This window comes from Papilio machaon, chromosome Z (assembly GCF_912999745.1).
Source record: "Papilio machaon chromosome Z, ilPapMach1.1, whole genome shotgun sequence".
In the NCBI taxonomy this organism is placed as follows: domain Eukaryota; kingdom Metazoa; phylum Arthropoda; class Insecta; order Lepidoptera; family Papilionidae; genus Papilio; species Papilio machaon.
The window spans coordinates 7,054,308-7,114,489 of record NC_060016.1 but is presented as its reverse complement, the minus strand read 5'-3'; the positions used below and the strand labels follow the sequence as shown (position 1 = coordinate 7,114,489).

At 32.3% G+C, this 60,182-nt stretch overlaps 5 protein-coding genes across 13 annotated transcripts; 3 read left to right on the top strand and 2 right to left on the bottom strand.

Moving 5' to 3' along the window:
• Positions 1–6,176: 6,176 nt before the first annotated feature.
• Positions 6,177–14,181, top strand: LOC106717234 (chitinase-like protein EN03). The gene is made up of 9 exons (XM_014510987.2): positions 6,177–6,342; positions 10,055–10,305; positions 10,529–10,661; positions 10,879–11,049; positions 11,827–11,995; positions 12,197–12,327; positions 12,597–12,722; positions 13,281–13,380; positions 13,854–14,181. The coding sequence occupies exons 1-9, from the start codon at positions 6,231–6,233 to the stop codon at positions 13,963–13,965; spliced, it is 1,305 nt and encodes a 434-aa protein (XP_014366473.2). The 5' UTR covers positions 6,177–6,230; the 3' UTR covers positions 13,966–14,181.
• Positions 14,182–17,008: 2,827 nt separating this feature from the next.
• Positions 17,009–26,517, top strand: LOC106717233 (TGF-beta receptor type-1). 3 transcript variants are annotated; one of them, XM_014510985.2, is made up of 9 exons: positions 17,009–17,355; positions 20,494–20,611; positions 21,853–21,971; positions 23,442–23,672; positions 24,331–24,561; positions 24,667–24,834; positions 24,940–25,112; positions 25,218–25,451; positions 25,792–26,517. In XM_014510985.2, the coding sequence occupies exons 1-9, from the start codon at positions 17,256–17,258 to the stop codon at positions 25,915–25,917; spliced, it is 1,500 nt and encodes a 499-aa protein (XP_014366471.2). In that variant the 5' UTR covers positions 17,009–17,255; the 3' UTR covers positions 25,918–26,517. The 3 variants fall into 3 exon arrangements, with proteins under 3 accessions (XP_014366471.2, XP_014366470.2, XP_014366469.2); XM_014510984.2 differs by lacking the exon at positions 21,853–21,971 and adding an exon at positions 21,462–21,613; XM_014510983.2 differs by lacking the exon at positions 21,853–21,971 and adding an exon at positions 20,955–21,124.
• A 4,864-nt stretch (positions 26,518–31,381) lies between these two features.
• On the bottom strand, positions 31,382–31,970 carry LOC106717146. The gene has a single exon (XM_014510871.2). The coding sequence runs from the start codon at positions 31,968–31,970 to the stop codon at positions 31,794–31,796; it is 177 nt and encodes a 58-aa protein (XP_014366357.2). The 3' UTR covers positions 31,382–31,793.
• A 2-nt stretch (positions 31,971–31,972) lies between these two features.
• LOC106717144 lies at positions 31,973–33,209 on the bottom strand. 3 transcript variants are annotated; one of them, XM_014510870.2, is made up of 3 exons: positions 33,120–33,209; positions 32,667–32,895; positions 31,973–32,187 (listed from the first exon to the last, which is right to left on the bottom strand). In XM_014510870.2, exons 2-3 carry the CDS (start codon positions 32,869–32,871, stop codon positions 31,973–31,975), a joined length of 420 nt encoding a protein of 139 aa, XP_014366356.2. In that variant the 5' UTR covers positions 32,872–32,895; positions 33,120–33,209. The 3 variants fall into 3 exon arrangements, 2 of the variants coding, with proteins under 2 accessions (XP_014366356.2, XP_014366355.2); XM_014510869.2 differs by lacking the exon at positions 33,120–33,209 and adding an exon at positions 32,988–33,105; XR_001357310.2 differs by lacking the exon at positions 32,667–32,895 and having other exon boundaries at positions 32,115–32,187.
• Positions 33,210–33,723: 514 nt separating this feature from the next.
• On the top strand, positions 33,724–56,622 carry LOC106707357 (JNK-interacting protein 3). 5 transcript variants are annotated; one of them, XM_045686004.1, is made up of 25 exons: positions 33,724–34,314; positions 35,163–35,472; positions 35,789–35,976; positions 36,933–37,071; positions 37,152–37,187; positions 38,484–38,501; positions 42,585–42,608; positions 42,873–42,924; positions 43,059–43,218; positions 43,322–43,444; positions 44,104–44,228; positions 45,526–45,688; positions 47,848–47,990; positions 48,159–48,322; positions 48,419–48,573; positions 48,865–49,014; positions 49,287–49,361; positions 49,488–49,620; positions 49,837–50,026; positions 50,282–50,442; positions 51,036–51,196; positions 51,566–51,845; positions 52,325–52,576; positions 53,880–53,996; positions 55,501–55,578. In XM_045686004.1, the coding sequence occupies exons 1-24, from the start codon at positions 33,985–33,987 to the stop codon at positions 53,945–53,947; spliced, it is 3,600 nt and encodes a 1,199-aa protein (XP_045541960.1). In that variant the 5' UTR covers positions 33,724–33,984; the 3' UTR covers positions 53,948–53,996; positions 55,501–55,578. The 5 variants fall into 5 exon arrangements, with proteins under 5 accessions (XP_045541960.1, XP_045541957.1, XP_045541956.1 ...); XM_045686001.1 differs by lacking the exon at positions 53,880–53,996 and having other exon boundaries at positions 42,585–42,602; positions 55,501–56,622; XM_045686000.1 differs by lacking the exon at positions 53,880–53,996 and having other exon boundaries at positions 55,501–56,622.
• Positions 56,623–60,182: the final 3,560 nt, after the last annotated feature.

Genomic DNA, 60,182 nt, shown 5'->3' with positions numbered 1-60,182 from the left:
GTGTTTCCCAAAGTGGGCGATAACGCCACCTTGGAGGCGATAAAGCCCCTTGGAGGCGTTTGAAACCTAGGAGGGGGCGATAAGAGGCCCAAAAAATGGGGGGCATTGAAACTAATTAAAGTAATGAAATTGTGGTTTTTAAGTTTTAGGGCTGAATAAAAATTAGGGGCGCTCTGAAATATAATTGATTTTCAAAGGGAGCGGTGAAGAAATAAGTTTGACAATCACTGATTTAGATAATTTATTTGATATCAAGCAATATTAAAGCAAATTACCAAACACAATAATCAAAATTGTTGTTTTCGGGTAGCGAATGTTATCAGATAAACCGAGAAAAAGTGGAAATTTTTCGCTGAAATGATGAGGTTGTTTAGAAAGTTCGAATCTTGATAGGAAACTGAATAAAAGATCGTATTTTAGTGTTATAACCATTTGTCAGAATCGAATCAAGGACAAAGCTGTCCACAAATAATAACTTCCCTTTCCCAATTAAGTTGGAGCACTTATACAGAGGGAATTTGGTTTACTGTCAAGTCATACGTCAGTAATTGGAATACAAATACTTGATTGGAATTCCCCATTGTATGAATAGGTCAAATATACTTTGTAGCAATGCTTCCATTTTTACCCGACTGACAGGAACAGTAGCGGCGTTTGGGCAGAGCGAGGTGGGGCGCCGGGATTGAGATGGCGCCGCAAGCGCCGTAGTCCCCTAAGATACCCTATTTTTGGATGATTTCTCCGACACCAAATATTATATATATTTTTTTGCTGGTATGCATTATTATTTTATGTTTCTGGATGTAAATATGTATTTGTTCGTTCTACTATGATCTACAAAGTTAAAAGGTTACAATCTACAAAGCTAAACTGGTTTTGTCGACTGAGATGTCGATTTTTATTCATTCGAGAAGTGGCAAAGAATAGGAATGTACTCCTAGTAGAGCGTAATGAATTTTAATTAACAACTATTTCATAACTCTTCTTATATTTATTCGTTATTTATTTAACTGTTATCATACCGAGCTTTCAAGTAAACATTGCACACAATTTGTATTCACTGTACAATGTGATAAGAAAACTAATGTCAGAGAGTCAAGTAAACAATTTCATCAAGCGATATTATAAGCATACACGTATGAAATCGTTTATATAACTGACACAGACTATCAGTAAAATTATTGTGGATTTCCACTGCCTTGTCACTTGTACACTGCCATCCCCCTTATTCTCTTTGAAAAACAGACATAACAATATGTGTCATGGCAGTCGAAACCCATAGTGATACTATAAAGTGAAGGAATACCCTTTAGCTTAAACAAATAGCTAATATTCCTATTTAACTGCACTAGAGTTATAGTCTATTAACATTTTACATGCCAAACGAACACTTTATGACTAATGATTTCGTATGAAATCAAAGAAATAGAAAAAGGCTATATCAGTAATACATATTTATGCTTATTATTTATCGCGATCAGCAATTATGTAGTCATTCGTCACTTGTGCATTCGTCATTGTACAAATATAACCGTGTTAATACTTCGCTAAGTTTTGTCACGCTCGCGCTCGCGTTTACCTATAGGTTGTGCATTCTAGGCTGTAACTGGTAGATGTCTCAAAGACAACAAAATTATCTTTAGACGAATCTTTTGACCAAGATGTTTAGAGCAATGTGATTTTAAACTGACCAGAAAAATCAAGATAAAATTAAATTACACGATCGGGATAGGAATCCCCGCTGACAGTATTAAACTTACATATTATTATATTTAATTCTAAAGATAGTCAACAATAATGTACGCAGAATACTTCATTGGATAAAACTAAAAGTATATTGGATGGGGTAGTAATGATAATTTATTGGGGTATGATATATTTATCGGAGAGATAAACTCCTCGGCGACTGAGTATCTAGTTCTCAAAAAATACCATTATGTATTATGAGTAGCTCGATAGAAGACGACGGGAAAAAAGACCTGTCTCCACCCTGTGACCACTTGCAACTTACTGTTTGGGGCTGATCAGCACTTTTATTTTAGTGTGACGTCATAATTGTCAAAAAAGTTGTGCAAAATGACTACTTTGGGCCTTTCCATCGGTCTCGATGCATCGTACTTTCCTAAAAGCGCAAAGGATCTGATCTGCTTTTAACTTTTAGACGCTGGCCAATCAATCCTGTGTCGGTTACTTTTTTTACACGAAGAAAAACAAGTAGTAGGTAGATGTGGGCGTTGATTTGATTTAACAATGAGACCCGCCGCTGAAGGAAACGGCCGATAACAATAATTTGTTTGCATCACCACCTGACTCACTTCAAAACAGCATTGCCTTTGTATGCAGAGAGCGTCAATCTCGCTTGGCTCGCGGAACAAGGTCGCTATAGCGCGCTGCTTCCTATCTTAAATTTTTTTTTAACGATTTGCACAAAATTTTGAAAAGTCACCATTTTTGTGATTTTAAACGACACTGATGCCTTGAGTGTTATCTTCTAGAAATTCGTAAATTATAGAAATTTACTTTTTATCCTGTTATGGTTAACAATCTATTTAATAGTCCAGAGTTGGTACTCTGGACTAGATTTAGATTACATAATTAACATTTTGTATTTAACAACCTATTGACAAAATATAAGAGAATGCATGGGATTTATCTACCCAGAACATGCGGCCGTGTAATTGTTGCTAACTATGAGTCGTTTACCTTTTGTTTTTGTTAAAAATAAAAATCAAACGAACGGATCATTTATGAGAAGCGATTAGCTTAGCTCTAATTATTAAAATCGTGAATAATTCAGGTATAAAACTTTTTAACAATCCCGTATATTGTCAAAAAATAGATAGGTAATCGTTAAACAATAAAGCATCGGGTTGTATTACATAGGGGTGACCTTGCCTTACTTATTAACTGCCTTTTGTTTTACGATAGGACTAAAGCACTTAAATAACTTTGAGGCCGCTGGAGTGGTTTCGAGTTACACCCAATGTGATAACAGTCAAATGTGAATAAATGAGAGTCCAAGGAAACGCGATATTTTTCTAGGATATAGAAGTTTCTATCTAGCTCGAGTCTCTTGCTGTTAGAGGTTATACAAGTTCGACTTTATTTACAAAATACTCAAAAGTATTAATAGCGCCACTATGATCTCTTTAGTGTCGATAAATTCTTTCTCTGTAAGTTACGAAAAATAAACTATTTTAAAATTAATCCTCGATCCAACGACTTGTTCAATTGTCAATGTCGGAACCTAATAGATTGGGATCAGTATTAATCAAGGCAATTACATTCATTACGCAATTAAGGATCGTGATGCGCCATTACTTAACCTTGATGTATTAAAGTAACAAATTGTAATATAGTACGTTTAGTTTTTTTTTTTAAATGGGGGCAAACGCGCATCCTGTCACCTAAAATAAAGAAGTCACCGGTACTCGTAGACATCTGCAACGTGTTTAAAGGTGCAGGTTTAGCAAATGCTGTACGTGCCTTTAATGGACGGAGGAGGTCGCACTGAAAGAGGATTTTCCCTTACTTTGCGTCAAATACGTTGTCGTGTAAAAATTTAAAATAAAAGAAATTGTCATGAGATAAATATCTCTATATATCGACATCGAAAAAAAAATCATACTTTACCAGCATGTGCAAAACATCCTTTGAGAGTTGATCTAAGGACCCAAGATTTTACAACCAATGTCATAAATATCTTATATGCAAACAATATTTGGTGATGTCATATTCAAGTTTCCGAGAAAGATTACCTCTCTATATATGACCATAGATTCATTGGTCGAAAATAAGCTGATATCACCAACTTTCCTCCATCCAAAGTTGCGTCGTGTGGTCGCTAGAGGGTTTTATACTTTGCAAATTATTTTACATTTATTCAAATATCTTATAAAGTCTTTAATAGATATAATTCTCATTAAAGCCATAAATTTTATTTGATAAAATACACCTTTATGTAAAACAAACCTTTTATACAAAATCAACAGGCTCGAAAACATGACTGTCATTTAAAAAATCAAACAAATTTTTGCACAAGTGATCTTTGAAACAAGTTTAAATTAGGTATTATTATATAATTACGTTCTATAGAAACTTTAGATAAATCAGAGCTTGCACCAATCTTAAAGTGAAGCGAGGAGAGTGGTTAGAAAGTTTGTATGTAATCCTAGACACTGAATCGAAACCGCCTGATTTAAATATCCGTTTCAATCACTAAAATAATACGGTATTTAAAATTATCCGTGGGTTTCCACTGTTTAAACAATACCTGTTACCATTTTTTATTTAAGTAATGTATACTTATTATATTATTATTTACCTAATATAGTTTTTAATCATTACCGGGTACACGGATAACATTCGATTTTTTTTTGTTTATACGAGGAAAAAAACTGGTTGGCCTGGTCGTACGACAACGTTTGTTAATAATATGACATCATCATGGCAATAATCAAAGACTAACAAATCTCAGCAACATTAACTGATGCCTACAACTGTCTTGAACTCCGAGAACGTATATTTATTTATGCATTCAAGAAATGCTAATGATCGGAGAACCGAAGAAGTGTAAGGTATCCATTCTTCTAAATAGACTGACATCGTAAAGACGCAAGAATTTGTATGTTAAAAATGCGTATGGCTAACGATGGAGTAAAACAAGCATCTGCTTGTCAGTTGAATTTTACCCATTCAAGTCATAGAATATTTCCAAGCAAATTTTTGCATCAACATCATCTCCCAGTCCTTATCCCACTCACGAGGGGTCGGCGCACAAGGTTTTATAAAACAAATTTTTAACGTTAATAAAAAATCACCATTATTGAATAGCACTAGACTTTTCCATTTAATTGTAGCCAAAAAATTGTAAAAATTAGTGATGCAACGGATGTCTGTTTCCGTTTCCGCAAGTGCGGAAGTTCCGCGTGCTTTTCAACATCCGTTTCTGCTTCTGTTTCCGCAACTTTTATAACGGAGATAAAACGGAACTTTACGACGGCTGAGAGATCCAAATGCGCGGCGCGAGACGGGCAGTCCGTGCGCGGCCTTTCGGCACTTGTCGCATTTGTTTGTTTACGTACTATTTTGTGAATTTAAGCGCGTAATATTTTCTGCTGCTGTTTGAAACAATCAGTTTCTCTTGCTGGAGTAAACTGTCTAGTTGTTGTCCATATAAAATTTGACAACTGGCAAAATGTGACTATTTCATACTTACGAGTTATTAAATGTACTTTTATTAAGTGATAACGATGTAATATATCATCATCATTATATAGTTACAAATATATTTGTCGTTTGTCAACAAGAGTGGTTTGGCGAACTTTATAAATAAATTAAAAAAACGCGTATTTTAACTTATTGCAGCGCAGTAAAAATACATACATTGAAGGCTAAAGGACACCGATATCCAATGCCTTAATAAATTAAAAACGAATACAAACTGTTTTTACCGAAAAAAATATTTTTGTAAATATGTTTTTTATTATTACATATTTACACTTCTGTTTCCGCATCCGTTTCCGTTTCCGTTTCTGCTAAAATTTATTTTTGACATCTGTTTCCGTTTCTGGTTCCGGTAAGACACTTCCGTTGCATCACTAGTAAAAATGCGTAATTTAGTAAACATACAAAATGAAACTCAGCATAAAACAGAACTTTTCAGAAGAGAACCCCTTAGCGTAGGTTTCGAGACAAAGCAAATGAATAAGTAACCGTTAATTTTGAGTAACACTGTAAGTCCTTTTCCGCGCTAACATTGCATCTTGATCAGATCGCCTGGAGAGAAATACATCTAAAACGTCATCAGCATCAACAGCATCTTCAAAAACTAATGATGGTCTACCCTTTAGATGCTTTTAAGATATTTTGCAAACTACATTTAGCATTTACCTGGACAATATATATTACTTGATAGTATATTCTAGTATTCGCTAACAGTTTTCGAGTAATGATGTAACAGGCATGCCTATTTAGAATGAAACTTGAATTATAGAAATGTATTATTTACAATCACATACGAGTACTAAAAGACTCCTTATAATTCCTTAACGATGTTGCAGGTCACAGATTATCGCCGGCTGTGGCTGTTGACTATAATCTGATAAGTATTGCTTGTACAGCATTCGTTGCTACTCTTTGACCTCACGGTTACGGTCAAACAGGCTGGCCAGAGCTCTAAGTATGCTCATTCGCCACTGAAGCGCCGTGCGGATCAGTCGAGTTTCAATATGAAGGCTTTAATCGCCTTTTTCGCTGCCTTAGCGCTTGTCGCTGCCAACTCACCGACTCCAGTTGGCAAAGTCGTCTGTTACTATGATAGCAGAAGCTATGTCAGAGAATGTAAGTTAATATTTTTTATCGCTGTGCGTTTTAATTTTTTTGTTTTAACTAGCGAATTTTTTTAACTTAAAATATACATGAACATAATTTTGAATTTATATTTTTTTCTTCTTCATGAAGTTATATTCATACAATATTTTCACTTTTTACATTCAAATTCTTTTAGGAATAATATTGCTTATAGCTATTATATTAATTATTTTCGTCGACAGTCGGTGAAAAATAGATACTCGTCCATTTATCTATAATTATTTTGTTATAATATTTGGAGAACTTTTCTTTAAATTATTAAATTAAAGTACATACTTTTTGCAACGACTTTATTCATAGCTCAGCGTCTAAGTACAGGCTTTACTGAGTTAAGTTGAAGTTAAGTAACTTATTTTTTGCCTGTCGGGAATCTGTCGAAAGTTTGTTTATTTGTGCCGGATTTCATTTCAATAAATGTATTAACTTGAGTTTGATTTTTTCAACGAATACAAAAGTACTCTATTAGTCAGTAACCCTTTGTTGGTCATAATCTATTATTTTAGTTTACCTACGAAAGTTGATGCGGCTAATTAACTAAACATAATTAAATTTAATTAATTATTTTTACTTTAAACAAAACCAACAAAATAAATGTTAGTAGTGTAAGAAGAAGTTTCTAGAAGTGGAAGGAAGGACAACGAACTTGTTTGATAAAATGTTTATAGATAAACGAGTTATTGAGAAAACCTAAGGTTAAATTTCTATCAATAAAGTGTTAATAAATAGAACAATCATATTCCATCCGAGAAACAAGTGATGTATAACATGTTCTTTGCCCACCTGTAAACAGTTGACTGTATAGCTGAGATTACTTATATAACATGATTTACATAAGATATGAGTCAAGTCCATATACATAACGAACAAAACTCACAATATGGCGTATGTTTATCTCTACGTATGGCCTATGTAGAGAAGATATTCAAAAAAATGAAATTTAAGTATATTAAATCACATTGCAAAATATGTTATTGAAAACGAAAAGCATTTTTTTTCTGTTTTTTGGGTAACGATCTCCTTCCCTATCCTCAGAGCTTTCATCACTAAGAAATATAAGTACTGCCTACTTTTTTTTCCAGATTATACTAGATTTATAATTACAGTGTTTGTAACATAACATAAAATAAACAGCTTACATTTTAAATGTCGACCTTGACAGTTAGCTAACGACGGATAATTTCGAATTTACCTATAGACGGCACTATTATAATGATTAGGTAATAATAGTCGTTTGTCTGCCTTTATTATTTGTGAAAAATAACGACTTTTGCCTCCAGAGACTCTGATACAGCTGGATTATTGAAGTAGTGAACTTAGTAGAAACCGTGACTGAGATTCTTATTAAGAATCTTAGAGAATCTTTTTTTAAGAGTAAAATAGATAAATTTTCACAGTATGTACAATAGATAATTGCCGCGTATGCCGGGGTCCACTGCTGCCCTGTAGATATACAATGATTCTAGTTTTATTTTCCTCATGTAATGTAATACATAAAATAAATACAGCTGTTATGTTCTCCTAATAGTACAGAAGTGAAGGTGAAGGCTAGATGCTAGCAAAAAATAGTCACAGTCTCGCTCTGTATCTTTTATTCTATATCTTTTTTATTACAGAAAGATACGACGAAACTAATCTTTTTGTGCTTTTGTTGTTGTTGTTAATGTTACCTAAAATATCATAATATTATTTTAATAAAAAAGATAAAAATTATTCGCAAACGTTCTATTTCTAAATTTTACTTGAAATAAGACTTTGATTTATTGAAAACAATAAAAATAGCAAATAAAAGTTTGCTTTACAAATTAGTTTTAGTTATGTAAACTCAAGCAAAATTAGCAAGTGCATGTAGGGATGAGCGGAAGAACAAATAGTTAGCTTAGAGCTGATAGCTTGCTATCTATTGAAAGATGAGAAGTATTACTTTTTTTGTGAAATTGAAACATTTACCTGTATGTAGATAAAGAACATGTCTGCTTGGCTTAGTCATTATAGCATAGGACCTTCACATTCATCTACAGATGAGGTCAGCAAATGTATACATTTTTTTCCTTTACAACGAATTTTATTTAAATTTAGAATCGTTTGCCTTGGCCTCGTTACTTTATAGATTACCATTGTCTCATTTTCTGTATAATTTCAAATTAATTTTTGAGTACAGATATAGTCTATAAGACAAGATAATCCTAACCTTTGTTAGTTAAATACGTATGCGAAAGATTTTAATTCAGGATAAAAAGGCATATGAGCAATAATTCAATTGATTTAATGTCAGCATATGAATACATATAGCTCTTAATTTAAAAAAAACAACTGAATTTGATTTTTAAAAAAGTATTTGAAGCACTACTCACAAGATATTACACACTACTCACAAGATTATACACTATAATATTATACTACTTTTAATAGATATATTACATGTATTTATGCAGAGGGAATAAGCGAGTACAGAGCGACAGTAATTTTTTGTACATCTTTTGTGAATATTGCTATGATAAAATTAAAAGTGTTATTTACCTTATTTAATAGCCGTTTAGAGATAATTTATGTAAATTAGTTAATAAGTTATTAGTAAGAGCGATAGACTATCAGTTACTAGAACAACAATGACACATGACCTTTATATCGCTGCGTTTAATGACTTTAACAAAACAAACACTTTAAATTGTTCTAGAATATAACGATTATTATATATAATTAATTTACATTTTAATGAGGAACGATTTGCTTCTATTTACAACTCAACCTATCACCAAAGAAAATACAAAATTTAGCGCGATCCTCGCCCACCTATCTCGAATTTGATTCATTTACAAATCGAAACAGAAGCTAAAAAGAAACCAGACTTTTTGAAAAATATTAAAATACAGTCTGTATAATTAATTTAACATTATTTGATCGAAAACTTGTCTTTGTTAAACGTGTTTTTTAGTTCACATTTCGCGCATACTCAGTACTAAGTGGTTAATTTAAAGGAAACAAAGGAAGATGTACACGTGATCTCTGTTTATGCCCACGCATGATTAAACAATCGACCATGCTATACGGTGTTGAGTTACAAATGAACCATATTATGTTGTTTATTTGTTACTAACTAGCTACGATCAGCGGTTTCACAAACCAAAGTTTTGCCGCTAGTTCCTAATAGTTAAAGCGTGATGTTGCAAGTTAATATAATAATGGTAGGATTCTGGAATCGAATCATTTTTGTAAAAATATTGAGCAGATACATGACTTAAGTTTACTCAAGTAAAACATCTGTATAATTAATAATCATAAAGTAATACTTCTGCGTATGAAACAGTAAGACTATAATATAATAGTGATACCTGATTTACAACATATAAAAAATTGTTTGTTGTTGTTGTACTCGTATATTCGTATAATTCCAAAGATCCCAACTGGTCGGCGATAAATACCTACACGAATCGACTAAGTAAATAACTAGGTCTAGCACGATTAAGATTATTGTTTCACTTTACTTTTCTACCTACTTCAGTAATTCAATAGTTATTATTTGCAAAAAAGACGTTAAACTAATTACGAGTATATATATTTTAATTGGGTTTTAAAATGATATTCCTTATTCGTAGAGCACTAAGTATCTGCACTTGATATTAAGTGACCTCTGATAAACTGTCTTTGCTACATCATAATATAGTTGAAGGATGCATTTATCCAGCTCAAGCTCGTATGCTGCCGATGGACCTGGACCCGGCTTTGTCGTTCTGCACCCACTTGATGTACGGATATGCCGGCGTTCACCCCGACACGTACAAGATGGTGCCCCTCAATGAGAACCTCGATGTCGACCGTACACACGCCAACTACCGAGCTATCACCAACTTCAAAGGAAAATACCCCGCTTTGAAACCAATGCTGTCTGTCGGAGGTGACGTTGATACTGAAGATCCTCAAAAATACAACTTATTGGTAAGCGACTTTTATTAAATTTAGCTCTAACGGGGTGTCTGGAAATGTGTTCCTTGGCTGTGATAGCTGTTTCTTAGTGAAGTTGCTAGTTAGTGTGGCTTCAAAGTTGGGAAAGATTTTTGTTCTCTTGTAAGGATTTGTTTTTGAGTTTTTTGATTATTATTAAATTTGTTAGAAAGGGCATTTGTTTTTAATTATTTATTTATTGAGTTTTATTTTGTAGCTGGAATCACCACAAGCTCGTACAGCCTTTGTAAACTCCGCCGTGCTTTTGGCTGAGCAACACGGCTTCGAGGGCATTGACCTTGCTTGGCAGTTCCCCAAGACTAAGCCAAAGAAGATCCGCTCTACATGGGGTAAGGATTATATTTTAACATTTTTCTAGTGTTAAGAAGTAGGCGATTATCGATGGTCATAAGTATGATGACAACCTTACCTAGGTTCTATACCTGGCCCTTTTTGTATGCATTTACGATTTTGTATTTACTTATGTGAATATAGTTAAAAAGCTTTGCTAATATTTACTATTTAAAACTGTAAAATATTTGAAATTAATATGTTTGTATTTTGTAGGATCAATCTGGCATGGTATCAAGAAAACTTTCGCCACGACACCAGTTGATGACAAAGAAACTGAACATCGCGAAGGTTTCACGGCTCTCGTGCGCGAAATGAAGCAAGCGCTTAGTCTCAAACCCAACATGCAGCTGTCTGTGACTATCCTGCCTAACGTAAATGCTTCCAGTAAGTACGAACAAAAAATATCCCATCACCGTGGTTTGAAATTTTCACAGGACCTTAAAAACAGAAAATAAAGGATTATATAACAAAGCAAACCATACCAAGAGTATATTTTTTCTTACTTTTTTTAACTTGTGTAATGATGGATGGACGGATTCATATTTATATTAAGATGTAATATGGTATCGTAAAAATATGTATGAAAGTCATATAAAGTGGGGATGCATAGTTAAAAAAATAATAAACGAGGCTGTTGTACGTAATACAAAGTTACGACACATAAAATGCAACCTTTTGCGCGTTCTAGAAACAAATGCCGACAAATACAATTCTTATTGAAGTTATGTACGTGAATGTATTTAAATCATAAGCAAATAATACATTGTGTTATACGTTATTTAGCACTTAAATATGGGGTCAGATGAAATGTTGTTTTGAAGAAAATTAACATTCATCTAGATTCTAGAACAATGTCTTAACTAGTACGAGTACATACATGAAATACTCACGTGTATGTGTCCATGGATAATTAGTTTACCTAGAACGTTACTTTGGTTCAACTAATGCCTATAGCTTTGCTGGCGTGAAATTCAAATACCTTAACATATATCCTGAGTAACGTTCCACTTTTATCGTAACATCTATTAAGTTTGAGTTTTAAGCGCGACGACTGTTGAATTCAAAACTCTTAATCCAAATTAAATTAAAATGATTCTTCCTCTACTATATTTTATGTTTATTCTACTGTATTTTATTCTTCATATTTTGATATATTTTTAGTTTACATCGATGTGCCTGCTATCATTAATCACGTAGACTTCGTAAACTTGGAAACATTCGACTACAGCACGCCGCAGAGGAACCCGAAAGAAGCCGATTACACCGCGCCGATATACACCCCACAAAACAGAAACGAATTGCTTAACGCCAATGCAGCTGTTAACTATTTGTAAGTACTTATATGTTACATGTAAAGACTTACATGTACTTACAAGGAATTCAATAAAAAGATAAAATCTAACCTAACCAGCTGAAGATAACATCTAAGTTGTATCGTAATAAATAACCTAAAGATTAATTAGGTATTTTTATATACTTTTTCTAGACAGAAAACATACAAACATTAACTAATTAATATTATTTTTTACAGCACACAGGCCGGCGCTCCTACATACAAGATCATTGTGGGCATCGCTACATTTGGTCGTACCTGGGCCCTTGACTCCGATAGTGAAATTGCCGGAGTTCCTCCAATCCATGCTAATGGCCCCGGTGAAGCAGGTTTGTTGAATTTTAAACCTGGACTTTGCCTTGTCACGTCCGAAAAAAAGAGCACACTTGTTCCATGTGATAAATCAAATACTGGGTATTATTGGTAACAACTTGTTCTAGTCGTGATTCTGACTTCGAATGAATTTGTACAATCGTTCTACTTATGTTAACATTACGTTACATTAAAATGCACGATATGTAACTTAAGCATTAACGCATTTCTCTTTCATGTCTTTAGAAATGAATTGTAATTATATTTTCGTTTATGTCTTTTAAAGGGCCATACACAAAAACCGAAGGACTTCTCAGCTACCCTGAAGTGTGCGCTAAGCTGATCAACCCCAATCATCAAAAGGGCATGCGTCCTCACCTGAGGAAGGTTACTGATCCCAGCAAACGTTTCGGTATGTAATAGTTAAATAATAATATGTACATATCAACTACGCTTCACTGAAAAAAATTAAATTTAACATAATCAATAGTTTTTTTTTTGTGCGCTTTTACTAAAATAATTGGGAATTAGAAACTGCGTTTAAATTTTCAGAAAAGGGCTTAACCAAGGATGAAGATTTGTCATATATTTTTGGTTGGTACTCATTTATAAGCTTTGAGTGTTGCTTATAGCTTGTTGAACCATATTAACAAATCGTCATGCCTATTGATCTATATTTCATAAATTTCTAATAGTTGCTTCTATTATTGATAACCTAAAACTATACATATCTTTATGGATTAACTGTACCTGAAAATCCTTCTATATACTGATTTACTTAATTTTGTGGTTTGCATATGTTATTCGTGGCTTTAATAATCTTTATTCTCTCTCATTTGATTATTATTAGAACTTTGTACCGAATAAATGATAGTGCAGCTGTGTTTTTTAATGTAATATCACTTTCTTCAAGGATTTTAATATTTTTTTCTATTCTAAGTATTTCTTGATGCATTGTATTTGTCTACAGGAACTTACGCTTTCCGCGTGCCTGATGACAACGGCGAAGGCGGACTTTGGGTGAGCTATGAAGATCCAGACACGGCTGGACAAAAGGCAGCTTTCGTTAAGTGAGTTATTAATTTTAATTTGTAACTGATTTGTCATCGTCATATTATTATTTTCAGTCCTATTGTGGAATATTACTTACAATACGATTCACATAAATAATCCAACGTAAAGCACTGGATTTAAATATACCAGTACGACCTAGGGTCCTTCAAGAAGCGAGCATATATCTTTCTTAAAGGCCGACAACGCATCTGCAGTTCTTCTAGTGTTGCGGGTGTACATGGCCGGCGATGATCACCTTGGTTTTCCCGCCCCATTCTCTTATATATAAAATGTATTTTAATATTGTAATTTACAAATATTTTTTACAGAAAATAAATAATAACGACAGAAAATAAAATAGACCTCTTGCATTCTATAATTTACATACTATTTTAAATAGTGATAATAGTAGTTAGTCCAGACTATATATATTTTTTTAACAGCGTTAATTGTATGGAAATATTTTGCTCACGATTCTTTTTTTTTCCAGGTCCAGAGGTTTGGGTGGAATCTCGATCGTCGATCTTTCCATGGACGACTTCCGCGGTCTTTGCACCAGCGACAAATATCCAATACTCCGCGCTGCTAAATACCGCCTTTAAATATTAACTTCTAATTAAAGACGTGTTTAAGATTAAAATTTAAGAGCAAATACATATATAATATTGTTATGTCATAAATAAGTTAAGATCTCCATAATAATTAATGTATGCACTGATTCGTATATTTCTCATTAAAAATCAGGTACCATCCGAGGTATCGCCAGCAGATGATCAAGGGGGAGGATGTGGTTCAATTTTTTAACTTAAAACTGACATGTCGACTATATATGTATATTCATTATATGCAGCTTATTATTTCGAAGTTGTTTATATTTAATGTTACATTTTTTTAATCTATGGAGCAGCTTTCTCCCCTACTCAGCTTTGACGATGCCAATGGTCACCAATCTAGATACCGGAAAATGCAATACATTTAATAATACTGTTTTTAAATAATAAAATTTTAAATAAACGTATAACATTGTTTTTTTAATACATCATCGTTCAATTGGAATATGTTCTAACACCTCACACCTAAGGGTATAAATAATTTTTCATACGGGACAACTATAATAATTATGTATGTGCTGCCACGTTGTTTGTAGAAAAGAAGTTAAAGTTGATTTTGTTACCCCGCCAAGAGCTCAACGAAGTATGAGATCCAGTAGTAATAATCTAAATCTTATTAACAAATAAAGTAAGAGTAAAAAAAAAAAACAAACGGCTAAGCGGACGATGAGTGACCACGACCATTGAAATCTATGGATACCGAACGATTTTGTAGAAAATAAAAATCGTAACCGTATATGCATTCTACCGTAATATTGAAGTAAAACGGAGTAAGATTAAACAGTGATGAAATTAAAAAGTGATAAGCATATTATAGTATGTACAGGGATATGATTTAAAAAAATCATATCCCAGGCAAAAGAATGCTACGGTGTTTCCAGAACACATGCTTAATGTACATCAGTGATTGGTAAATTGCATAGATTTTAGTAATAAAATATTTTTTCTTGCTAGATCGTTTGCTTTCTAGTGGTCTTGGTTTTGTATATGTAGATTAGTTGACCCTACGTTAATAAATAGTAGGTGATAAGGTTGATAAAGTTAGCAGCAGAAAGATCCTTCTCAGTGCCTAGTTGCCGATTTGAGTTATTTGTAGCCAAGCCAAATATGTATCGTGTAGAAGTACCTAACGTGTGTTTTGTACGATAGATAGATATTCATTAGTTTTTTAAACATCGAGCATGTAACTGGCTTATTATATAAATGTGTTTAATCTCAAAGACAATAATATACCAGTATAATATAAAAACTACACACATCAAAAAAGTCTAAGCAACACATACTATTTCAAGTTATTAATCAATTATTTTATCATTTTTTACCAAGTAGGTAATACTTATGTAAACTTTTTTGATCTATAGAACATACTGGCTGGTTGTGAAAAAAAATCGAGTATCATTTGTTTTTTTTTCACAAATTCAAAAGCGAATGCATTTGTTCGAATTTTACAGCGTTTTCTTTGCTTATTAAAATTTAGTATTCGGTATCAATTTTAAGATTCAAACAATAATTAAAAAAAGTTTTGAACAAATTTGAATTTTGAGACATTTTTTACGTTATGGAGCGACGTCATTTGAACGCAGATGAAATGCAGAGAGCTGTAGAGATGTTGCAAGCGGGAAGAACTCAATCTCAGGTATCTCGGTATTTTGGTATCAACAGAAGCGTTATTTGCCGTCTTCATCAGCATTAAACTAACACGGGAGATCCTGCTGAGCAGCACCCAGGTCGAAGAAGGTGTACAACAACACGGAAAGATCGATACATACAACTGACTGAAAGACGCCAGCCGATGTTAACCGCCCGAGAGATAGGTTTGAGGCTACAAAATTCAAGTAGTGTTGTTGATAGCTGCCAAACTGTGTGAAATCGATTGCATGAGTATGGCCTACGAGCACGACGGCCAATTAGGTGCCCACCGATATGTCACGGGAATCGCGCTCGTCGAAATGAATGGTTTAGGCAACACATTATATGGACCCGGAAACAATGGGATAAAATTTTATTTTGCGATGAGTCTCGATTTGGGTTCTAGCCTGATACTAGAAGGGTAAGAGTGTACCGTTGTCCTGGAAATACTGAAAGACTGAGGTGGCTTCAGGAAGTGCATCCATACAACGACTTAACAGTTATGGTATGGGCGGGTATTATGAAGAACATACGAACAGAGCTCGTTTTTGTAAATGGTAACATGAACGCTCTAAATTACGTTGAGGATGTTCTAAGACCTTATGTCCATCCATTCGCACAAGCGCTTGGCTTCGATTTCACCTTGATGCATGACAATGCGCGTTCGCATACAGCTTTGGACACACGGGAGTACTTGGCAAGGGAAAACTTCCTGGTATTGCCTTGGCCTGCACAATCGCCAGACCTCAACCCCATCGAGCATGCACGGGACATGCTCCAGAGACGTGTTTTAAATGACTTGGATGGAGTGACAACAACCCAACAACTGATGGACTTACTAAAATTTCATTGGGAGCAATTACCGTAGGATCACATTAACAGTCTCATCGATTCTATGAATAATCGGTGCCAGCAAGTTCTCCATAACAGAGGAGACCACATTTTGTCTTAATTTATGCAATTTTTGTACAACCATTTAATTTTACTTTAAGTTTAGTTGATTAGGCACCTTACTTTGTACTACGTACAAACATTCCTTACTCGTAATTATTGGTTATTAAGATTATTAAAAAGTAAATAAAAAAAATAATTGTTGTTTAATATTAAAAAAGCATTAATAAATAATAAAAGTACGAAAATACTAAGGATTTAATGCGAAAACACATTGTAAAATTGAAATTTATATGTGTTGCTTAGACTTTTTTGATGTGTATATAAAGTATATAAAACATAAAGTTATTGATGAAATTTTTCGGGTACATAACAAAATGTTTTTGATCTCTTGCCTTTTGATTTTCGTTAATGCTTAATATGTAAAATAATTATAGTGAAAATGTGGCAGCGACATATTTAATGTCATAATTTATGGCAACATATTATTTTAATTTTTATCTGTGACGTTCTCTCACGCGAATCTAGCTATTTAATCTATCGTAGGTCGGAGGGAACTTTATTTTTAATATATTACATTGATTTTCTTTTGAGTCTACTTAGAAGTACTTTCGATATATTTTTAGTATCAAGATTTACCGTTTTATGCACGAAAATTTACCTTTAATGTGAAAATGTTATTTATTATGCGGAAACTACAATGGCCGTGCTATTTGAGTGTCAATAACAAGTGTTTAGTTGTATTGGGACTTTAATTTGCAATGGTTGTATTTAATAATGTGACGATGGATACTTTTCATCGAAGGAAATGGCTGTTACTTTTGATAACCATCGTGTGGCGGAAGCTGGACCTTGTCAATGGTAAGTTATTTGCTTATAACTAATTAATTTTCTTTTTTAACAAATGTACTATATATAAAAGTTTTCAATTAAATAAAAGCGGTAATAAGATAGTTTTATTAAACATTTCCCATTTTAAATGAATAGTATTATTTATGAAAAAGAATTGGTAAATTCTATTACCACCTAAACTTTTCCTTTAATCCCTCAATTAACTTTAATAAATTAAACACTATAATGTATAAGAAAAAATACTGCTGTGTTAGTTGAATCTGGTTTCAGTGAAGTTAGCAACAAATTAGTTTTTTTTTTAATTTTTTAAGGCATTGGATATTGGTGAAATTACAAATGTGAACATTGAAACAACAAATTAGTTATGAAACACAAAAACTACGTAATTAAAAAATTAGAGTGATGAAAAAATTTTTAAAAAAGATTGGTATAATATGTTTATTGAAATTTATATGTTAGCTATTTATATACAACTAGCTGTCGCCTGCCATCCCCTTGATATTAAAAAAAAAACTTTATAAGTGTTTTTCAAACTATGTACTATATTTATGCTGAAGTTCGTCAAGTCATGTTAAGTTATTCTCGAGGTACCTTTTAACAAACATCCATTCATCTTAACATTGGCATTTATAATATAGCATGATATAACCGATAATCTAACATATAAAATTTCCATTTCACAATGTTAGTTACCGTACTCCTCCGAAATGGCTTTACCAAATTTTACATGCATATTCAGTAGGTCTGAGAATCGGCTACTATCTATTTTCCATACCCCTATTAAGTTTTTATAACTGCGCGCACACGGATTTTTATAAATAAATTCACCTTCCACATTGTGTCCTAAGTTTTTTTCGATTCATTCATAAAATATTTATAGGTAATGAATTGGAATCTATTATCAATGACCTGGGTTTGGTTAAAATTGACAAAAAGAGGTTAAATTGTGCCTATTTTTGTTTTATAAAATTTATTACAGCCACTTTAAAAGTAGTAATTATGGTTTAATAATTAAGAGAGGCCTTATAAATCAATATTTAAACTTTATAAAGCTAAAACACTAAACATACTGACATTGTTTGAAAGAAAGTAGCAAACAAGTCGATTTATGTAAATCAGCTTGGAGTCGGCTCAAAAGTTTAGGTCACAGAGATTTGAACTATTGACCTGTAGCTTAATACCTAAATTGGCAGCTCACAGCTCATTACAATGTACAGTAGCTATGTCCGCATTTTGTCTGATGAGTGTGTGTGCCCGATGCGTAATTTTAGTCCACATACCCTTCTTATCTTTATTTTATAAGGAAGGGGAAGTGGAGGGGATGCATTGGAAGAGATTATATATTCATTCTGTGCATTCCCTCCTCTGAAAGGTAGGCAATGCATCTGCAATTGGGGATGTCTGTGGGCAGCGCTCATTGCTCATTTGCCATTTATGAAAAAAATCAATCAAGACTTCAAAAACTCAATTGTGGAATGGAGAATAGTCACCATGAATTATATGATATTTTCTATTCATGTATTTATTTGAACTTTGTACTATTTCAACATTGAGCATTGTTTTATACAACCAGTTCAGATTAATACAAAAATCAGTAGGAGCAAAGCAAAACTCAGTAATTGAACATATTCCAAATCCTGTCTCAATTGGATGCAAACCTAATACCTTTCCCAATATTATCTTATTCATACCTTTTCTACACACAGATTAACATTAAATTAGTGTGTAATAACTTTCCGGCACATTACCACTTAACATCAGATGGGATTGTTGTACAAGTAATGGTTTATTCATTTTAAAGAAATCGATTATTACTGCTTTCTGTCAGATTTAAAGTATTAACTGTTATAAATGGCCAGATTTGACAGTTTATTTAACAAAGTAAATAATAAGATTTTTTCTATATCTCTATTTCTATTTACATAGTTACTTACACAATAATTTTCTAATGCATCAATAACAATAATTATATACATATAATATTGGAAGACTACATACTGTACCTGAACTGAAGAAAATTATTTTTTAAACAAATCATACATAAAAAAATTTACTTACAATGTAATAAATGTTTATGAATTATTGAATGATAATTCTATAACATCAGCAGTGATGAACACATAAGTTGTCTTTAGTTATTTTGTTTTGTACTACAACTACATGTAACAATAACAATATACACCATTAAAATATATTTTATAAATGAAAACTGTTGAATATAATATCTTCTTTTGTGTATATTTGATTTAAAATGACATTTAAATTGTTACAGACTACATTTAATTACATTATATTTATCTTCCAACATGTTTAAATATCATGTAACCACATAGTAAAACATATTAATTACCATCTTTTTTTTCGTAAAAAAACAAAAAATCTGTAGTCCAATATGATTTATTTATTTACACAACTAATGCACTTGTTTAAATTATTATCACAGGTTGTGACTATGGCAACATTTAATATAATGAAAATAGAAAGTTATTTAAAATTAGTCCCTTAAACATTTATATGGTAGTCATTACAACATTGTTTTTAAAATGATAATATCATTGATGTTTATAGTATAGGTAGTAGTTGCCTGCGACTTTGTCCGTGCAGAATAAAAAAATATATTCATATATATAGCCTATATGTCACCGGGGATAGTGTAGTTTCCCAACATTGAAAGAATTTCGGAACCTATTCAATGAAAACAAACTATCAATTAAATCTTTCCTCTATAAATATTAGTATACATACATAAAAATTAAAGGTACTAGGAAACTAATGTTTATGCATCTAAAGTTATTTGTTTATTATTTTAAATATTTATTTTATAACTCAAGTTATATTCAAGAAGTTTCTTCATCACCAGCTCAGGTATATTGCCACCAAGCAGCTTGAGCTTACCCTAAGTTAGGGGTTAGGTTAGTTAGGTCTTAGTTACACTCTAGCCCAGGGTGAATTGGTTGACTTCACAAACATTATTGAATATCTTTGGAGATATATGCAGTTTTCTTAAAAATGATTTCCTTCACTGTAAGAACATCAAATGTATGTATCAATATGATAACCAAGGCTTCAATAATTACGAGTCCAGCTCTTAAAAATAGCCTCAAAACTTTCTAATTTTAAATATAATTTGGGATGATAAATTTGCAGGTCTGAAGTGTTACTGCAACAGTGATAGTCCCAGCTGCCCTAACTCAACATGCGAGACAGATGGATTCTGCTATGCCTCAACAACATTGGAAAATGGAATACAGAAATATTCATACCAGTAAGTAAGCTTCTCAATGTTGTTGTATAATTTCAGCTATGTTAGTTTTTTTACTTTTAATTTAGTGTTTTCAAGACAATATTTTAATATATACCATCTAACAATATCTTCAAATCTTGGTAAAACAAACTCTCATGTAACTACGAAATACAAAGACTGATATTTAAGGGTACTACAGAGGTACATATTTATTTGAGTATTCCTAAAAATGGTTGTGATGCATTATTGATGTAGGAATAGTCTCAACGATTGGCAAATATTCAACACAAACCTGCATTCTAACGGCTTGAAAATAAAACTGAATACTTTGCAACATTTTTAATCAATTTTATGAAACAATTAGTTATAGAGTGCTGGCCTTAAGGTGTATGAACACGAGCCAAGCCTTCTATCGAGAAGGCTATCCAATCATATGCACGCAGCCAAGATATTATTGCTGTTTTAAAGATTACTGCAATTCTGATGAGATTTCCCAAGAAATATTAGACACAATGGTACATACCTCGATCCTGGGTAAGATGTTCTGCACTTGTGGGTGTGTGATACCTACTTGACAATGCAAATTTTGAGTTTGTTTGATGTACTATTAGAATATAATTGCATTGCCACTTCTTTGAGTAAGTTTTGTGTTGAGATGCCAATATTCTAACAATATCGCTTATGATTTAGTGATTTGAATATGTACCTACTAAGCGATAAAGGCGACGGCTTCGACCGTAGGCCGGATATAATTAATTCGTATGTTTTGAATGATGTGCCGTAATGTTAACAAAGACTATTTGCCGAGTGTGCATTGATTTCGCTTTAACCTACTAAAACGTAATGTCTGCTGGTTCCACTTGCGGCGCAGCTGTATCGAGTTGAAATCACTGATACCCATCGAGCACCCCTTCAGTTGCTCCACGACGAGAACTAGAAATGAGTCGGTGGTGATAGAGTGTTGTAAGTCACATGACATGTGCAATCGCGACCTGCGCCTGGAGATCCATAAGAAGCCGGCAGGTAGGAGCGACGTGGCGGTAGTGCCCTCGATGTCTCACTAAGCTGAGCACTCTAGCTTCTTGCCACTGATACCCAATAATACCAGACCCCAGCAGTCCCGCATGGCTAATATAACTACGATTATGTTTTTGTTCTAATATTACTAAGTTTTCTCCTCCGTAGACCGGCATTGATCACCGTATTAGTATGTTAGTACGATGCGTTATTTCTATTGCCTAACGCTCTGATTTGTGATGTAGATGTTGGCCCCAAGAAACGATTTTCCCTCCTGGGGACAGGCCTATTTGGTGTCGCGAAGCCGAAAGCGCCGATATGTATTGCTGCGACACGGACTTCTGTAATGTTGACATCTTTACAGGTACGGAACACGTTGGGAATGTGTCACCGTCAGGGAGCCTGTCAGGGTAGCTTTGTTATGTGACGTCTGCGTAAGAAACATTTACTCGACACGCTCACTCTCGCGCTCTAATTAAATACCTATATCGATCATTCAAACTGGGAATTAACAATTAAGCAAAATAATACAATGAGTGCATTATAAAATTGCATGAAAAATGTTATGATTGGGATAAATTTAAAATTACTTTTTAAATTTGCCACTCTAATAATTTAATAAATTAAATTATCAGTTTCGTCAATTCCTATTTATTAGTTAGGTCAGTCAAATTTTTTTTAAAGTAGGAAAAACATCAAGAGTCATGTACTATAAATAAAGATAATGCACATATTTGTACTTGAGTGAATAAATAGAAGATATTATGTTATGAGATTAGAGTATTTTAATAACGACTGAATATTTAAATAAGGCATTTAGAGAGTGTAAATAATAGTAGGAATAAACGTCATTACAAATTTTAAATCATTACTTGGCTAGATAAGTCGAAAACAATAAAACTAATGAATTATCATTATCTTAAGTAAATATAGAAGAAAGAGTGGAAGCAGCGACTGGAAAACGACTATACTATATAGTGAGATGATTGCGTAGACCTCACGACCTCATGTCATTCGACGATACAGCGATCATGGAATGTTCCACAAGTCGACATTTATACGTGATCATAAGCCGGTATATTACTATCGTTTAGCTTTTCTATATTAATACTAATTGCATGCAATTCTACAATCACTTTCTAACAGTTTTTTAAACTTGCTTTTATTTAAACATGCACTATTGTAGAAACAAGAGATTTAAATCATTAGTTGATATTCGTAACTTACAATGTTATGAAGTGATATAAAGGTGATGGACGACATTAATTGCAATGATTGAACTGTAAATAACTTTTTCTTTAAAAATATACAATAAAATTGATTAATAATGTACCTACTTGCTTTTTGTTTGTTTATTTGATGCATGAAGCTTGCTTTGTTCGTATCTATTTGTTATAAAACTGATATATGACATATTTATACGCTACCGATGAATGTGTTCTAGTAAGTTTTACTGAGGGCATCGGTGCAAAGGTCCATGCAAAGCTAAATTGACGCAACATACACCGTAGAATACTTTGCACCTGTACCTGTTCGACATATCATTAGAGAAAGTAATCTTTAAATAATGAATCTGTGATATATTCTTGCTACGATACAAAGAGGCTCTAATATGAACTGTACTTTGGACGATTTATTTAATTTTTTCATACATATAAATATCATATATTCAAAAAATTGTGCTTTTCATGGTAATGTCAACTGGTGAATGGTTCAACGTAAAAACATTTATTGTATATGAAATCTAAGCTTATTACATAATCAGATTTATGTATAAATGCTCTTTAAAAAGCTTTGCAAAATGAGATGTGACATATGTTATTCTGAACCAAAGAGCCGGGCACGTCAGCGACGGCATGGCAAGTGGTGCCGTGGCTTATGGGTCTGATGGTGCTCGGTGTGTGCGCCGCTATAAGCTTCTGGTGGGCGAAGCGATCGGGCAAGGTGAAGGAGAGAGGCTCCCGGCCGCTTTATCCAGCTGAGGAGTCTCTGTGCGAGACGCGACATCCGATCACCGCCACTATACGAGACATGATTGAACTTACGACCTCCGGCTCTGGATCAGGTGAGCCTTTCATTTGTATAATTCCATTTTATCACTCTCTAAGATAGAGGGAATTGAAGAAAGAGAGTCGTATTCGAATTATTTCAATGTATCGGATCGAATACACTAAAAAGTAATTTATCCTCTAACATTCGAATCGAAGTAATTTTTCAATTTTGGAAAATTAATTAACTGTCTGCAATTATTTCATCGATATTTAATCATCCAATGTTGGTTCGTCTTTTGTAACTCCCTCTGATTTTGTAGTTAAAACTTAGTATGGTAGACTTTAAAACATGTTCTATTTTCAGTAGTTAGACGAATCGATACAGACACGGTGCCTGGTTTAAAATTTCGTGGCCCCTATTTAAATTTCATGAGACCTAATTTCAATGGAACGTTTATCTTTCAGCATTTAAAAAAGATCTATAACATACAAAGAAATCTTTCTATTGCCGAATTGAACTAAAAAAAAGATTTTTGCATAATTTCGCCTCAAGTGTCCATGAACAATGATGTTTTTAGTATCTTATACATTGATTTCAAAATCATTGTCGTAAACATCGTCGAAACTGACTCCTTTCTTGTACAGTAATAAGCCTTTATTCAGACATGCAAGCAAAATACATATAAAAAAGAAGAATTTTAGGGGAATAACCAATGTTTGTAATTTTTGTAGGTTTACCCTTACTTGTGCAACGATCGATTGCGAGACAGATCCAACTAGTGGACATCATTGGTAAGGGCCGTTTCGGGGAAGTGTGGCGTGGTCGCTGGAGAGGAGAAAATGTTGCGGTGAAAATATTTTCGTCAAGAGAAGAATGCTCATGGTTCCGTGAGGCCGAAATATATCAAACTGTAATGTTGCGACATGAAAATATTCTTGGTTTCATCGCTGCGGACAACAAAGGTTAACTTTTTCTCTTTAAAATCGGATAAACTAAATAAACGCTGTGTGCTCTTTTGTCAGTTGGTCTGTCTTCCTATCAATTAAACTTATATTTTGTATTCTTAGATAATGGAACGTGGACACAACTATGGCTAATAACAGATTACCATGAGAATGGGTCGCTGTTTGACTTCCTCACATCGCGCACTATAGACTCCAATACTTTGATAAAAATGTCTTTGTCAATAGCGACAGGATTAGCTCATCTTCATATGGATATTGTTGGCACTAAAGGTACTATTACTATTATTTCTGCTATTTATATTAAACTCAGTTACTTTATCAACAAATTATGTCTACTATTTTAGCTAATTTATTTTTCTACTTATTTACTTTCAGGTAAACCAGCTATAGCGCACAGGGATCTAAAATCGAAGAATATCCTTGTGAAAAGTAATTTGACTTGTGTGATCGGAGATCTCGGCTTGGCTGTGAGGCATAATGTAGCCAGTGACTCTGTGGATGTGCCCTCTACTAATAGAGTTGGCACTAAACGTTATATGGCACCAGAGGTAATTCAATCTCCAAAGTATATTGTGTCATTAGGGTGCACTACGCTAAGGGTACTTAGGATAAATTCAATTAGCAGAATTTTGATTTGCATATCTTTGTTCCAGGTTTTGGATGAGAGTATGGATTCTAGACAATTTGATCCATACAAACGATCGGATGTGTATTCCTTTGGTTTAGTATTGTGGGAGATGGCACGTAGATGTGGCGTCATGCCGGATGAATATCAACCGCCATATTACGACTGTGTACCTCCAGATCCAAGCCTTGATGATATGAGACGCGTTGTTTGCTTGGAGAAAAGGAGACCCAACGTCCCTAATAGATGGCACTCGGATATTGTAAGTACGGTCTTTTGTTACATGTATATTATATGTATGAGGCAGTGAGTAGCAAATGTGCTGATTATTCTTCAAGTTATCGATATTTCCTACATTGTCCTTCCCTTTATTAATCTTTCTCTTTTCTTCCTTTTCCGGAAGAGGACTAGAATTGAAAATATGGCACTTAATTTATCAAAGTTATAGGTCAAGCAGGTCCTACCATGACACATTGTAGCTGTTTATAGAATATTGTACGATACACATTTATCAATTTCTCTCAGTTTAATTTTAATGCAATAAGTTATTTATAATATAGTGAACAATTCGAAATTTTATTTATATATAAATGTTTTGTTAGGTATTGTCTGCGATATCGAAGGTGATGAAGGAATGCTGGTATCAGAACCCGGCAGCGCGGCTTACGGCGCTTAGGATCAAGAAGACATTGGCCAACATCGACACCGCAGATCACATCAAACTCTAACTGCTCTCATAAGGTCTCCTATTCTTTAATAGTAATAAAAAAACCGACCTTTAAATATACCGCGGAAAAATCTAGTGACATCTCTCCAATAATGTACAATCATTAGCCTTTTAAGCTTACGAAACTACTTATTTGGAGCTTATTTTAGTTACTAATTAGATATAAAAGTGTGTCTACAAAATATATTGTCTTTTCCGCACATTTTCGAAGTGCGGTGCCTAAAAGAATTCTGTTGAATTCCTTAGAAGGCGTGTTTAGGATTCCGACCCTACCTCGTAGATTTATAGTCGAGTAAATATCACAGTGGAGCATTTATTGTACTAAAAAAAAAGTTATATTAGGGACATTCGTTGTAGTGATATTGTTTTGTTACCAAGTACGTAGATTTAAGTTTTGTTAAGGCTATTCCGTTTATCGTTTTAATATTATTGTGCATATCGTAAACTAAATCTTAGTATGGGGGGTTTTTTTGTAAAGCTATTTTACTGTGATATAAAGCAAAAATTGCAGCTATTCTTCACAATTTTGCTTGTAATCGGTTGCAAGTGTGTTTTTATGTATGAAGGGTGAGGTTTAGTGGAGGATCACCAAAGCCCTATACGCGTGTGTTAATTACTTCCGTTATTTTTTTATCCAATTTAAATATTTGATATATTATTATACTGTCACAATAAAATCACGTTACCCGCGTAAAATATGTACCCGCTTCCGCTGGTATACTTTGATTATTATTATTATTTAAATCAACTAGTCCTATTTTTTTCACCCTATGACGTCATCGACAAAGGTTATCGCATTTTGTCCGTGATTAAAACTAAATCGTAAAATTAATTAAATTCAAACCATTTCTTAAGATATCTTGTTAAATTATAAATATATCAAATTAAATCTAAAATGAAAATATCATCGGTATACATGTTGACAGATCTGTTACTGATTTGCTCGTCGTCCACTTTAATTGTTTGTTGTTTTATAATTTAATCAGTTTATAATTTGACATCAAATCATTAATAGATCGGTGATCATTATATTTATATTCATTTACTGTTTATATTCTTATTAATATTTATAGGTCTTAGATGCGTGCGTTGAGAATAACAGCATAGTGTTACAGAATCATTGTAACGTATGCGGTGGATTGCCGCTGTTTAATAGTTGTACAAAACAATGTCATCTTTAAAAATATGTTTTTTTTACAGGATTATGTGTTTTTTACAGGAATTTTGTAAATGAAGTATGCATTTGTTAGTTAAATGACGAGTATTTAACAAACTGAGCTACAAAATCTTTCGATTAAGTCCATCTTCAAATAACAATCACGATTCCTAAAACACACGAGGCGTTAAAGCAATTTTTCTGTTTTCATGCAGATTAACTTCTACATATTGTTTTGATTTTGTATATATGATATTATGCATGCGCGTTTTAATGCAATTTTTCAATAATCGTGTACGTTTTATTTGTTGTAATAGTTATTGATAGTATGTTCAACTTTTTTCCATATTACAGTACAACAAGCAAGTTAGTGTTATACTTATAAAGCTAGGACGATATTAGCAGATTAATATTAAGTAGACATTCGATGTATTACAAATACATTCACATTTAAAATATAAAAAATCGTTAGTAAAGATTTTTTTACGTGCAATAATTATTTTTTAACACAATCGTGTTGTGTAACACTTCACACATCCTATATGTTCTCTAACCATACAGTTAATTATTCAACTTCAGATTCGCTTCGCTTTCATAATTGTATCGCTTTTTATTAAAAAAAAACCCATCCTTTACAAAAAATCTTTAAATAAAATTAAAAAAATATATATTAAAGCATGAAAAAATTAAAAAAAAATTAAGTTTTCAGTTATTGATTAATTGTTTTTTTTTTTAAATGCAACAATTTGTACACAGAATTTTATATATTTATTTTTAGATTAATATTGTTTCTTCAACATCACCTATCTAGTCCAAAAAAAAATCGATCTACAGTTACTGGGACAGTTTTTTTTTTTCAATTTTTCAATGTTTTTTGTAATATATTTAATAATTTTGAATTTGCCTTTTACAACCATTTGCATGAAGTTTTATTTTAATTGTAGACAAACGATAGTGAACGACTATTATTGAAATTAAATATAATCTGTCAATCGTCAATCATTAAAATATGTATGAAGTGTAACATAACGTTGTTTTTTTAAAGATATATTCCATTGGTAAAATAGTGCGTATAAATAACTGTAATTTGTTGCATATAGCTGATCGAGATTGTGATTTAAGGCTGAATGATTTAAAAAATGCTTAATTCTGTGTAATAAATAATTTTATCTACAAAAATTAAATCGTTCTGTTATGCGAGTAGTGAAAAGTTAAACATTATTTCAGACATTGATAATCGTATTTATACCAGTAGAACTATCGAAAGGAAAATTTCTTTTACAATTTATCTTTCATAAGTTGTAATTATAAAGTCAAGATATCTAATGTATAATTGTATAATTAATTGAGTAGATAAAACGTGTTTTTTCGTCGATGTACTAAAAAAAATGTATCTAATGTAGGCTTACACACGTTAGATTTTGCATTACAAGTTTGACCCAACGTGTGTGGCATGCATTATGGGGAAATATGTGAAGTATCAATGTGCGAGGTACAATAAGTCTACTAATTTTTAGTCTGAACACATATCTCTTAACAGTATAATCATTATAAAGGCTATTTAACTTTGGCTGGACAATATCTTTGTACATAATTGGATATTGACATTCGGTAGCGCTAAAAATAGACTGATTTTATATATTAAAGCGTAGTGTGGGCTTATATTAGCACATGAAAGTATATCCATGTGATTGTATATACGGTGTTGATGCAGTGCTTTGTTGTGGAAACATTTATTTTTGTGAAACAATGTTGGAATATGTCGCAATTTTTCGATGTCTAGTGTTCATAAATAAAAAGTAAACAGCCATGAATAAATTTTAAATAATAGATTAAACAATAACCATTTATAATATTAAATTTATTTATTTACTAATAAATGTCTTCCACAGCATGACACTCGGTTCCGAAGGTTTGTCAGTGGCTAAATTACCTCAAATTGTAGTAAGCAATAGGATTATTGTGATAACTATATTTGTCAACATAATTTTTATTGATGTTAACTTTTGGTGTAATGTACCGAGATATGCTTTGCTATGATTCTTTTATTTAAATATTAATTAAATTAATTAAGTTTTTAAGTAGTAAATGTAATTTGGAATTGAACTTTACATGTAATTGTATTTCACGATTGCAGTTCATTCTAATTGTATTTTCTTACACTTGTACATTGGGTGATTTTTTGTATACCATTATCATCTTATGCTATGATAAGTTGTCAGTTCTATTAGAATTATTTTAATAATTGTGTATATAAATTTCCATTACTAACTTTCAGTAAGAATTTATACCAAATAGAATTTGCTAAATTATTTTTTTGATGCTATACAATATCTTTTAATGCGTATTATAAAAATAAAACAGGAAAAATTAATATTACAAATTAAAAAAAATTGTATACAGGTTAAATAATACAAACTCTTTTACCTTTATTAAATGAATAAAACTCTGACTTACTCATAGCTAATGAAAATTTTGTTTTGCAAACAGAACCGATGAAAATCTAAGGTTTTTAAACACTGATAACGTCCAGTTATTTGGAAAAAAAAAACATATTCTGCTTAGAAGAAAAGTTACACTAAAAAGATATTGTAGGGTGCACTAGAAAATGATTAGATCAAGAATGACTGAAATCATGTCTGAGACTCATTTTCCACTAGCTGAGCTAGCCGAGCGCGACCGCTATTTCTTTGAAAAATATCAGTACCATTTTCGTAGGCGAGGCGATTGTCATACAAATAGTGTAGTCTTGTGGCTAGTCGCTAAGTGGAAATGGGGCTTAAAATTCTAATCAGTAGTCGTGTGACGTCCGTTAGAAAACACTCCTCGGCTATCTCTTGTTAAATAGTTCAGGTATGTCTCTAGGATTAGATAATCAAATCGGAAATCAATGTTAGTGAATTAGTATAAGTATGTAACATTAATTTAAGACATGTCTGTTGTTAGATTTTACACAAGACGTCCGTTCTCATTGCTGTCCGAGAACATGTTAAATGAACAATCAATAAACATTTCTCTTCGTCATCCAGCACGCATACTCATGCACCTGAGACCGGCAACTTATAAAGACAATTTAAATATAACAATTCCACCTAAGTCTTTTTTCATTAAACTTAACGTAGATTTTTAATTACGGGAAATGTATACATATACAGTTTTGTATATAGATTTAAAAATGAGATAAAAGTGTTAGACTTAATTATCAAATTCAAATGATTGGTGAACAATGAATGTACAAGCATCAAACTGTTGGTTTAAAATGATTTGATGAGCAATACCAAGAGAGTACAAGTAATGTAATTACTTAAATGCAATAACTTAATTATGCGGTCAAAGGCAGTGTCATATCACGAAATCATACGAATTCGATGATTTATTCCAAATATGAATTATTGTGTATATACCATTATTTAATTATCCTATTGTATAAGTTTTACGAATTGGTTATGGAGTGGACTAATTAATAAACAAGTGTTTTTATAATCAACTGTATTTTTTTGTTTTTATTCCTTTCTTTTGGTCTACTATTGAAAAATTTTACCTTGGACCTTTATACTACTTTCACCTTAACCTAGAGGGGTAAGCAGAGATTAAGGATTCATTGAGGATTTGATTAGTATAAAAGGTAAGTAAAACAAAAAGTCATTTAATTCTAATATTTGAACACTTTATTGGACGGAAAAAAATATCTTAATCATTATTAATATATAATTAAGGTCATGTATAGACCTTATAAAAATGTCAATAAAAATTTTTGTAATATAAAAAATTAGGCTTACACCTTTACAATTCTAAATTGTTAACACTATAATGGACGGACTATATAAAAAATTAAAGTACCTTAAAAATATGTTGAAAATCTATAACTGAAAGTCATTCTCATGACTGTTCTAACTCACAATGTATGTTTTATTTTTCATCGACTTTTGCTATTATTGCAGAAATAATACCAGCTTTACCAAGAAAAAAGTTTAAAAAAAATACAAAGGATAAACACTTCTTATTACGAAAATAAAAATCTAGGTCTACATCACTATTAATGAGAGGATGACAACATGTTGGGATGTTTTTATACATGAGTTTCGGGAATGAAAACTCATTGTCAACTTATTAAAATTATATGTAACTTAAACACACAAAACAATATAGATGTTTGGTTGAATATAACTTCTTAATTGTGTAAGGCTCAAAACATAAAATATCATAAGACAAAATAAACTGTATTTCAAATAAACATACAACAAAAACATCAAATTTGAAGAAAAAAAATGGAATGCAACATTGTGACAAACATCATAACGTAGGTTGTACAAAAAGAAATAGCTTTATTACTTTTCCTAATTCTAAATCAAATACCGTATAAACATATGAAATATTTAAAACACCTTTAGTCAGTATTAATTTTACATGGTTTACAACTTTACTCTGGCCCTAAAAATGGTGATAATTGACAAATACTGTTAAACCTGGATAAGCAAGATTTTTTTGCATGTAGATGTTTTTTCTAACCCGAGTTTCTCGCTTATGCAGGTTTGACTACATCCTTATGTGTGTTATAGCTGTATACTAAATTGACAACAATACAATAAATTAAGTCAAAAGTGTAAATAACAGATATTCTCAGCGCTAATCAAGCAGTGGTAAGACTTAATGTTCTGTTATATGTATTTTATGTTGGTTATTTTGTTCAAGTGTTGTCAGCATGATTATAATCCAGTATTTTAAGCATAAGACACTTTTTGTTCATATGCATCATCTTCATTGTAATAATCTTGATCAGCAAAGGTGGTATGACGTAATTTACACCATCGTGCACCATATCTTAATATCAATATAATAACAATCAATACAAACATTGCCAGAGCAGTAATTGCAGGATATAGCATTAAAAAAGCCATTATTATATATCACTCTCTCTTTCGTGTAGATCAAGATATGTCAATGGTTGCTGTGAAATTGATGGCACAACTGACTCACTTTTATGAACTTCCTGATAATCTTTTGTTGGGTATGATGCAAATTGGAAAGGTTGACCATGAACTTCAATCTCGGTGAAATCAAGCGGTGGCTGACGATGGGGAGTAGCTGACCATATAGATACTATCCAACGATTACCTGTAAATAAGCATTATAAAAATAATAACAAAAATATACAAATTGCTTTCAAATCTAGGCAACGAGGAAGAGAATGTTTTTTTGAGCTACCTCTATGAAGTAGATAGAGCATAACCCAATTTTTTTTAAATTATGTTTGTTAGCCCAGATGCCACTCCCAATTAGACACACTAGCTACTGTCATAGCACAATTTATTCCCCTGTTTGTGATTGCATATAGATTTATAAGGCTTTTTTGGTGTTTTTGAGGAATGTTTTACTATAATCATTTTAAGAAACAATATCAAAATTTTTAGAGGTTGTCTGAATGGCTCCTCATCGTGCCCTAAATTATTGCACTTGTACAAATAAAATTTAGTTAGCTTAAAATGATGAGAAATGTTTTATGTAAGTAAAAATAATTAAATATGAAAGTTTTTGTATAAAACAATTTAGATCGTAAATGTTTAAACAAGTTTTACAATAACAGAAGCACTAACCGGTGTGGCGATCAAGCCAATAATCCGAGTACTTCGAGCAGCAGCAAATAATATTTAGTATTATCATAAATGTCAACAGGATTGTACAGATCGCAATTGTAATATAAAATGGTGTAAAGTCACCAATTATTCTGGTCGTTAACGGGTTTAAATCTTTATATGTGCCGTTCTCTGTAAAGTAATCGCGACTTTCATATGCCGACATTTTCTTATAAGTAAAAGTTCCGACCTGCCGAAGAAAAACACCAAGTCAAGAATTTAAAACAGACTGAATTTTAATTTTATGATTTATTTAGCCATGCATTCATAAAGTTCGGTGACCATAATTTAGGGCGTGGACCGTAGTCATGGTTCGTAGTATGTAACATACTGTACGAGGTTATTCTTACGTATTTACTTATTCTTTTAAAACTATTGTTAAACTGGAAAGTAATTCTCAAAAGAAACACGTACCTATAAGTTAAAATTTGATCGTAAAACCGTTTTTTACGTATAAACAACAACGCTAACTTTTACAACGATTACGTACCAATACCAACTTTCCAAAGATATATGTCAAATGTCAAATAAAGGATTTCAAAGAGATTTTATACAGATTATGCTCCGCTTTGTAGAACATATTTTATGTTTTATCTTCGTTTTATAGATTTCACCATAGCGTAAATAATAATTATAAAAAACAGGAGAAAGAGCTTTGGTAAAACGAAGGAGTATTTTAAAATTTTATTTAAAATGCAGTTTCACTGTAGTGAAATAAACTTATTTGACGCGGCATTAGTAAAACCAAAGTAGCTATTACTGCAGGTAATTTTCAGTTGAAATGGAATTGAGACTAAATTATTTCCTTATGAAACTAAGCAAGACATAAGCGTCACTAGTATTATTTATTATTTGGGATTGTTAACCTTTCTCGGTTACGGCAGCTTTCAAAGAATATATAATGTGCTGAAGTATACCTTTACCAATTTTTCTCACGTCTATATCCGGATATAGATTTCCGTCCTATTCCTTTCCTTTTCCTTTCTTACTGTCAATGTCAATCGAATTGAATGCGTCAATCGAAGCGATGGTGTGAAGTAGTTTTTTATTCTTTTTACTTTTTACTGCATATTTATACCAAGAATAGAGAATTTCTAATTTGCTCTTTTTCCATCTCTTGTTGCGATGATCGATGAAATAAATAACATTTCCTGGTACCATTAAGCTCGACATCATTCAATATTGTACACAAAATTAATCATCATGTTTTCGTCAAAAATTCATTAAGCCAACTGTTGAGAAATAGTGACAATTACATAGTCGCGATACCTTTTTCACAATGAATTTCGAAAATAGTTCTAGTAGTGGCTATGTCACAAACGAGACCATATATGGGACTCACGAAGATTCCCATGCCGTGATGTCAGAAAAGGTGCAATCTCTGGCTGGCAGTATTTATCAAGAATTCGAGCGTATGATCGCGCGTTACGATGAAGATGTTGTCAAGACATTGATGCCGCTGCTTGTTAACGTTTTGGAGTGCTTAGATTCTGCATATCAGACTAATCAGGAACATGAAGTGGAACTGGAGTTGCTGCGGGAGGATAACGAACAACTGGTTACGCAGTACGAGCGCGAAAAGGCGGCGAGGAAGCATTCTGAACAAAAAGTAAGTCTCCAATACTTTTCTATCTGAAGACCTTGATTCAATTTCCTTTGTTTTATTTCACAAGGCTGTTGGTGCAATTTTAGTTAATTATTTGACTTTAAACATGAAGATTGTATTATTTGTTGTATGTGAAATTACACTACAATTTGTGTTAAATATTTAAGTTTGCTACATTGACTAAAGGTAAATGACTATAATCTAGAACTTACACTTAAATTCCATAATAATGAATAATTTCATGATTGTTCATAATTTGTTGGATAAATTTTTTTCTGTTTTTGGGAATAAACTTAAAAATCTAAAAATTACTTAGAAATAAGTGCCAAGTAGTTAGATTTTGGCACTGGGATTAATGGTTTATGCCTATGATATTTACAGATCTTACTTTGATACTTTTTATGAATAACTAACAGCTGCCCGTAACTCCGTCCATGAAGAATTAAAAAAAAATCAAGATCCATTAAGCTATTCTTAATATACCTTTGAACAAACATCCATCTAAACTTTCGCATTTATAATATTACTAAGATTAATATTATGAAAATCGGAAATTATAATCTGTTGCATTAGCATGTAAAACCATAAAAATTATCTAAAGAACATGAAAATTAATTTGAATAAAAATAGTGATTGATTTTTCCTTCTAAAAGATTCCAAATATGAACATATGTTAGATATTTTACATTTATTTTCTTATCTTTTGTCCTTCTAACTTAATGATTTATTGAATTAAAAAAAAAAAGGTTTAACACCCTACATTACTCCAAAGGTGGTGTCAATATCTGAAATAGTTTAAACATGACACTATGTTACAAATCTCTAATATTTGCAATTGTTCAATTTAATAGCTCCTTGAAGCTGAAGATCACTTTGAAGGTGAACGAAAAGATTTAACTGGTCGTTTGGAGGCTTTGGACAGTATAGTGCGTATGTTGGAATTAAAGCACAAGAACTCCTTAGACCATGCCAGTAGGCTGGAGGAAAGGGAGAATGAACTAAAGAAAGAGTATGCAAAACTTCATGAGAGATATACTGAGTTATTTAAGACTCATATGGATTATATGGAACGCACTAAACTGTTGCTCAGTACAGCTGCAAATGATCGTGGTGGAGAGGTTCGTGGTCGAATCAATCTCAACAATGTTAGCCGATCAAGTGGTGAGATTTTCTTTTATTGTTTAAAGAAAATACTGCTCAATTATTCATTTAATTTTAACATACAGTCTTTCTGTCTTGTCTTTAACAGGTTTTTTGGCCTTCTAATTGGATTTTCAATACTTATAATTAGTGAAATTAGATTATTTCCCAAATTTAGCAAGCAATGTTAAAACACTTGTATTTTGTGTCAATTTTGTTTTGATGCAGCCTTATAAAAACATGAAACCTAATATTTATGATATTAAGACAATAAGAAAATGTTATTACCAGTATCTTGTTTAAATATTATTTTACATAATATATGAAATTCCTTTAGGGCCTATATCTTTCGGATTCGCCTCGCTGGAGGGTTCAGTGAATATTGTGGAGCAAACGGAGAGCATTCCCGGAAGCCCAGTGAGCCTGTCTTCCTCACCGCCTTCACCGCCAATCGGATCTGAACTAGCAGCGGTCCGGACCGCGGAACAGAGTCATCAAACTGATCCCATCAGGCAACAAAGTCAAGTAAGTGTAATTCTTTAATGGATACGAGGATATTGCAAGACTGTATATTACTATTATAATATTTTATAATGGCCATTGCAGAATGGTGTAAAGACAAAGTATTTTTCGTTTAATTGAACAGTATTAGTGTATAACTTCAAATATAGGAAAATACTAGAAACAGTTCAGTTTTGTAACTTTATTAATATTCCTTAACACTACTTGTTCAAATATTAATACAGAGAATACAATATTTTATGTAAATATGTACTTTAATGTGTATTCGATTTCCATTGGCATTGAGATCTTAAACATTGGAGGCCTGAACAAAGAAACAAACATGTAAATTAATTTCAAATTCGCAATAATTAAAATAATAAATCGGCGTTTGGTTTCGTCATAGTTACTTAACAATTGAAGTCCAAATTGCAAGAGTATATAATATACAATAAGATATTTGAGCTCTGTTTGTTTTATTGCAAGCATCCTTTTGGCATTCGCAAGATAATGAATAATGAATGTTGTTGAATTTTGATAATTCACAATTTTCGCGAGGCTCATGCTTGTATGCGCACTCTCTTATAATTGATATGTCATTTTCTGGTGTGAACAACTGGACTTGTGATATAAGACGGCAAACAGGCCTTTGGTCACTTTTATTTATGCATTCTTTCAAGTGCTTGCTATCAAGGTTGTATGAAAAACAGCCCCTATTATACGTCGTTGTACATTGATAGCATTTCATCGTAAATATTTGTTTGCTCATTAGAATTATCATCACTAGCATAAAATTATGTTTCATTTTAGTTTTTAATTCTAATTAACCTTATGTCAAATATGACGAGTAATACTGTTTTTTTTACATTTACATAACAGGGGTATTTTTATCAAATAGTTTCGATATGTATGTATTATATTTAAAATTTTATGTGCTAAATTCAGTGATCGCGTAATTGGTAGTATTAAAATTTTTTTAGGCTACATCACCAGTGGCCCCCCAGGCCAGTAGCGGCAGATCCCATACTAAGAGTGAAAAGAGAAGTGCCAATACTCTATACCAAGAGCTGGCTTTCCAAGATTCAGATCCCGTAGTTGAAGATGAGACTGACATTACAGGTATTAACTAAACATCTAGCCTTCAATGAAATAGAATAAATTATTTAAAAAAATTACAAAAAAAATTATTTATCTTGCAGGAAATTGGGTGCATCCTGGTGAATATGCTTCATCAAGTGAGTATTTTTTCATTACCTATTTGTCCTTGTAAGAAATAGTTAAATGCTTTATGTTGCCAGACTGGAAACATTACAGACATTTTTCTGTTGTATACTGTGCAATACATGTATGAAACCAATTTCATTGCGTGATTTTGTAACTCCTTGTTTTGAAATGTTTATATTATTAAAGATAAGTGGTCTTTAATTACTGGACTGCTCATGAATGCTAGTTGTTTTCTAAAAAAAATGCGTAATAAATCTACTAGGTATTTTTTTAACATTAATGCATAATAGTTGTATTAGAATGGTTTACATGTACATATAACAAATATTAATTTGCGTGTTCGTGTTTTTGTCTTACTGCATCGTTTTTTTTTTGTAAATAATGGACATTGAACAACAGTTTCTCTAATCTTTTTATTTTATCCCAAATGAGATATAATGAACATTTCTTTAAGGATAAATAAAGATTTCTTGAAAAGATCTGTTGAAAAAGATCAATAACCAAATTTCATTTTTAAATCACAATACAAATGTCACATCCCGTATATTAAAATGGTTCATTTAAATGTTCTACGTGATTCAGCCTAGAGTATTTTTTTATATACATTTCAAGGGTAAATTAAAATTCACACTTTAATGGTTGTTTATCTCTGTTAACAACCTTAATGGGTTCACATTAGTTTATGTAAATAAATATTTATGATTGTGAGTCAAAACAAAATATTTCTGATCATTAATTAATTTAACTACATTCCAAGAAACTAAATGTTTACGAAGAAAAAATTTACAGCAATTTTAAATTTACATTTAATTTTAGTCAGATTATGTTGAAATTGAATTAATTCTTGTTTACGGTGCAATAAAATTAATCCCTAATAATAATTTATTCTTAAAAAACGAGTCAAATTTGATAACCAATTAAGGTTAAATTTTGTTATGAAATATATGTAAATGCTGATATAAAATACACATTTGAGTTGCGATGGACAACTAGTTATGACGTACGCTTGATACTGTGTTAAAACATGTTTCCAACAAAATAGATGCTTGCAAGATAAATTGCTAGTTTTACATGCGCCATGTGTAAAGCTTAATTCCTAGACAAAGTTACATTCAATTAGTCAATAATGTGCAACTTGATTATCATTTATAGCTCTATATTTTGTCGATTTAACTAGAGAAATTTCTAATCGAATGGTGCTTTGTGTATGGTTTCTGGACCACTTTTACGTTATGTTGCTATATTTTATGATACTAATGCCTGTCCATTCTATTTTCATGCGTTCTAACCCACGTTGCATCAAGCAGTTAACGACAACTACTTCGGTGAGTAACTTTTGCATGTTAAAAGCTTCACTTTATATAGTTTATTGAATTTAAGTACTTTAAGAGGCTTGAGTGTTGTTTTATATTAGTTCGTCTGTACCTTTATCGAAGGTACCTACGCTAATCTCTATTCGCACAATCGATTTAAATAAAACTTAACAGTAACAGTTTATTGCTTAAAAGACAGGATTTTTAAGTATTACGAGATTTTACACTTTCATTCTCATTCGCAAAATTTTGTCGTATTTCAAGAACTTTTCGTGAGATAGACTCGATATTAAATTCTAAAGCTATATATTATAGCGTGTTTATGTTTATAGAGGTTTGCTCGTGTTCTCCAGTATCATCTTATCTTATTTCATACTAATATTATAAATGCTTATGTTTGGATGGATGGATGTTTGTTTGAAGGTATCTCCAGAGCGACACAATGGATTTCGATGAAATTTATCATAGATGTAGATCAAGTCTGGAAGAACAAATAGGCTACTTATTATGTTTTTTTTTAATTCCGCGCGGATAGAGTCACGGGCAACATCTAAATACATATAAGAAATTTATGTGTTGCCTTTTTTAATGAATAAGTTTAATTTTAAGTATTATTTAGTATTTAAATCAAAGTACTCAGCACTCGTTACATTATAATTTAATTATGAAAAATATAATCTTATTAATATTGTTTAATTGATTCATTAATAAGCAATAACATCGTTGCATCTACCAATTAATGGAAATGCGATTGACTTTGAAGATGCTTAATCGATCATACCGTTCAATGAATAACTATATTTCTGATCGCATCTATTAGAATATATTATTTCTGACCTGGATTTTGTTCGATAGTTGCTTCTGTGTGCTGTCTCTTACCTACGAATAATTATATCTGACTCTATTGATCGATCGGTTTCCGAGACGCTGGTCCTGCCTGTCTTCTATTTATAGTCATGCCATACATAAGTCCCTAATTCCATTGAACATAATCAGTTTGTTATTTGACTTTACTTTTGGATTCCAACCATTCACATCCACACAAAATTAGACTAGTTGTTGGTATTTAGTGACAGGTAAAGAAGTGAGTTAGAACATGAGCGTAATTAGTTTTTTTCATGATATTGTTTTACAAAAAAACACTTAAATATTGTAAAAGAGTACTGCTTAATGCCTTGTATGAAAATACAAAATATTTAGATTAACCTCTGATATTTCATGAAAGTTAACCATAAATAGAGCAAGAGCCCGTGAACCCCAGACCTTCGTTATTTTATAAAAGCTGAAAGTTTGTCAGCGCATGCTCCCAACACAGGTAAGAACGATGGACTATTATGAAGTTTGGGTCACCGTGGCTTTGGCAGGTAAACGGTACTAAAGGTGTGTAAAATACCGATCTAAATTCGTCAAATTATAAAGTGTGATTTTTTGGTATTACCTTCAGAATATTATTAAAAATCACGTTATTGATTGCCAGACACTTAACATCGTGGCAACCCCTTGCCAGACACCCCTAATGTTCATGAAATTATAATTCTACTTATGTTATAGTATAAAAGCTGATTTTTATATATAATACTTAGGTAATAATTAGATGATGTTTCCTCATCAGCCAGACATTTTTGATAGTTCCAACCCCTTGCCAGACAATGATGTAGGGTCGCTGAAGGAGCGAGCGCGAGACAGTATATGTATGGTGGGTGCGAGTGAGATGGCGAGATAGGTCTATCGCGATCCCTCAATAACAGATTATAAAAAAAAACCAAATAAATAATACTCAAAAATTTAATTAAAAATATATTAATAACATTACAAGTTATTATAGAGCAAGAGCCCGTGAACCCCAGACCTTTATTATTAGTAGTAGTAAAAGTAGTATCCATTTCAATGGAATTCTCTGCATATATTCTCTCCAATGAATCAGTATATAATTCATGTAAATGAATCAATAAATGACAGCGGCCATTGTTGATAATATCTTCTTCTATGATGCTACAAATTTCATTGAAAGATTCTTGGTGGTACTCTCGATAATGATGCCAATCACTTTTAACAGATATTTTCGCCAATGAAGATATTTTATTATTAAACTGAATCCTACAGTCAGTGTGATAGTATATTTTCGGACTTGCAATACTTTCCAATCTACTTAACAACTCATTATACTCTTTTTGATTTTCAATGCTAGACATTATACGAGACTGAAATTGGTTTTTATCACCTTCATGGAGTGGAAGCATTTTTGATCTCACTTGTCTCTTTTTTTTTATTACAAAATAAACAAATTTTTTTACTTATACTGTTCAGTTTCTTGATTATGGCTCTCCCTCAGCGGATTGGGCCAGTGTCGAGTGATACTTATACTGATTAAAATGACTAATGACTTATGACTGATGAAAAAATATTTTACCCTAGAACCTAAAAATTCTAAAAAGACTGTTGAAACAGAGCAAGAAAAAGAGCCATCTAAAGACGTAAATATATCAACAGACGATTCAATACCAGGTTCATCGCATTTGTCTGAGTTAACTGTATCACACCCACCTTCAGCTTCTCAATCAACAGAACTTCAACCTTCCCAGGCAGCTGTGGACATTCGCGGACTTGAAGAAGTGAGTGAAAATGCTAATGCAACCACAGAAGTAAATAGTTCGATTCAAGTGATACCAGTGTTGATATAAGTAAAAAAAATTGTTTATTTTGCAATAAAAAAAAGAGACAAGTGAGATCAAAAATGCTTCCACTCCATGAAGGTGATAAAAACCAATTTCAGTCTCGTATAATGTCTAGCATTGAAAATCAAAAAGAGTATAATGAGTTGTTAAGTAGATTGGAAAGTATTGCAAGTCCGAAAATATACTATCACACTGACTGTAGGATTCAGTTTAATAATAAAATATCTTCATTGGCGAAAATATCTGTTAAAAGTGATTGGCATCATTATCGAGAGTACCACCAAGAATCTTTCAATGAAATTTGTAGCATCATAGAAGAAGATATTATCAACAATGGCCGCTGTCATTTATTGATTCATTTACATGAATTATATACTGATTCATTGGAGAGAATATATGCAGAGAATTCCATTGAAATGGATACTACTTTTACTACTACTAATAATAAAGGTCTGGGGTTCACGGGCTCTTGCTCTATAATAACTTGTAATGTTATTAATATATTTTTAATTAAATTTTTGAGTATTATTTATTTGGTTTTTTTTTATAATCTGTTATTGAGGGATCGCGATAGACCTATCTCGCCATCTCACTCGCACCCACCATACATATACTGTCTCGCGCTCGCTCCTTCAGCGACCCTACATCATTGTCTGGCAAGGGGTTGGAACTATCAAAAATGTCTGGCTGATGAGGAAACATCATCTAATTATTACCTAAGTATTATATATAAAAATCAGCTTTTATACTATAACATAAGTAGAATTATAATTTCATGAACATTAGGGGTGTCTGGTCTGGCAAGGGGTTGCCACGATGTTAAGTGTCTGGCAATCAATAACGTGATTTTTAATAATATTCTGAAGGTAATACCAAAAAATCACACTTTATAATTTGACGAATTTAGATCGGTATTTTACACACCTTTAGTACCGTTTACCTGCCAAAGCCACGGTGACCCAAACTTCATAATAGTCCATCGTTCTTACCTGTGTTGGGAGCATGCGCTGACAAACTTTCAGCTTTTATAAAATAACGAAGGTCTGGGGTTCACGGGCTCTTAGACTAAAACTTTTCGCAACGGAAACTTGCATTTAGGTGAAGGGCCGTTTTAATTAATGCTGAGCGTTTTCCTAAAACTGTGTACAGCTTTTACATACTTTTACTAATACATAGTTTCATTGCATTGTTTTCCTTTTAATTTTTTGTATCATAACGTGGCAAACGAATGAGCGGCCACCTGAAATCGTCGAAATAGCGGAACGATCGTTGCCCATCTGCAATTGTAGATGCGTTGTCTACCTTTATGTATTGCTTTCAAATTGCATCTCTTTTTAACCTTTGCCAAGTAACATGTGGCTAATCCGTACTTTCTATTTCTATTTACACGCCTTCTAACTTTTGATGCTCAACAAAACAGTTAACGATAACTACTTCGGTAAGCGTAAGTTGATGTTTTTGGTATTTATATGGGAATGCAATGGCCTAATTAATGCCTGGCTTTAACCATGTAAATATATGTAAATTTTTTGTTATTTTTCAGTCACAATTTTAAGTAATTCTTCATATTTTAAGTCATTCATATGTTTTTTTTGTTATTTGTAATTTGTTAAAGTACTTCAAGCCTAAAAAAGCTTGTAGATAGATTGTTTTTAGAATATTATTTAAATATTTAGAAAAAAATTAACATATTTTTGTTGTTCAACAGGCAAAGAAGTTGAGAATCTTATTTTGGAGAATAATGAGCTGTTGGCTACAAAGTGAGTTCATTCATATAATTTTATAATAGTACGTGATAATTGTAAAGCAATTACTCCTAGACAATACTTATATAAGGAATTTTAAAGAATCTTAATTAAAATGTTTTATTTATTTTGTTTATATATATTTTAAGGAACGCTTTGAATGTGGTGAAGGACGATCTGATAGTAAAAGTTGATGAATTGACCGGTGAGCAAGAGATACTGAGAGAGGAAGTGGCCAATCTGAATGCGGCTAGAGAAACCTTGAGAGAGCGCGTCAATCAACTGGAGGATGAACTTAGGCGCTTGAAAGTGAGTACAATAATAATATTATTTAATTGATATGGATATATATACCAAATACTGCAATTGTGTCAATTGTAAACAATATTTATAGTGATTTAATTTAATATAGGAAACTGTGAGCTCTACCACAAGTGGAGATAATGAAGACGAAGCGGACGTTCCAATGGCGCAGAGAAGGAGATTCACTCGAGTCGAAATGGCAAGAGTCCTCATGGAAAGAAATCAGTATAAGGTGTTTAATATGTATATTATAAATTATAAGTAAATTATTTTTTCGTTAACTACCTTTAAAAGAGTAAAGCAATATGGTAAAGTTTAAAAAGTTGTTGGTAAAAAAAATTAGCTAATATACTGTTCTGAATAAAAAACACCCCCTAGACAAAAAAAACAATGCTACCTAAACCTAAAAAATTTAAAATACATTTGCATACTTAATTAATGTATTCTATACCACATCTAATTTTCATATCTCGGTTAACTCAACAATGTCTCAACTTATTTGTGTATAAGTTTTGTCACTACCTGCATTGTATAAAAAACACTACACTTGCGATACTAATGTAACATAGACCATTAATTACCTTAAGTGAATTTCTTATTAAGGATATAAAGATTTCTTAAACCGTAATCTATATATATAAAAGAAAGTCGTGTTAGTTACACTATTTATAACTCAAGAACGGCTGAATCGATTTGACTGAAAATTGGTGGGCAGGTAGCTTAGAACCAGGAGACGGACATAGGAACTTTTTTATCTTGTGTGCATTTTTTTTATTCCGCGCGGACGGAGTCGCGGGTAAAAGCTAGTATCTTATGCCAATTATTTCGATGATTATTGGATATTAATTTATTTAGTAGCGTATATTAAAGACAATATTATGATAATTCCAGGAACGTTTCATGGAACTGCAAGATGCTGTTCGCTGGACAGAGATGGTGCGAGCGACCCGCGGCGATGCATCTGCTGGCAAGAAGAGTAAACAGAGCATATGGAAGTTCTTTAGCAACCTTCTCAAGTAAATATATATTTTTTTTATTCTCAGTATTCATTATATAATAATAATCACATTTCAAAGTTAGCGTTTGCAAATGTTGCTTGCGGCTATGCGTTTATTTATTATTTTTTATATAGAATATTCCGTTGCTTTCTCGGAACAAATTTTGTTTTCATGTTAACCGATGAAATTGAGTAAAAATGGAAGAATCAATGAATTTATGGAATTAACGGCTGAGCGTTATTTTATTTGTAAAATTGCATGATTGATGCCAAGATTTTCATTTTTGATTAGTCATCTTAAAACATTTATGCGATATTTTTTTGTAAACTTATTTAAATACTAAATTTATTAATAAATGAGTATTCAGAATTCATTTAATAAAAAAGAGCAGACAAAAAATACATATTGTAAACGTAAATCTTGAAAGTTTAATATAATTTTATAACGGTATAAAATGTCTTTGTTTTTTAATAATTATATGCAGGTCGCGAATATTTTTTTCACGAATACGGTAATAATTATCAGTTGCAGCCATAACTTTTTTTCTAATATTTATAAACAAGCTTTAATCAAAGTCTATTACGTCAATTTCGGAAATTAAGAGATGGAATATAAACCGTTTTTTAAATTTCTTTATGTGTTACTAACTGGCGTCCGCGAATCCGTCGAAAAAAAAATTATTTAGTAGGCTAAGTGTGTTTCCAGACTGTTTTATATCTGTGCTAAATTTCATTGAGATCCGTTGAGCCGTTCTGCAGATACCTTCTAACAAATATTCATCCATACATCCAAACATTCGTATTTATAATATTAGTAAGATGAAGGGATTCAATGTAATTCGCATTTGGCGCGTTGATCTTATTTTTGTTTATTACTGTGTCTATTATCTTAATAGCATTCGAAATTAATAGCATAAGCATAAGAGCATATAACTGATTTTTGTGTGTTGAAAAAGAAATTTAAATTGTGCTTTTTGTTTAATGAATATAATATTTTTAACATTTTCCGATGCTGCGCACCTTGATGTAATCATATGCACTAGTTTAAACTTTGAAATAAGTACATCCTGATAGAAATTGGACAATATTTGAACAATAAGACATGTCCATTTAATAAGTACTTAGATTTCGTACACAATAGATTCATTGCATATTTTACACTTAAAGTCGGTAAATTTTAAAATCCATGCAGAAATAAACCCAGATTTCCACCAAATTACAACATTAATAGGCCGTCATGTTTCAAAATTGACATTAATAAATTTAAAATATACAAGCCTAGATATAGTATGATATATATTGATATAAACTTCCAGCCCGAGCGAGCGTCCGCAGCGTCCTCTATCGACGCCTCACCTGAGGGCGGTGACGGCACCACAGCCAGCGTTACGGCACTCCCGCACTCAGGGGGACTTCCTCGAGACCCAACTGACTGACCAGCATCATAGGCGACAGGATAGGAATGAACAGTTCCGACAGGTAAATACAATGCCTTATGATAAGAGAGTGGTCGCCCATTTGTCGAAATTCGACCATAATTCATAAAAGACTTTTTTTTATAAAAAATTACTTAATATACTTATTTTTCACAATAACATTAAGTGTGTCAAATTTCACGTTCATACGATCACGAGATTTGCTTATAAAGAGATAGCTAAAAAGTATTTCGAGTGCTGGACATCAGAGAGATTGAACCATAGAATAGAATATAATATTGATAATTTTATTAAGGTTTGAGCACCGTTGAGTTCCCTTTGATTCGCCAATGAAAACTTCCTTACGTTATAGAAAATTCGGTATAAATTATAAATAAATAAGAACATAGATAGGCTAGTTAACTAAACATTTCGCAAAAGAATGGCTAAAGACCATTGTCATTTCGAAATTAGTTTTTTTTTTCTCTTAATACGTATCTTACCATAACATTTTCTTACATTGAAGTGAACGGTGGGATTGAAAATGTTCGTATATTAAAAAACGAGACGGTTTACATTTCAAAACAATCTTTAATTCATGTTAAATAATGTATTATTACATTAGCTGATATAATACCTTGGCTTTGCTTTTTTTCTCATTGTGATTGTCTTTAACTTAAACATAATATTCGATGATTCCTTTGTAAATAATTGTACCCTACAATTTTAATAGTTTCTGATTTACTGCATAATTTGTAGATTTTAATTGTTTATCGTAATTTGCTTTTAAATGTGCCTTAATAAAGAATAATAAAATTTATATTTTTATGCTGCAAAAATTTGGTTTTAAATATATAATTATTTACGTAGGAATCATCGTAATTTGTAAATTATCCTTCCCTTTGCATAATTCCAAATCCTTTCTGTTTTCAGTTGAATCAGTGAGTGCAACTTATTAGCTCAATAAATTGACCTAAAGTTACATTGTGATATTTAAGAAGTTTGTAATTATAAGCTAAATTGTGTTTTTCATATGAATCTTAGCTATTATTGTAGGTACAAATTTTTATGTAGTTTTTATTTCGTATGATTTTAATTTTATGTATACATTTTGTGTTCTCTCTTAAATAAATATGGGTTTTATTCGTATTTTATGTTTTTATTATATTTTCACTATATTAATCTTCATAATGCTTAAGAGCTAGATCTTTCATCAATACATTAATTTCATTGTTTTCAAATTAACATATCCCCTTTCTTTTAAAGTTATTCATTAAAAAATCACCACATTCATCTTTACGTTAAAAATATAATAATGGGTTTTAATATGCATACTCAAATTTGGTCATATTAAAATATAATAAATGCTAAATTTACGGGCGCTTTAAAAATAAAATGGAATGATCCTCAAACACTAAATCAACTGGAATATAAACTACTAGTTCATTAACTTTTGTACACCTTATTAAAAATGTAGATGTATATCGGCATTGGTAGCTTCGCTATTTCGGCGAATTCCGCTGGCCACTTGCAAGTTTGCCACCTTATAACAAACATGTTATACCCTTATTATTTGGGTAATGATACGATATGTCAAATAAACATTGGCTCAATCTAAAATTTTATTATCACGTATAAAATACTATTCGACTATTATTTGCCGTAATGGCGTCAAAAGGCTTGGCAAAATGCTTTAATTGAACAATAATTAGCATAGATATTTTCCACGCATAATGCGACTTTTTTAATATATCTATTTAGTATAATAAACATAATTTTACGGATGATAACAGCAAAGTTGCAATGTGCATTGGAAATGTATGTCCAGTTGTATATAGTTCTACTAGCTTTTACCCGCGACTCCGTCCGCGCGGAATAAAAAATAGAAAACGGGGTAAAAATTATCCTATGTCTACCTGCCCACCAATTTTCAGTCAAATCGATTCAGCCGTTCTTGAGTTATAAATAGTGTAACTAACACGACTATCTTTTATATATATAGATAGTGGAGAGAAAAAGCAAGTCGTAATGTATTATTATCACAAAATATTGTGTTTATCTGGCCAGTAATTAATTGTGGTTCAGCTTTCGTGACCCCGAGGTATGTGGAGTAACTATTTAGCAATGAATGGATTACACAAATTACCAATATCCGTTTAGTGACATTACCCATTAATAATTGTGAATAAGGGACAAAAAAATGATGACTGTATCGACGTTTAGGTGCGGGCTCACGTGCGCAAGGAAGACGGTCGCACTCAGGCTTACGGCTGGAGTCTACCTGGGAAGAGTGTGCAAGGACAGAAAGGTCCAAGTGTTTCCCTTTCATCTGGAGGCGTGCCAGTACCAGTGCCTATATTTTGCAGGTATGTTTCAATAAACAATTCAGGAATAAGCTTTGAAAAGACTGCTTCATTATGTTTGTTTTGTAACGAAAGCTTTTATGATATTCACACATTCTATGCTATTATGATATTTTCGTATGTAAAAACGCCTCTCTCTGAGAAACTGACATTGTCAATTATTTTTTTTAGACCTATAGCAGAAGGTGAGCCTCGTATGAGCCTGCTCTGCGCGGCTGGAGTCAACTTGAACGGAGGGCGCACTTCTGATGGCGGCTGCATGATCGGTGACAGTGTTTTTTATCCTAACGACAGCGAGGACGATAATGATGACGAACAAAACACCATGTGCTTAGGTAAACTATGATTGATTGTCCTTTATACTAAAAAAATATTGATTTCTCGTTGCTTTGCCTTCATTTTTGGACTTAATAATGTTTTTTTATCCACAGCATATGAAATGACAAAGGCGGAATCCGTTCACTCGCCTGAAATAAATGAGATTGACCAACAGCTTCAATCAACTCGTGTTCCTGAACATTCCGAGAAAAATCTTTCCTCTCTCGTTTGGATATGCTCTAGTACCCAGAATGATGGGGTTGTTATGGTAAGTTAATACTAAAAATATAAATTTCCTTCCCCAGTCTATATAAGGAAAGGATGGAAATGAGAAATGGATAAGAATGTATAGAAAGGAGAAATCTTCTCTTATGTCTCCTCCATCGATTAAATGCAAGGCATTTGCAATTACAGATATCTTCGCCATTTCACCGTATTCGGTGGCCGCTTACTCGTTTGCCACCTAATAAGATATAAAAGAAAAATTGAAATATCATGATGTACTTTTTGTCGATTATAACTACATATTAATAATGAAGTATTATATTTGTACAATTAGATTATCGACGCAAACAATCCAGCTGTAGTGATCGAGACATTCACTGTATACGAGAAGCACATATTGTGCATAGCTTCAGTACAAGGCGCCACAGATGAGGATTACAAAGAGTTCAAAGAACGCGAAGCTGAACTTAAGAATGGTGGAAAGGTAAGCACACATGTAAATAATTTTATAGATGCAACAAGATGGCCATCGATAGGGTTTTATTGGGTAAAACACCACACAACTCTCTTCTTCCTAAGAGCAGGGTATCTTTGTTAAGATTATTTACAAATATCTTGCGCAATGTTAAGAGCTGCCAAAATATCTGAAAAGTATTACAAATTGATTAGGTAAAGTGACAGTGTATAACATGGGAAGGGGATTTTTTTTTTTGTAATTTTATGATGTTTTAGTGAAGAAAATTTTTTTTTTTATAGCCACAGTTTCATTGCTCAGAAGAAGAAGATGATGAAAATGGGGAGAAGAAAATTATTGTTGGACGTAAAGTGCTGGTAAGTGACTATTTAGATGAACTATGGTTAATGAGATATGAATTTGACCAGGAATCCATGAAGCCTTTAAAGAATATTTCTCTTTTTATTTTTTATACGAACTAGTAAATACTATATCTCTTTCAGGTGGATTCTATTTTACTGACTCCTTCTGAATCTCCTGTGAAAGAGAAAAAGGAGAATGAAGAAAAGGATGCAGAGGAAACTGCATCGACTTCGCAAAGTCCTCCACTTAGTTCGACGCCTATTAATAATACAAGTAAACAAGAAATAGTTTAAATAAAAAAAAACTCCACTGAGACTATCATCAATTGAAAAATGTCTCATTTTTCAAAATTAAACAACCATTTTTCGCAATGGAATTGATTATAGCCTAAGCTGAAAAAATGCCACTTTAATTCTAGCCTTATTATTTATCTTTGCTGACTAAATTTTGTGCTTTGAATACGTTATTTATACATGTGTATTGTCTTAGTTGCTGAGGTGCAAGAGGATGTTCCGGAACAAGGTGTCGCAGCGTACGACGATGATGAGATACCTGAACGTCTTAGCCCCGTATTTGAAGCTAGAACATCTACTATAATGCCGACTATGTGGCTCGGCACCAAGAGCGGCAATCTATATATTCACTCCGCTGTTGTTGATTACAAGAAATGTATCAGCATGTAAGATAACTGTACAATTTTTATATAGTGAACTGACTTTTTCCTGCTTTTTTGGCTGGAACAGTGTACATTTCCGGGATCTTTGTAGTCAATGTGTTCTTCCAGACTGTATTCTATATCTTTATCAAATTTCATCATAATCCATGCAGCCGTTCTGAAGATACCTTGTAACAAACATCCATCCAAACATTTGGATTTATAATATTAGTTAAATAAACCTTCACTTGACCATGATTATTTTCTTTGTGAATACAGTGTGAAGATGAATGACGCGATTCTCTCAATCGTGTCATGTTCTTCTCGTTGTTTGGTCGCGTTAGCTGATGGCACTATCGCCATATTTTCCCGCGATGGCACCGGACAATGGAATTTGAAGCAGTACTTGGTCGTCACACTGGGAGACCCAAAATGTTCAGGTATTATACTTAAAATTTGTATTATATTCTATTATTTCATAGTTATGTTTGTACTAATTTCTTAATCTGACAGATATTGAGCACAAAGGCAATAGATTACACCAGTGATTGTCAAACTTATTTCTTTCACCGCCCCCTTTGAAAATCAATTATATTTCAGAGCGCCCCTAATTTTTATTCAGCCCTAAAACAAAAAACAACAATTTCATTACTTTAATTAATTTCAATGCCCCCCATTTTTTGGGCCTCTTATCGCCCCCTCCTAGGTTTCAAACGCCTCCAAGGGGGCGTTGTCGCCCACTTTGGGAAACACTGGATTACACTCTTTAAGCTAGGAGCGATAGTATGACAAGGAAGAGAAGACCAGGATTATTTTTCATCTAATATTAAGTGACAGCCGCTCATAAACATTTGCAATAATATTTTATCAGACATACCTTTATTGATCAGAGATAAGAATAAACTAAAAAATATCCTTTCTTTATTTATCATTTGTATAATTGAGTACACCACGAAGTTTGGAAATAATTCCTTCTTCTGGCGCTTCTTCTATCTAACTTTGGTAGTTGTAGTTTATATTATTATGTTGGTAGTGCGTTGTCTCTGCGTTGTTGGCAACACTGTGTGGTGTGGGTACCGCAACAAAGTGCACGTGGTGGAGCCCAGAACTGGCACACTTGTGCACACACTTGAAGCTCACCCTCGACACGAGAGTCAAGTTCGTCAGATGGCTTGCGACGGCGATGGAGTCTGGGTAACTGATTTTACTGTGAATTTCCACCAGTGAAAAACATTATGTATCCATCTTTTTCAAAGAGTGAGAGAGATGACCATATATTTTTTATAAGTTTTTTCTGCAGTAGAAACCAAGTTTTAATCAGGGATTCAATCTTTGTCTTGTGAATTAATGTTGTATGGTCTCACACTCTTGCTTGTTCTATCAAATATGCTCAGATTAAATTTAAATAGCATTGAACACTTAAATTGTAATTTAAATATTGTTCATTCTATAATTTTAAATACAAAATATAAGAAGAAATTATGATGAATATAATATCTCAACAAACCAGCTTCATATAAGACTTATTAATCAAGATGTCACTAATTAATTAAAATTAAATAGGTATCTATCAAAATGGACTCAGCATTGCGTCTGTATCACGCGCATACTTACCAACATCTACGCGATGTTGACATCGAGCCTTACGTTAGTAAGATGCTCGGCACTGGCAAGTTGGGCTTCTCCTTCGTCAGGATTACTGCACTACTCATCAGCTCAGGTCGGCTCTGGATCGGTACCAGCAATGGTGTTGTCATCTCAGTACCGTTGTCAGACACGCAGGGCTCCAGCCGTGACTCCAGTGGTGGTACCACACGGCACACCGCTATTGCTAACACTTCAGGTAAACACCATTATAAGCCGAGCTAGGCTAGGCTAGCTTTTTAAAAACGAATGCTTTATGCATATTCCATGCCATGAAGATATGGTAGGTATATAGGATACTCTCCCCGGCAAGTAGTATACCCACTAAACCTCTTTGTACCCTCACGGCCATGATGTGGGATGCCACAGGAGTAGGGTGTGTAGTTCATCTACCTGCACTGAGGCTACGTTGGAGTATGTTGTGGACGTGTGAAAGTGATACCAACAAGTTTAGTATGTACATATACCACTTCAGACATTATGAGGCCTAAATGCAATGACGTCACAGATACGTTTTGTACACGTTGACGTCACGAAACAATACAATTACATTAATATATTGTTCGTTTATTGCTCTTATGTCTATTGTCGAATTGAGTAATAAATTCATAAATGATAAATATTATATTTACCCATCCTTTACTTTTTTTATGGATACAATTGTAATATTGCTTACAGCTACAGGCCGTGTACGACCTGACTCAACAAGTCCAACCGGTTCTATCCCGTGGTGTTCCATGGCACAAGCTCAGCTCAGCTTCCACGGGCATCGTGATGCGGTCACCTTCTTCGTAGCTGTTCCTGGCAACGCCAACTCTCCCACCCGTACACCAGACTCACCGCAGAAGACCGCTGACTCGCCACAAAAGACCGCCTCACCGCCAATGCTGGTGATGTCCGGTGGTGAAGGATACATCGATTTTAGAATAGGTAATTAACATTTAAATCCCACAATAATTTTATTGTGAATTCAAACTTTTCCCGGAAAGACAAATTATAAATTATTTATAGCGTATAATCAAGCAAGGATATCTCGCTGAGGGACAGATATCTCGCTTAGGTCTGACACAAATTACTAACTTAGGCAAAAAGACATAAAAGAAAAATTACAAGACATCTACAGTACAACCTTCTGACACTTTTTTGACATTGTCAGAGTGGCACTAGTGATCTGTCATAATTTAGTTTGACTTATGACCATTAGATTAATGGACCTAGCATGAATATTTGTGACAATCGCCTTCGTATCGTCATCGTTAACTATATCAAAATTCATATTAACTTTAGTGTATTTACGTCTGCTGTACAAAATTTTAATACGAATTTTGTCGATAGCGATTTTCACTAATATTCGTACTACGTCCATAGATGTCCTTGTCGGTTGATACGGTACATATTTCACGTAAAAATATATTAGGTCAGATTTTAATATTATCAGCCGAAGTAAGTATATATTAAAAATATTTTATATGAAAGTATCACCGAATACAGATATAAATTACTATAGATAAACATTAAAATCCATTGCCAAAGTTTTAGAAAATAATTATATTTTTAATTTTAATAAGAGTTCTAGTTATTTTAAATTTAAGTTCTATGGCCAAATAATTATTTTTAAAGTAAAGAGGTTTAATAAGAAATGTTTAAAATGAAAAGCAATATGCACTTACTTGCAAATATTTATGTGCATTAATAAAACCATTTCACATAGTCCCAGGTGTCCAGAATCGCTTTAACTAGCATTACTTTAAGCCATGATATTCATTAACATAATTTTCACAAAATAACGAAAAGACAAGACAGACAAAGGAAAGACAGCTGGGTTTAAAAGATTGGGAAGAATTACAACATTCTTGTTGGCACAATGTTCAAATAAAAATCACTTTAGTCACTCAATTTAACATAACATTCATCATCAAAGCTTTAGTAAATTAACATGACAGCTAGTAACATATATTGCATAACATATAATGAACAAATACATTCGCTTTTGTTGTTATTTGGAGTATATGTAGAAGTTAGATTATAAAACAAGACAAATATAGAGCAGGCTTTTTTCATTAAAACAACATCCAAAAACACAGTTTTTATTTAAAATGTTAAACATAGCTTTTTGTTGTAATGTTTTTTTTTTCTAATAACTCGCTTTAACCTTGGCTTAGTTGTGCGTATTTTTATAATTTTCTTTTTGGCTTTTCCCCATCATTATTTATATATTTTTATTGACCATTAGAAGATCATGGCGATGACCCGGACACAGGCTCCCACCTCATAGCTTGGCAGGTACTAGGCCAACGCTGAACGTACCTGTTACAATATAAAGCAAAAACATGACAATATGTAAGAAACGGTACGTCTTTAGTTTGAATATTGACACAATGAGTATTGGCGCTTGGGACACTTTGTAATACGACTAATTCTTACAATATAAGCTAAACTAATTTCTAACTGATATGCATTTAGCACATTTTAACACATTCAGTGCTATCGATTCTCCAAACGTGTCCACTTTCAATCGTAGTGGCATAGAACGTGTTAAATTGCTTTTTTTAACATTGTGGAGCTTCAAATCTGTATATTGCCTAACAATATAACATGGGTGAAGGTTTGATTTATATAATCTCATTGTTAACATCATTATTGTTGTCACCTGGACTTTTGTACTTGGTTCTCGTTCGATCTTTAGTTTCATTTTTTTTCTTTACGTTATTTAATCATTTCATGTTAATTATTATATCTGCCAATGTGTATATTGCTAATCATGTGTAATTAAACATATTGTTTTTTCTATACAAAATGTATTTAAATGTGTATTTTCTTACTGATTATAATGTTGTTGATAATTTACTTATAATATAATGTTTTATAAAATCGTGTATATTTTTTTTGCTACGTAGATATCATTAAAACATAACAATTAACATATTTAATAATAAATTGTTTCAGTTAACAGAATTAAAAAATAGAAATATTGAGTTATTTGTCAAATTTATAGTAGTTTTTTCTGAATTGAATATCAGAAATTATTAGTGATGCAACGGAAGTGTCTTACCGGAACCAGAAACGGAAACAGATGTCAAAAATAAATTTTAGCAGAAACGGAAACGGAAACGGATGCGGAAACAGAAGTGTAAATAATAATAAAAAACATATTTACAAAAATATTTTTTTCGGTAAAAACAGTTTGTATTCGTTTTTAATTTATTAAGGCATTGGATATCGGTGTCCTTTAGCCTTCAATGTATGTATTTTTACTGTGCTGCAATAAGTTAAAATACGCGTTTTTTTTTATTTATTTTCAGGAAACAAAATTACACTATTTACAAATTAAAGTTCGCCAAACCACTCGTGTTGACAAACGACAAATATATTTCTAACTATATAATGATGATGATTATATGATTACATGGTTATCACTTATTCAAAAGTACATTTAATAACTCGTAAGTATGAAATAGTCAAATTTTGCCAGTTGTCAAATTTTATATGGACAACAACTAGACAGTTTACTCCAGCAAGAGAAACTGATTGTTTCAAACAGCAGCAGAAAATATTACGCGCTTAAATTCACAAAATAGTACGTAAACAAACAAATGCGACAAGTGCCGAAAGGCCGCGCACGGACTGCCCGTCTCGCGCCGCGCATTTGAATCTCTCAGCCGTCGTAAAGTTCCGTTTTATCTCCGTTATAAAAGTTGCGGAAACAGAAGCAGAAACGGATGTTGAAAAGCACGCGGAACTTCCGCACTTGCGGAAACGGAAACAGACATCCGTTGCATCACTAGAAATTATACGTAAAATAATAATTCTATTTTTGGATTATATCACTTATTCTTTCTTACTTTATTTTCTAGCTGATTCAGAAATGGAGGATAGCGTGGTGGTGGCTGAGGATGGATCTAGTGGACACAGCTCTCTTGCGGAGCGGGCTACCAAGAGCCACTTGATAGTTTGGCAAGTGGCAACCGCCTAACGTGAGGCCTGCCGTCCACGCTTCGATTCTGAGTCAGATTACGTGTACGTGTGCACGTCCACTAAACCAGCGACCCCTTACAACGCATAAGTCGCTACAGTGAATAGGCCGTCTTATACTGGCGATGTGTTTTGCAAAATCTAATAATTATCTTCACATTTTTTATTAGTACATTAATAATATTTCTCACATCACCAGTAGTTTGACGTTTAAAGCGATTTTTGTAGAGATTCTTCATAGACATATATAAAGTTTTTTTTTTAAATTTTAATTACAGTACACGAATTCAAAGTAATGTTTTTCCTGCAAAAATCACTTCCTATTCACATATTTAGCTGATGTTATTTGTATACATTTGCTGATTGCGATGTATATTAATGATAAAGGCTAAATTTATATCCGCCGAATTGTGTTTATCATACACTTCATACAAACGGCGCATCATTCTGACTCCAACGATATAGAAGCAGTGCACGGCACCTAAAGGACTTTTAAAACACAGTTTTATATATTATTCACCATATGTGTGCTTACCATAGCTATTGTGTACCTTGTCGTAGTATCTGCCTTGACACTTGTAATTTTTTTAAAGGTGGCAAGTAAGTTAATGTCACCTTGGTTCGCCAAACTAGCGAATTGCTACCGCTTTAATAGGCAGAGGATGGGACGCACAGAAAGATAATATTTTCCCCTTCCTATCCATATTCGTACATGTCAAATTTGAGACGAAAAGGATGATTATATTACAAGTGTCACTGCAGTGGAATACTACGCTTACCGCTTACTCATATTAGTGTTTTGTGTATTATATGACGATATTAGCGTATCAAATATATACCAATCGTATAGTTTTTAAGCTTTATCTCATTTAGTAATAACGTACAATTTGTAACCACCAAATAAAACATTTCGTAGTGTTATTAAGTTAGTCTAATTAAGATATGTATCTCTCAAATGTCAGGAAATTTCCTGACCGTTTTTAATTTGGGCTGTGGTTTTTATCTGCAACACAAGATTTTTTTTTTGTTTAAATTTATTATTTTAATTTAAGATTGTATTTGAAGTGATTTAATAATTTACATTTGTCATTATATTTAATAGATTAATTAGTTGATTTTGTCATGTTTATTTATTTTTGTCATTTTGCTGTAGACAATTGCAATTTATAGATATTCTATGAAATTAAAAAAATAACATTTCAATTTGTTTTGATAATAGTAAATTTGTATGTGATTTAATATAAAATAATTTCATTTATTTATAAAAATTAATTTAGATAAATAATTTTAACAAAATAACTAAACATGAAAAAATGTTTTTGATTTTTCTTTTTGCAACTCAATTTATGAAAGCACGTTTTTTTTTGGTTCATCACTTTAATTATAACCAATGGTGCAAATTTAATTTAAGTTTTATTTTATTATAATTTATCATTGCCGTGCTATAAATAAATAAGAAGTATTTCGAGATACATAGGATAACTTATTTATTTAGTTTAAGGCAAGTTTTTTTATTATTTAAAGTTAATATTTTAGTCGATTAACCATTAACAAAGTCTATAATAGAAGCTGGTAAAGGCATTGGATTATATAAATTAAATAATCAAATTTCAATATTTTAATGGCAGTTACAATAAGATTTTATTCCGCTGGGAAAATGTTTTTGTAACCGTAAGTTTCCATTGTTGAAATCAACACAAAAAAAAGTATTCTGTTCTGACGACTGTTTGTCTTTGTATGATCGAATTTAATACAAATGTGCAAGTAAAGTTTCCATTCTAAAGAATTTCATCTTTATAAGACATTAATCACAAACATCATAAAAATAGAGATGTTTTTTTCATCAATTTAATTAATAATTTAATTTATTATTAATATTTAATTTAATAATAAATTTCACTAAAACTATCTTAAATAATACGAGAGACAAATGTGTCAATAACAATTCTCATTTGCATTGAATTTAATATACTTTTTCAGTGCAGTGGAAACTGACGGTTACATTTCCGTAAATAAAATAATGTAACAGACATAAATATTTTTAACAAAAAGACAAGCAAAATATTTCTGAAATAAATCATTAATTCACGAATTTTTTACTTACTCAAGTATTAAAAATTTCATTTTCAAAAAATATAAAATGCCTTTTGACCAGTGTTTCTTCAAAGACCTAGTCAGAATGAAACGATTTAGATGTTACGATTAGGTAATATTGCTGATGACTAGATTTAGTAAATGTGATGTAAGTTATAACAATTTGCTTTACGTCTAACTTTGAATTTGATTGCAGGGACAGTATTGACACATATTGTAACCTCTTACATTCACTTTGTAAGACAACTATATGTGTTAATACAAGTGTCACTACAATCGAAACTCACAGCGAAACAAATTTGTTGCGGGCATTATTATGGTAAGGAATATGCGTACTGCAAACTGAAGGATTCGCATCGTCGGAACATAAACATAAAAAACATTTTCCAAAGATAGTAAATGCACTTTTGTCTTATAGATTGTTAAAATTAAACATGAATTTAAAACAATCGTATTTAAATGTCTTGTGTTACGTCATAATTATGACGTTTAAGTTTCATTTGGTACCATTGAAAAGTGATTGTAAGGCAATCAAGATATTCCTTAAACAAATTAGATGAAATGCTTGCAATATCAACCAAATACTATAATTATAATAGATATAGTAATATTGTAAACTTTAAATACTTTTATTTTGTTTATTAAAATTTACTTTATACTTTTTGTACTTATATCGTAATATGAAATATTTATTATTTCTTTTAATGACCTTTTTAACAATTTTTTTGTGAAAATAAAACGTTTTAGTTATTGTATGTCCATGTTGTACAAATACAGTTTTTAATAATTTTGTTGGCAATTCTAAACTTTTAGGAAACTTACATCACAGATTATAAAATTTATAGATAATACATAACAAAGGTAGCCATCGTTAAAATATTTTTTTTCATTGTTCCATCGCGTAACTAGTATAAATGTTTTCGTGTTTGTAATCTTGCTGCATCAAATAAAGGAAAGCTGCTGGAATGTTCGTTTTATTTCAAATCTACTCCAATTACGACCAAAACATATTCTGTATTACTCCAAAAATACTGTTAAACATGTGTTTTAACTCTTCGACCGCCGCTAACTGTTATGTTTCACCACAAATTTGTATCACCAAAATGCTTTCGGTATAAGTACTTCATTATTTTTGGTAAAGATAGCATTTCGCAATCCTCCTCATAATAATGTTTTGACTTGCAATCTGCAGGTCCTGGGTTCGAATACCGCCATGCACCAATGTGCTTTTTTCGATTTACATATGTACATTAATCCGACGTTCTTACGGTGAAGGAAAACATCGTAATGCAACCTGCACATATCTGAGAAGAATTTCAAGGACATGTGTGAAGTCAACCCGCACTTGGCCAGCGTAGTTGACTATGGCCTAGTCACCCCCAACTTAGGGTATGCTCCGAGCCCCTCAGTGGGGACGTATAGTGAGCTGATGATGAACCATGATTTGTCAAAAATCCTTACCGGGCGCTAGTATTACGATATAAAAGGGTTAACTAAATTAAAACTTTAAGCTTCAATGTATTTGAAAGGCCCATTATGTTTTTGTGGTCCATTAATTGGGTTTTAAATCGAAAAAATTTCGTACAGATATTTTCATCCTCATTTTATTGGACAAAAAAGATGTCCATGTGAATGGAAACTAAACTTTATATTTTAAATAAGTATTAGCGCCCTCTAGTAGTAAGTTGTAGAACTTGCGAAATACCAGCAAAATCACACTTCACGAGAAAAAGCGGTTTTACGTTTTATTAATTTATTTCAACAATAGATGGAGTTGTCTTAGAGATGTTACAGAACTTAGTAAATTACGGGGAACTTTCTAAACTTGCTTCAAGTTATGTTGTAATACTTTCAAACAGGGATCAATGAAACCTTGTGTTAACCCTATGACCAACCTATCAACCCTCTAGTAGTAAATTCTTATAAACGGGCACGCAGTTTTATGGTTGCTATTATTATAGCTGGCAGGGGTGTATTTGGCGCGAAAATAAAACTAGACTTCTAAAAGTTTTAAATCATGTCTTAATATTTAAGTCTTTAATTAAACAGCTTTTAGGCCAGCAGACTTGTTGAGAGGGTATTTAGCTCAGTCTTGCTGAAATCACCTACGATGTATTGTTATAGAAAGCAGCAACAGGTTGTTTAAACTGTTGTAAAATACGGTGCTAGAGAATACTACGTACATGTTCTCTCGGTTTTTTTTAGGAGAGTTAAGGAGATGCCAAAATGTTGTTTTGTGCTTGGCTGTGGAGACTTACTGCAAGAAGGTACGTATTGCAAACCGTGGAAATTTTCCATACAATATTCCGTTATTACAAAGTTCACACCTTGAAAATTATTTTAATACATGTACATGATTATGAGAAATCACGTGTTATTCTAAAGCCCGATACAGTCCTTACATTGTAACATGCAAATGTATACGATGTTTTGATACAAAATTATTCAGTTTGACCATTGCGCAGTTGGC

Bases quoted from the DNA above. Each gene is read 5' to 3' on its own strand.
- LOC106717234 (XM_014510987.2), top strand. From the start codon at position 6,231: ATGAAGGCTTTAATCGCCTTTTTCGCTGCCTTAGCGCTTGTCGCTGCC. The intron at 11,996-12,196 runs GTAAGTACTTAT...TATTTTTTACAG, and splicing joins AATGCAGCTGTTAACTATTT to CACACAGGCCGGCGCTCCTA. The intron at 13,381-13,853 runs GTGAGTTATTAA...TTTTTTTTCCAG, and splicing joins CAAAAGGCAGCTTTCGTTAA to GTCCAGAGGTTTGGGTGGAA.
- LOC106717233 (XM_014510983.2), top strand. From the start codon at position 17,256: ATGGTTGTATTTAATAATGTGACGATGGATACTTTTCATCGAAGGAAA. The intron at 21,125-23,441 runs GTAAGATGTTCT...TCTGAACCAAAG, and splicing joins GGTACATACCTCGATCCTGG to AGCCGGGCACGTCAGCGACG. The intron at 24,562-24,666 runs GTTAACTTTTTC...TTGTATTCTTAG, and splicing joins CATCGCTGCGGACAACAAAG to ATAATGGAACGTGGACACAA.
- LOC106717146 (XM_014510871.2), bottom strand. From the start codon at position 31,970: ATGGCTTTTTTAATGCTATATCCTGCAATTACTGCTCTGGCAATGTTT.
- LOC106717144 (XM_014510869.2), bottom strand. The intron at 32,188-32,666 runs GTTAGTGCTTCT...GCTTATTTACAG, and splicing joins TTGGCTTGATCGCCACACCG to GTAATCGTTGGATAGTATCT.
- LOC106707357 (XM_045686000.1), top strand. From the start codon at position 33,985: ATGAATTTCGAAAATAGTTCTAGTAGTGGCTATGTCACAAACGAGACC. The intron at 45,689-47,847 runs GTAAATACAATG...ATCGACGTTTAG, and splicing joins GGAATGAACAGTTCCGACAG to GTGCGGGCTCACGTGCGCAA. The intron at 52,577-55,500 runs GTAATTAACATT...TTTATTTTCTAG, and splicing joins ATACATCGATTTTAGAATAG to CTGATTCAGAAATGGAGGAT.